The sequence below is a fragment of the Lotus japonicus genome, chromosome 4, assembly GCF_012489685.1.
Source record: "Lotus japonicus ecotype B-129 chromosome 4, LjGifu_v1.2".
NCBI lineage: Eukaryota > Viridiplantae > Streptophyta > Magnoliopsida > Fabales > Fabaceae > Lotus > Lotus japonicus.
In genome coordinates this window covers 29,982,668-30,054,756 of record NC_080044.1, presented here as the reverse complement: position 1 = coordinate 30,054,756, position 72,089 = coordinate 29,982,668, and the positions used below count along the sequence as shown (strand labels likewise).

Sequence of the window (72,089 nt, the reverse complement as noted above, 5' to 3'; positions counted from 1 at the left end):
AGATGTAGTCAGAAACAAGGCAAGGCTAGTTGCTCAAGGCTACAGCCAGCAGGAAGGAATAGACTACACTGAAACATTTGCTCCAGTAGCAAGACTGGAGGCAATCAGACTGTTGATCTCTTTCTCAGTGAATCACAACATAGCTCTACATCAGATGGACGTTAAGAGTGCCTTCCTAAATGGTTATATTTCAGAGGAAGTCTATGTTCATCAACCCCCAGGTTTTGAAGATGAGAAGAAGCCAGACCATGTGTTCAAATTGAAGAAATCACTCTACGGTCTGAAGCAAGCTCCCAGAGCATGGTATGAGAGACTTAGCTCATTCCTTCTGGAGAATGAGTTTGTAAGGGGTAAAGTAGATACAACTCTTTTTTGCAAGACTTATAAAGATGATATCTTAATTGTGCAAATTTATGTTGATGATATTATATTTGGCTCTGCTAATCAATCTCTATGCAAAGAATTTTCTGAGATGATGCAGGCTGAATTTGAGATGAGTATGATGGGAGAATTAAAGTACTTTCTGGGAATACAAGTTGATCTAACACCAGAAGGAACATATATCCATCAGAGCAAGTACACTAAAGAACTTCTGAAGAAGTTCAATATGCTGGAATCTACAGTGGCCAAGACTCCAATGCATCCTACATGCATTCTGGAGAAAGAAGATAAAAGTGGTAAAGTATGTCAGAAGCTCTATCGTGGCATGATAGGTTCACTTCTATACTTAACTGCATCTAGGTCAGACATATTATTTAGTGTTCATTTATGTGCTCGATTCCAATCAGATCCAAGGGAAACCCACTTAACTGCTGTTAAGAGGATCCTAAGGTATCTGAAAGGCACCACTAACCTTGGCTTGATGTATAAGAAAACATCAGAGTATAAGCTTTCAGGTTACTGTGATGCTGATTATGCTGGAGATAGAACAGAGAGAAAAAGTACTTCTGGAAATTGTCAATTTCTGGGAAGCAATCTAGTCTCATGGGCAAGCAAGAGGCAATCAACCATTGCACTATCAACTGCAGAGGCAGAATATATCTCAGCAGCAATATGCAGCACTCAGATGCTCTGGATGAAACATCAGCTGGAGGATTATAAGATCCTTGAGAGCAATATCCCAATCTATTGTGATAACACTGCTGCAATCTCATTGAGTAAGAATCCTATCCTGCATTCAAGGGCAAAGCACATTGAGGTAAAGTATCACTTTATTAGAGATTATGTACAGAAGTGCGTACTTCTTCTGAAGTTTGTTGATACTGACCATCAATGGGCAGATATCTTTACAAAGCCCTTGGCAGAGGATAGATTTAATTTTATTCTGAAAAATCTGAACATGGACTTTTGTCCAGAGTGAAGATGGATCAGAACCTCTGACTATGATAATTCTTGATCAGAAGATGTCTAGTCCAGAAGGTAACTCAATCAGAGTGTGTGTACCCACTGGTACTGACTCTGAAGCTGAGACAGCAACACGTGTGTCAGTATTTCTGATGCATAGTTCCTTGTGCCCGTGTGACAGTCTGTTATGATTGCGTGTAGATGTGCTTCTCTCCTGTGTGTAATTTGTGTATTTACTGTTACTATCTATCTTTAATTTTCAACCGTTGATCTTAAAGTGCTTTTCGAATCAACAACGGTTATTTGTTAAAACCCACTATACACACACGATCTCGTTCACTTCCGGTTTTTACTCTCGCTCTCTCTGCTTTTCAAAACCGCTTATTCTCGATTTCTCTCTCGATCTCTCTTCATCTTTCAACCTTCATCTTCTACCTCAAACCTTCAACCGCTTCAACAATGGTGAGTCAAACCAGAAGATCTACTGCAGATGCACCCCAGTTCCCTCACATGGTAGTTGGTCTAGCAACGGGTCAAAGGGGCCCTGAGAATCCGACACCAGATCAAGGTCAAGCTCAAGAGCAGATTCTTCCAATTGCATAACGGGGCTGTGCCGTTCACTGCGTATTTGCTCCTGAGGAACTTCAAGTCCTGGCAGAATGGAGATTCGACCTCGACAACCTGGCTACAAATGGGTATGATCTCCGTCCTGAAGTCCAAGTTCAAGGTTGGGGAAATTACTTCAACAGACTTCGAGGACCGGTGTATGAGAAACTGGTAAAGGAATTCTGGAAGCACGCCGACTGCGATGATACTCAGGTGGTATCTCACATTCTTGGAAGAAAGATCATCATCACTGAGAAGTCATTCGTGAATTTGCTGGGTGCAGACACTGCTTTTGGGTATCGTTTCCAACTCACGGAATCGAAGCTGAAACCCAGCACCAAGGATACAATCAACCAGGCCCTGTACACCACTTACAAACCGGGCAAGACGAATTACAAGGTGATGGACCTTCATCCCAAGCTCAGGATCTGGCACAAAATCCTGCTCCACTGCATAAACCAGAGACCAAAGGGCAGTTCTCCAGACTACATTCACTTCAACCAGAAGGTGATGTTGTTCTTCATCCAAGACCAGAAGAAGATCTGCCTTCCCTACTTCCTGTTCTCCTACTTGAAGGAATGCATTCGGAAGTCTCGTACCACTGCCTCCATCAAGTCAGCAATCAAGTATATTCCCTTCGGGAGACTCTTGTCTGATCTCTTCATTGAGAGTGGCCTCGTTCAAGATCTGATAAATGCTGGATGCACAGAGGATCTGAGCACCATTGTCAGTGATGTCTTCACGGAAAACTCTCTAAAGAAGATGGGCCTAATCAAGAAGAAGATTGCTCCTGCTCATGAAGACACATCTTCTGAGATCAGAAGCAGAAGGATGCCTCTGAATGACTACCCTCTATGGACGCAGGCAGACAATCCTGACGCCATTAGGTGCTATGTTGAAGACCTAAGGGCTCAAGGATTCGAAATTGATCTTGACGACTTCTTCAGCAGACTGCCGCCAGCTCCAGAGTTTCCTTCTCCTCCCAAGAAGAAAGTTCAGAGGAAGATGGTTCTGGAAGAATCCTCTGAGGAATCAGATGTCCCTCTGATCAAAAAGAAGAAGAGAAAGCCTGATGATGGTGATGATAGTGATAATGAGGATGGTCCTCCTAAGAAGAAGAAGAAGCAGGTCAGAATCGTGGTGAAGCCTACTCGGGTGGAACCAGCTGCTGAAGTGGTCAGAAGGACTGAACCTCCTGCCAGAGTGACAAGATCATCAGCACTTTCAAGTAAGTCTGCACTTGCTTCTGATGATGATTTGAATTTATTTGATGCACTCCCCATTTCTGCCATGCTCAAACACTCTTCAAATCCCCTCACTCCTATTCCTGAATCCCAACCAGCTGCACAACCCACCTCTCCACCACATTCCCCAAGGTCTTCATTTTTTCAACCTTCTCCTACTGAAGCACCTCTCTGGAATTTGCTTCAGAACCAACCCTCTAGATCAGAAGAACCTACCTCTCCCATCACCATTCCATACAACCCACTTGAACAACCAGAGCCTACCCACACACAACCTGGACCCAGAACCTCTGATCACTCTGTCCCAAGAGCATCAGAACGTCTGGCTCCTAGAACTACTGATACAGACTCTTCCACAGCCTATACACCTGTATCCTTCCCAACCAATGTTGCTGATTCTTCTCCCTCCAATAACTCTGAATCCATTAGAAAATTCATGGAGGTCAGAAAAGAAAAGGTGTCTACCTTAGAAGAGTATTACCTCACTTGTCCAAGCCCTAGGAGATATCCTGGCCCTAGACCTGAACGTCTAGTAGACCCAGATGAACCTATCTTGGCCAATCCTTTACAAGAGGCAGACCCTTTGGCTCAACAAGCTCACCCTGTCCCTGACCAACAAGAGCCTATTCAACCAGAACCTGAACCCGAACAATCAGTGTCTAACCAATCCTCGGTTAGATCACCCCATCCTCTGGTTGAAACTTCAGACCCTCACCTTGGAACCTCTGAACCCAATGCTCAAATGATTAACATTGGTTCTCCACAAGGTGCCTCTGAAGCTCATAGCAGCAATCACCCAGCCTCTCCTGAAACCAACCTCTCCATCATTCCTTATACTCCCCTCCAACCCACATCTCTCTCTGAGTGCATCAATATTTTCTATCATGAAGCCTCTTTGAGGCTCCGCAATGTGCACGGTCAGACTGACCTCAGTGAGAATGCTGAACGTGTGGCTGATGAGTGGAACAATCTGGGCACTTGGCTAGTGGCTCAAGTTCCAATTATGATGCAGCTCCTGCATGCAGAGGGAAGTCAGAGGATTGAGGCTGCCAAGCAAAGGTTTGCTCGAAGGGTGGCTCTTCATGAACAAGAACAGAGAAATAAGCTTCTTAAAGCTATTGAAGAAGCCAAGAGACAGAAAGCTCAAGCAGAAGAAGCTGCACGTCTAGCAGCAGCTCAAGCTGAACAAGCCAGACTAGAGGCAGAACGACTTGAAGCTGAGGCTGAAGCTCTTAGATGCCAAGCACTTGCACCAGTAGTGTTTACTCCTGATGCTTCTGCTTCCATTCCAGATCCTCAAGCTGCTCAGAATGTTCCTTCCGGTTCTACTCAGTCAAGCTCATCCAGACTCGACATCATGGAACAACGTCTTGACATTCATGAATCCATGCTGATTGAGATGAAGCACATGATGATGGAACTTCTGCGACGCACTGATAAACCTTAGTTTTTAGGATCTCTTCGTTTTTCCTTTTCTTTAACTTTGTTTTATTTTTGTTAAACTCTGTTTCTTTTTATTTATTTATTCTACTTTGTTCGTTTGTGATTATATATGCATATCTATATATATTTGTGTCACATATGTTTGCCAAAATCTTTTTATTCATCATATTTTTATGTTTACATCATACTTTCTTTCCCTTAATGTTGTTGAGCCTGTTCTTTAGCTCATCCCTCTCCAGAATTTCTTCTGAAGTCTTGAGCTTCTCTTCCAAACTCTCTTTTTCTTCCAGCAGCTTGAGTTCAAGCCGGCTGAGTTCTTGCACCTCCTCAACGAAGGCAAGAAATTCCCTCAGGTCTCTCTCCAACTCTGGACGCAGGTCCTCCTCCAGCGGTGTCCGTGTTAGCTACGCGATGGTCGTTGTACCCTCTGGATGCCTGATGTTAAGGAACAAGTCCTCCTCGCAGGCCTTCTTCCTCAGCTCTTCTAGTGCTACGATGTATGATGCCATTTTTTTCTTTACTGAAAATTGTTCGAGGTGTGAAGCTTACCTTTCTCTCCAACGCTTTATATAGGCTTCACTTTCTCTCTGAAAGTTAATGCTCCTACAGTTTCTCGAGGTTAAGATCTTGGTAACTGACCCTTCTCTTTACTCACTTGACCGGTGGTAAACGTTCTTCTCTTGCATTAACTCTTCTATTTATTTCGCCTAACTCTGATTCTTGCATCGTTTTCATTTTCTTTAAACTTAGACCTTCTCTAAGGGGGAGTACCTTGTACTTCAAGCTAAGTTTTTCACACCCCAAGCTTTTTGCTTATGACAAAAAGGGGGAGTAAACCCAGTTTTTGATGTGTAAGATGTGTTAGTGTGATTTATTTATCTTTTGGAGAATTTAAGAGTTCCACCTTCATGACCATAGATGTGTCACTGGGCAAATACAAGGAATACATTTCACTTCTTCTGAAGTGATTCTAAGTTGACTCTGATACCCCAGACTCTGATACCTTGTCCATGACTCTGATTACTTATGCGCTCTGATTACTCGATTTTCATCTATGTCATAAGTTTTTCACTCTGAACTCTTATATCATTTAGCTCAGAATCTAGACTTTACTAACGTTTTCATCAAGTATTAGATTTAGGGGGAGCTAAGCTCAGAATGAAGCAGTGACTTGAATTCAGAATGAGCAAGATAAACTATTCACATCAGGATAAGTCTTATTCTATATCTCTAAACTCTGAGTGAATTCAGTTGAATGTTTAAGAATTGTTCATCAAAAATCTTAGTTTTGTCATCATCAAAAAGGGGGAGATTGTAAGATCAAAGTTTTGATCTTGTAGTACAACTCTATGTTTTGATGATTACAAGTTAACCTTTTGATATGAACAATTGTGGTACTCTAACGTGTTTTTCTGAGTGTGCTATTTACAGGCTCTGACCTCAACTCAATCTCACACAAATCAGAAGCACTGTGTATAAAGAGTGACCCAAGCAACGCTTTCGCATTCACCATGTTCAGTATGAACAGTGGAAAAGCTTCAGAAGTTCTGAAGTTATACAAACTCTGAGGTGGACTCAGTCACTAGAAGCTCTGAAGATCCAGAAAGTCTGATAACCAAGAAACACTGAAGGCTCAGATGTTCTGATGGTGTAGAAGACTCTGAAGATACAGAAGCTGAATAGTGGAAACTCTGAAGTCCAGAAGCAAGAAACTCTGAAGGCCATGTTCTTCCCTCTGAGCTCAGAATCAGAAGATACAATGGTCAGAGGATCTGTGCTTTCCCTCTGACTCTGATCAACCGGCTTCACAAGTTCCAATATGAAGCATTCCCCTGATCAGAAGTCTCCTAGGTTTAAAGGTCGCGTCGCTATCCAAGTACAAAAGCAACTGTACCTTCCTGACGACCTACCTAACGTTCTCAGCCACAGCAGAAGCTGGATTTTCCAGAACTGCCCTCCAACGGTAGCATTTCCCATGCATCGCTCAACCCTAATCCTTGGAGTATATAAAGAGGCTGAAGACTGAAAGAAACGGCTAGAAGCATTTCACACACGCAAGACATATTCAAAATCTTCTAAGTTTTCTTTCATCTGAAATTCATTGAGTTTACTATTAGCTTTTTAGAAGCAAATCTCTTGTAAACGATTCTTTGAAAAACAGTTTGTTTAGTTCCTTTAGGAGATCAAGGTTGATCGGATCCTAGAGAAGACTAAGAGAGTGAATCTTAGTGTGAGCTATGTAACACCCCGATTTCCAGGTGTCACTTTAGTAACCAAAAATAATCTTTACGCGGAAAACAGGTAATTTTTTTTTTCGTTTTCTTTCCTTTAAATCAAAACGATAAAGAAGTAAAGAGAAAGCCCAACAACTAAACTAACCGATAAACAACATATACAAAGGTACAGCCTCTGCTGCACTATCCCGTCACGCGCACACGCAGTGACTCCAAGGTAGCGTGCCCGTAGGCGAATATATACAAACCAGAACTGTAAGTGAGAAAATTATAATTACAAACCACTAGGAGAAAGTCGGCCTCAAAATGGCCTAAGCAAAGACCCCTATGGTCCGACTGACTCACTGTGATCCCTCCGTAAGAGAACCACACAAAAAGCCATGCATCGGAAACCTACCCTGTCCCAAAAGCAAAACGAATCAGAGCTATTACAGTAACAACCAACTCCAAAAGACTCTAACCACCCATACCCCACACTACTATCATCGACCCTCCCTCGATCAAGCATGAAGTCCGGGTCCTCGTCGAAAGCTTCAGTAATAGTCGTTCCGCTCCGGGTCTTTCCCGCACAACGAATCATCACGAACCGGCTGACAGACGCCTGGCAGCAGGCCAACCGCCCAAACACAAACATACAAACAAAGCCAAGGCGCTAGGGTCAACTTACAGAATACAATAGATATACAATCAACTTGTGATAAAGGGGATATATACATATGTTGTATATATATACATATAAGTTATGTATTGCCTACTCTAAGGTATATACATAGCATGTTCTCGAATCTCCTACACAGTTCAATCATTAATACCTAACGATGTTCATCAACATCAAATCATCATAATCTTAACATATGAAGTTAGGTGATAAGGTTAGTCAAACAATGTATCGTCCTCCCAACACACACGTATCCAACTAAACCAATGTTCCCTGTCGTTGCCCTAGGGTAAACGACGATGAAATCTCACGCTTCCATGAAGTCTCACGCTTCAATGGGGTCTTACGCTTTCACGAAGTCTCACGCTTCAGTGAAATCTCACACATTCACGAAGTCTCACGCTTCAGTGAAGTTTCGCGCCTTCACGAAGTCTCACGCTTCAGTGAAGTTGCACGCCTCCGCAAAGTCTCCCGCTTCAGCAAAGGTTCCCGTCTCCACGAGGTCTCCCGCCTCAGTGAAGTTTCTGCTTTCACGAAGTCTCACGCCTCAGTGAAGCTTACTCACTTTCACGAAGTCTCACGCTTCAGTGAAGTTCCATGCTTTCACGAAGTCTCACGCCTCAGTGAAGCTTCCCGTTCCTCGCTATGGATGGACCATTCCCGTTATCCATCCTGGATGAACCATTCCCGTTATTCATCCTTGGTGAACCATTCCCGTTATTCACCATATGATGAACCATTCCCGTTATTCATCATTTATGCAAGGTGAACCATTCCCGTTATTCACCCGATTGATGCAATATGGTTAGCCAAACAACGAATCGCCCTTACCACGAAAGCGTTTAGCTCACAACCCAATCCCAACAAAACCATGAGTTAGTGTCGGTCAATACAACACAACTCCCACCACAAAACCCACAAACAAAGCCCAGAGTCTGTGCCGGTCAATACAGCACGACTCGAACAACACTCCCAAGAGTACTAGAGTACTCGGTGACTTTCAATCATCACCATAGCTCACCTTAGTGGCTTTCCCCAATTCCAAAACTCTCCAAACCCACAACAAAGGTCGACTTTTCCCCCGCCTTTCGTAAATATTTTTCCCCTTCAGTTCTCCTATGCTTAAACGTTAATAAAAATGATTCCAATTCAAATTAGTCAAATTATGAGTTTATTTCTCAAAGTCTAAGTTTCCCAAGTCTTTATTTTCCGAAAGCTCTATCATTCTAAGTTTCCAAAAGTCAACCACCCAAAATACATTTCCCGGGGAAAGTCTAGGAATTCCAACGAATCCCAACAAATGGCTAAGTCTCAAACCCCACATTTGGACTTGCCTAGGTTTGTTCATCCAACCCGAAATGTCAAAGATCACCAGATCAATGAACCTCCACTCCGAAGTTGCGTCGAAACGCTCAATTCAACACATCATCAATATCATAAGTTATGAAAACAGTCATAACAACAAATCATCATCATAACAACATCAGATAAAGCATAAGTCGAATTTATCGACGCCTATCATGCAATCATAGCTAAATATAGCAAGTTGCCCTAACCTCGAGCTGTTCCAGCTTCGCAAACAAAGTTCTCCTCAAACAATTGCTCTGAGTATTCCAAAGTTCCTTCAACTGAACCTCGGAGGAAAACAAAGCAGAAACCAAACAAAATCGATTAGTTCGATCGCAAAATAATACATAAACGATAGACAAAGCATTAAAGCTTCAGAATACGACAATCGGGTACGAAAGGACAAGTTTTCGAAAACGAAAAACTCCCCCCTAAAGGTAATAACCCACGACCTCAAAGGAAAAAGGGCTTCGACTCTTTTTCTTCGATCAAATCAATTCACAAGGTAGTTTTAGGGTAAAACTAAGGCAAAGAAACTGTCAGAACAATTTTCGGACAATCGGGCCGAAATACGACTACGCAGGGGCATTTTGGTCCAAAATAAAGGCTCAAAACTTCAAAGTTATCCGTTCTGAAAACAGATTTGACAGCAACGATCCTCATGACATCCGTGACAACAAATCCTAAAGGCACGAAGTCAGATTATAGCTTTACGACAATAAAGTTTCGAAATGTGAGACAAAAAGAGTTTTGAGTCAATTTTTCAGATCCTGGACAACTGAATCGCAATCAGAGTTTACTGACAGAGGTTTTAGACTCAGGGGAACATAAGGAACATAACCCAAGCAAGAAATCAGAGAAATCGGACAATTTTAGAAAAAGCTCAAAACTTAGAGCACAGAAACGACTTCAGAAACGCAACAGAAACAACAATCAGAGGTAGGAATCGTGTTAGTTACCTTGATACCTAGAAGTAGGGACGAACTGCACGAAGATTGGTCAAGTTTTCGCGAAAATCTCCTCCCCCCTTGCTCTCCACGAATTTGGGCCTCCAATGGTGAAAATGAGAGGATTTTTGCTTTTTCGCGCTATTTATAGGCGGGTGAAATAGCGGGAAAATGAAAATTTCGCGATTTCGATTTTTGCAGCACGATCACCGAGAAATTCTAAGAGAGATTCTGGCGTCAGAAATCCAGAACTCAAAACAAATATCTATGATATGGGAAAAACGATATCGAAAATCTCAAAAGCGGTGTAAGTTAAATCTGTCCCGAAAAACTACTTTTTGCTGTGATCGCCGGACGACAAAACTTCCTTCTGAAGAAAGATTGGAAACGTCGAAACAAATCTGGCAACGCGGACGGAATCTTCGTTAGAAGTCCCGAATAGAAAAAGTCTTCATCCATTGCTCGAAAATAGGGTTTCGAAGCAAAGAAATTAGCGTCGGCGGACATCCGAAAAGTGAAACCTATCGTGCGTACAGTCCAGAGTTCCGAAATGAAATGCTGGTCGAAGGAAAAATAAAGAGAATCTTTAAATTTTCCAAGAATTCGAAATATCGCCTAAACATTGCTTTAAAAGCGAAATTAGCCTATTCTGGACATGCTCGCCATAAGGCAGGTGTGCAGACGACTCGCACTAGCTCCGAAAGAAACAACGCCACATTCCTCGAGCAATTCCTGAACTTTCTTCTTCATTAATCTTTCTCAAATATCAAACTCTTGTCACACTTACACTGATTCCACGCGTGAGTCGGAAATTAACTTGTTCCGAAAATCCGGGTCTTACAAGCTAAGTCAGTGTAATTGTTAGTCACTTGTAGGTTTCAAGTGCAGTTGTAACTCTTACCTGATTAGTGGATTGCCTTCATTCTAAGAAGGAAGAAATCACCTTAACGGGTGGACTGGAGTAGCTTGAGTGATTTATCAAGTGAACCAGGATAAAATCCTTGTGTGCTTTTCTATCTCTTATCTTTAGCACTTAAGTTCTCGAAAGATTTGTCAAAATCTTTAAGGTGGAAGTTTTATACTGAAAACGTTATTCAAACCCCCCCTTTCTACCGTTTTTCATACCTTCAGAAGCTTCTCTTTACTCCCGTGGCCGGTGGTAAACATTCTGCATATGCATTAACTCCTTTCATTAATTCGCTAATCTCTTTTTCATCTTTAATCCCTTCTCCATTTTTTTTTTTGAAACTTAGACCTTCTCTAAGGGGGAGTACCTTGTACTTCAAGCTAAGTTTTTCACACCCCAAGCTTTTTGCTTATGACAAAAAGGGGGAGTATAACCCAGTTTTTGATGTGTAAGCTGTGTTAGTGTGATTTCTTTTTCTTTTGGAGAATTTAAGAGTTCCACTTCTATGACCATAGATGTGTCACTGGGCAACTACAAGGAATACATTTCACTTCTTCAGAAGTGATATTGGTTGACCCTGATAGCCTACTCATGACTATGAATACTTATGCGCTTTGATTATTTCATTTCATCTATGTCATGCGTTTTCACTCTGAAATCTTCTATTTATTTAGCTCAGAATCTAGATATCACTAATGTTTTCATTAAGTCTTAGATTCAGGGGGAGCTAAGCTCAGAATCAAGCTGTGACTTGGATTCAGAATGAGCAAAATAAACCATTCACATCAGGATAAGTCTTTTTCTATTCCTTATATCTTGAGTAAATTCAGTTTAGTGTTTAAGAATTGTTCATCAAAATACTTGGTTTTGTCATCATCAAAAAGGGGGAGATTGTAAGATCAAGTTTTGATCGTGTAGTACAACTCTATGTTTTGATGATTACAAGTTAACGTTTTAGTATGAACAATTATGGTACTCTAACGTGTTTTCTAAGCGTGCTCTTATCAGGCTCTGACCTTGACATAATCTCACACAAATCAGAAGCACTTTACTTAAAGAGTAATCCTAGCAACGCTTTCGCAATCTCTATGTTCAATCTGAACAGTAGAAAAGCTTCAGAAGATCTGAAGTTAATCAAGCTCTGATATGGACTCAGCTCACTTGAAGTTCTGAAGATCCAGACGTTCTGATAACCCAGACACTCTGAAGGCTCAGAAGCTCTGATGGTTTAGAAGACTCTGAAGATCCAGAAGCTGAAAAGTGGAGACTCTGAAGTCTAGAAGCAAACTGGCTCTGAAGACCAAGTACTTCTCCTCTGAGTTCAGAATCAGAAGGTACAACAGTCAGAGGATCCATGCTTCCCTCTGACTCTGATCAACAAGCTTCACAAATTCCAACACGAAGCATTCCTCTGATCAGAAGTCAACAAGGTTAAAGGTCACGTCACTATCCAAAGTACAAAAGCAAGTGTACTATCCTGATGACCTAACCTAACATTCTCAGCCACAGCAGAAGCTGGAAATCACAGATCTGCCCTCCAACGGTAGCATTCCCATGCAATGTTCAAACCCTAATCCTTGGAGTATTTATAGAGGCTGAAGACTAAAAGATGCTGTAGAAGAAACTTATACGCGCAAGCAATATTTAAATCTTCTTAGCAATCTTTCTTCATCGAATTCATTGTGTTTACTACAAGCTTTTGAGAAGCAACTTCCTTGTAAACAATATTCTTTAAACAGTTGTTTAGTTTACCTTTAGGAGATCAAGGTTGATCGGATCCTAGAGAAGACTAAGAGAGTGAATCTTAGTGTGAGCTAAGTCAGTGTATTGTTAGTCACTTGTAGGTTTCAAGTGCAGTTGTAACAAATCTCTGATTAGTGAATTGCCTTCATTCTAAGAAGGAAGAAATCACCTTCACGGGTGGACTGGACTAGCTTGAGTGATTCATCAAGTGAACCAGGATAAAATCCTTGTGTGCTTTTCTCATCTCTTATCTTAAGCACTTTACTTGTGTCTCTAAAGATTTGTCAAAATCTTAAGTGAGAAGTTTTATTCTGAAAACGCTATTCAAACCCCCCCTTTCTACCGTTTTTCATACCTTCAATGATGTTTTATGCGACATCGCTCAGGTATCGAGGATAGTGGAGCTTCTCGCGAGGGTTAGTTTGAGGAGTTAGTCTTTCATTTATGGTTTAGTCAGGGAAGTCATGCTCTGTTATGTAACACGAGGAAACGCTAAGTTTTGTACATTGATGTTAAGAGTTATTTTATGAACTCTCTTTATTTACTTTTGGATTATGTTTTATCAAGGAGCTGAAATAAATCCGTTGTGCTATGCATATGATGTTAGACATTAAATTTGGAAATTTATATGAGCATGACATGTGTTTTGATTTATGGTTTTGGAGAATAAGTGTGACACCCTCTGTGCTATGCATTTTACTCTGATTTAGGCTATAATATTTATGCGAGATTTAGAGGGTGTTACAATCGACCTTGACGAGCAGGTGGCTATGGATCAGAGTGATCATGCTGAGGATCCCGAGCAGATGCCACAAGAGCCTGTAGCGGAAGAAGAATAGAATCCGAAGTTCGAAGGCGAGGAATGCAAGAGTGAACGGAAGATTCAGCGGTTCTTCAGTTTGTAGGGACATGGGTTGAGTGACTTCCACTTTTCTTTGGGTTGAGAGTCCGAGTGGCACCGAACTATCTGTTTTACTTTTCAGTTGGATATTTTCTTTCAGATGATGTAATTTACATTGAGATTTCTTTCGGATGATTACTTTATACCTACCGTTGATTATGAAATTTGGAGGTTTATGTTGGTATTCATTTCCGCGAGTTAAATTGGTTAAATTTCAAGATTTTCGTAAAATCGAACCTTTGTCATTAATTCAAGAGTAATTAATTAAACGACCAAAATTCTTTACAAAAATTGTATTATTTGGTTACTGTGTGACACTCGAGAAATCGGGGCATCACAAACTGCTTGCTTTTGTTCGACATTTTTTATTTCCTCACTTGAGAGAGGGTTTTCTCAAGTATCTCTTTTTATTCTAATATATATTTCACTTTCAAAAAAAAGTATTACTAATAACACTATAAAATCTCTTTAAAGTATGGCACATCAATATTGCTTATCACATAATTAAAACCACAATCCAGATAATAGTCAATGGTACCATTTATTTCAATATATCATATTTAACACTAATTGAAAAATAAGTTATTTCAGCACTTTGTGTTATGATTAAAGTGTAGAATATAGGATATTAATAATTTATTTGTAATCTTTTGTAGTAGTAAAACCTTTCTTATTGATTGTTTAATTAGATATGTTTGTCATGGTAATAATTTTAGATTTAGAAAATGGAGTTATTAATTAGTGTTAGTTAGTATTATTAATTTTTAGAATTTTATAAAATATACCAAGTCAAGCAATCGAACAAGTGACTTAATGACTCAGTACCTCGGCCGAGTCGATCACCGAGCCGAGTTTTAAAACACTGTTTAGAGGGATGATTAAAGATTGAGAAAAAAGATGATGCAGTGACAGTGTAAAAAATTTTTACACCGCCAACCAATGAGATTATAAGGATGTGTCACCTCAATGAATGGAATTAAATAAAAAAACAAATTTTTTCACATTTCTGAAATCTGATTGGTTGATGGAGTAAAAATTGTGAGTGCATAAAATTTAAACCTATAAAAGATTTTCAAAATTAGTCAAAACCCTTCTTCCCTTATTAAATAGAAGACTTAAATACGTTTTTGGTCCCTAACCTTTACCATATGTTTGGTTTTCATCCCTCGCCGGAGTAAAGGTGGGTTTTAGTCCCTAACCTTTGCCAAAAAATTTGGTTTTCATCCCTCCGGAGCTCTGGGTCAACGCCGGAGCTCCGGTGGCCCATGTGGCATGGCCACGTCAGTTTAATACATTGACATGGAATTTTTTTTTCTTCATTTTAATTAAATTATTAAAAAACATAATTAATTAAGTAAATAAAAAAAAAACCTAATCTAGTAATTCCATCATCTTCACACGGACTTCACCCTCCTCACATCAACATCTTCACCCTCCTCACATCTACATCTTCACTGGTTTCATCATCACAAACCTAATTCCAATTCAAATCTTCACTAGCTTCCTCCTCCAACTTTTCATTCTGATCCAGATCTGTGTCTCTCACAACTTCAGGGATGTACCTGGGTGCTGCGTTGGGCATGCTTTTGCTTCCGATTTTCTGGGTTTTTTGTGAAGCTCGATGGTCATGGTGGTGGAACAAGGTGGCTTTAGTGAGAAAGGTGGTGACTTTCTGGCGGAGGAGGCGTTCATTGTTCAGGGGAGGCTTCTCCTCTCTGCTTCATGTTTTTTTGTTGCTGTATTCGAGCAACTCTGTTTTGCTCTGTTCCTTGTCTTGTTTTGAGGGTGGGAACCACTCGCGGGTCTGGAGAAGGATGTCGGATCCATAAGTGGGTTGCAGAGAGAGCGCTAAACAAGACATTGTCGCAGATTGGAATCGCTGATCGGAGTTGTTATTTATACATCTGGAATCATATGTTGCTAGTTTCATTGTATATGCCCTTAAGTTAAATCCTTATCAACTTGGCTTTGGTTTATTCCTCTGTATATATTGTCGCCCAATTTGCCCCAACTTGGCTTTGGTCTATGAAGTTGTGATCCAGATCTGTGAAGGAACTACGGTATATATATTCTCTGTATAATTTGTCACCCAATCTCCACAAATTCTCTGTATATAATTTGTCACCCCATCTCCACAAATTCTCTGTATAATTTTAGATTTGAGTTTTATTTTATGAGGATTAGAGGTTATTTTCTGGGTTTTGTTGAAGATGATGGATGAAGATGATGAAGGTGATTTTTTTATAATCAGATGGTGAAAATGATGAAGAAGGATTAGAGTTAAAAAAGTTAGGACTAAAATTAAAGATTTGATTAGGGATTAAAGTTAAATTAATTAGGTTTTAAAACAATTTTTTTAAAAAAATTAATTAGGTTTTTTAATTTTAAAGAAAAATAAATTCCACGTCAGCTCATTAAACTGACGTGACATTACCACATGGGCCACCGGAGCTCCGGCGTTGACCCAGAGCTCCGGAGGGATGAAAACCAAACCTTTTAGCAAAGGTTAGCGACTAAAACCCACCTTTACTCCGGCGAGGATGAAAACCAAACATATGGTAAAGGTTAGGGATCAAAATCTTATTTAAGCTTAAATAGAACTTCTCATTCTCTTCCTCTTGACAAACACACCGCCCTTCTGTCATGGAAAACCCCAGCGTCGAGCACCGTAACCCTTCTACGCCCAAATTCTACGACGGCGACGACGTCGTCTCCGACTTAGTCTGCGTGAGGATTACCCAGGACGATACCGTCAAGGCCGTTAACACCTTGTCCTCCGCCGCCGCCCACCGATCAAACCCGCTACAGTTCTCCGTTCGTATGATCTCTGGTGGAAGCACCATGGTTATGCAAGCGTATCCCGAAGAAACAGTCCAATCGATTCTCGAGCGTATCGAGACCTTGAAGCGAATCCCTATTTCTGAACAGAGGTTGATTTTCATGGGGAAGCAGCTTCAGAGGGAGAAGACTCTCGCCGAATGTTCCATCCAAAACGGCGTCAATCTTCAACTCGTTTGTCGCATGCGCCCCACCGGACACCCTCAGGCATGGCAGGTCATAAACGACATGGTCTCCGTCGTTCTCAAACTCTACCACGGCGGAGTTGTTCCCGGCGCTGTGAAAACCATCAAGGGCTTCATCACGACCTACCTCAACATGGCGCCAAGGATTGACGACAAGGATTCTGCTTCCGGGTATTTTCAGATTTTCCGGTCTTGCTCCGCCGTGCTTGTCTCGCTGTATCTGTCCCCGTTCACGGGTAATAAGGATTGTGCTGATTCTTCTGTTAGGCATTTTTTAACCTCTTGTAGGAACACCCTTTCTGTGTCCCTGCACGCGCAGTGTGCGCGTGTGGTCTTGGAGTTTTGTACATTGCTTAGGGTTAGGGGTAGGGTGATAGGTTCTGAGGATCCTTTGTATCTCTTCTGCAGGAGTACTCTTGGGTCATTGTTGGAAACTGCTAGGGTTTCGTGTGCTGCTTCTGAGATTGACAATGCTAAAGAGGAGATCATTTTTGTTCAAGATATATTGCCTTTTGTTAGGGAGCTTGCTAAGAGGTTGTTGGTGGATTTGGATTTGAGTATGATATCCCCCTCCACTGTGGGGACTTTGTTTAACAATGTTGGGGATTTTACTGCGTTCTTGATCCCTTTGAGGAAAGGAATTATGGAGCAACAAGCTCTCAAGGATGTGTTGCTCGTGGGAGAGGTTGAAGAAGACCTTCTTGGCTTGTACAATGATTTATTGAGCAAAATTGATCAGTGCCTTCAATACTTGGGGCAGAGATGGGCTGGCCATGAAATGATGCAAAGGGATGATCATGATCTTGATTGGTCTCATTATCTTTCCATTTTGAAGGAATTGTATCTGATTTCTAAGCTTTATGATGGTGCTGAAGAAAAGCTCTGGAATGTTTTGATGTGTCATAGAAGCGTGCTGTGTTTGCTGATTGTTCGATATGCAAAGAGGACTGGTGAGCATCAGTGGATTCTCGAGCACAAGCCTGTGACGGATTTTGAGTCTAGGAGGCATTTGGCAATGCTGATGTTCCCAGAGGTAATCGAAGACTACGAGGAAATGTACGAGATGCTTATTGACAGGTCTCAGTTATTGAGTGAATCTTTTGAGTACATAGCACGAGCTGATCCTGAATCGCTGAAAGCTGGCCTATTCATAAAATTCAAAAATGAGGAAGTCACTGGCCCAAGTGTAGTAAGGGAATGGTTTCTTTTGGTATGTCAAGCGATATTCAACCCGCAAAATGCACTTTTTCTGGCATGCCCCCATAATCCAAGGAGATTTTACCCCAACCCTGCTTCTAAGGTAAATCCTCAGCACCTTGAGTACTTCAGCTTCTGTGGTCGAGTTATTGCATTAGCTTTGATGCATAGGGTACAAGTGGGTATTGTTTTGGATCGTGTGTTTTTCTTGCAATTGGCTGGGAAGTATGTTACTTTAGAAGACATAAAGGATGCAGATCCAAACTTATATACTAGATGCAAGCAAATATTAGACATGGATTCTGATTTCATTGATTCAGATGCATTAGGACTGACTTTTGTTAGAGAGGCGGAGGAATTAGGACACACAAAAGTGGTTGAGCTCTCCTTGTAGTTAATAGTAAGAACAGGGAGATGTATATTGATCTTCTTATAAGGGACCGTTTTGTAACATCCACATCCGAGCAGGTGTCATATTTTGCCCATGGTTTTGCTGATATTCTTTCAAGCTCAAAGCTTCAGCAATTCTTCTTTCAAAGTTTAGAGCTTGAAGATCTTGATTGGATGCTACGTGGGAGTGAAGATTTCAAACTCGGCAACTGACAGACCATGTACATTAATGCTGAATCTGACTAATCATGAAAACTGATTTCCTATATAACGGTGATGAGAATCAAGGGCTCAAGGCATACCATAATTTAGTTTAGTTGATATTTGGCTTATCAAAAAAAAAAGTTTAGTTGATATTTTATTTGGATAAATTTTATTTTATTTTGACAAGATGTTAGTTTCGTTTTTATTTTATTTGGGTAAGTTTTTATTTTATCTAGATATGTTAGTTTATTTGGAAAAGTTGTTATTTTATTTTATCAGGTTTGGTCTTTACAAGAGATTAAGAGGTAACTTGAATTGAGTTTAGTTATTGAGGTTTATTTCCTCTTGTGTGTGCGGCACGCCTCCATGCAGGTTCTTGCAGAACCACCTCGATTTTATGGTGATCAACTGATCATCGTTTGGCTTATCATTCTCCTTGATTGTTGCGTCTTCGTCATGTATTCTCTCATTCGTATTTTTATTAATTTTCTTTGAATTCTTTCTTAAGTACATTCCTTATTTAATTTATGAGTGAAATTCAATCCAAGAATGCATCTTTACGCCGGGTATTGTTTTGATCATTGAGCACACAACAGAAATTAACTAACAACTTAATTGGAAAAATTTGATCCGAATTCATTGATTGATCAAAGAGCTACAAGAAATTGTAAATATAAATTGTCAAAGATAGCAAAGTTGTTATGCTACCGATAAGAGTATCCCCCAATACATGTGAAAAAAATGTGGAATTAATAGTGAGAAACATGTGTTTGTATATAAAATTTGTTTGATGTATAATTTCACAGGTATAATTTATGTGAAAGTGCCAACAAAGTCTAGTCTAGTACATTGGATAGATAGCTGAGCTTCTTCGTTATGGTTTGACTCATTGATGGTGCGTACAAAGAATAATTTGTTTAGGCTTGATTGCACTTTTCGTCCCTGATGTATACCCCTTGTGCAATTTTGGTCCCCTTTGTTTAAAAGGAGCAATTTTGGTACATCAAAGATCAATTTGTGACAATTGGGTCCTTCCGTCAGATTCCGTTTAATTCCAAACAGATTTTTCATACGTGGCGCTCATTCATGACGTGGTCCTGACACATTTTGCCACTTAAATGCCATTAGGACTCCACAAAATAAAAAATAAATTTAATTAAAATTTCAAAAATTAAACATTTTGCTACGAATCAGTAATCACCCTTCATGTTTATCTAATCTGCAATGAATCAACCACAACAAAAAAAATTCTGGAAACAAATTTTGAAGCAACAACAACTTCATTTCATAGACAAAGCTATAGAAATTCCAGGAACATTCACTCAAATAAAAAAACCACAAAAATTACCCAGAAACCACCCCAAAAGCCCCTTTTCCAAATTCGTTATGGTTATCACAAATTTACCCAAATCTTGGGAATTATTTTGTCTGTTATAAAGGAGAAGATGAGGAAGGGTGATGAAGATAATGAACAAGAAAAAGAACAAAAGGAGATAATGGCATGAATTACGTATCTTCAATCCTCTCATTTCTCTAATAACTTTCAACATTTCCTCTAATCTCAATTCTCGACTTCTGTTACAACAATGTCGACTCGATCGACTGGAGCCATAAGCCAGGACTGGGAACCAGTGGTGCTGCACAAATCGAAGCCCAAGGCGCAGAACCTGCGGAACCCCAAGGCCATGAACAGAAGCTGGCGGAAGGACTTAATTGTCACAAATTGATCTTTGATGTACTAAAATTGCTCCTTTTAAACAAAGGGGACCAAAATTGCACAACAGGTATACATCAGGGACGAAAAGTGCAATTAAGCCAAAAATTTATCTACTTAATGATCAATTTGAGTCTTAAGAGGATTAGTGTCGTTGTTACCAACTGTGGAAATATATTTTGAAACTATTTTTTTTTATGTGAAAGTAACTTTCATTTGGGAATTTAAATGAGGCAGCCTCACAACTGTAAAATAAAAAGTGTATAATTTTTTTTATGAATTTAATCTTTTATGAATTCATTTGAATCATTAAAGATATGAATTAAGGGTAAATAATGGGCAACAAAGTGATGTAGAAAACTTGGCCGCAGAGGGTCCAGGTTTAATTTTAGAAAACAATTATCTAGTAAAAATTCATTGAACAACCGTGTAAAGAATTTTACACAAACATCTAATCACATATTTTCATTTTTCATTTTAAAATTTTAAATTCAATTTCTAGATTTAACACAAATAATCAATGTGATGGGTAATTATAATTCATTGATTGATGATAATCATCTTCTATCTAAATTTATTAATGGTATAGAATTATAAAGTTATTATTTCCGATGTCTATAAACTCTATAAAGGGAGAGTTTGTGCAGCATGGAGGGCAACTTTGGAATTCAACACTTCAATGCACTACCATCTAATTTTTAGCATGGACATTTTAGTAAAAGTTTACATCATTTCCTAAAGAATGAATCACAGTTGTACCTTCCTCAATCACATTTCATCTCAGCCCTTCCTCCTCCTTTCTTTCTTAGACCATCCACAATGGATGGTTGAAAGTGTTGTTGAATTGTGTTGAATTGTATTTAATAGGTTTAATGGTTTGTTGAAGTTGGTTGAAAGAGGAGAGAGAGGGAGAAAATGTTGAAGATTTTCAACAAAAAAAAGGAGCCTGCGGTGTGCCACGTGGCGCAAGGCCAGTGGCCACCGCAGGCGCGTGGCCTGCACGCCCAGACAAGGCGCGTGACGCGCCTTGTCTGCAGGGGAGAGAGAGAAAAATTTTCCTGCCCTGCCACGTGGCTGCTTCTGGTTGGTCCGTCCGGATTTCGTTTTTCCTTATCTTTTGAACTCAATTATTTCATAAAAAAAAATATTTTCTGAAAAAAAAAATTATACCAAAATTCATGATTTTTTTTTCTCTATAAATAGAGACTTGGTTCGTTTGATTTGGACACAGAAAAAAAAACCAAGTTTTTTCACTCTCTTATTATCTCTCTCACCATCTTATTTATCTATCTATTAGCATTTGTATTGAAATGGATCCCAACAATCCCCATTTCAACACCCAGAATTCTTCAAACAACCCATTTTACAACCAAAACCACAACAACTATGAAGATCCAAATCAAATTTCTTACCAACATCCTCAAAATCCCACCAATTATCAAGTCCCACATCAATTGTTCAACCAACGTCCTCAAAATCCAAACTATTATCAAGTCCCCCATCAATTCTCCAACCAACGTCCTCGAAATCCAAACTATTATCCAGATCCGAATCAATATTCGTACCAACCTCCTCAAAACATACAAAATTTTAACCAGTCATCAATTGTTCCAAACTCTCATCCATCTTATGGATCTGTGAGATATTCATCTCAAACACCTCAGTCTAGTGGTTATATGCCAGTGGTTCCTGAAAATGTTCCGAGTGTTGATGTAGCGGAATTTCCGGAATTTTCAACACAAGTCAATCTTGGTGGCGGGTCAGCTGATAATGAAGTCAATGAAATCACTCCTAAGAGCAAAAAAGCCCATTTACCCGCATGGAACACTCCACAAAATCTAGTGCTAATTAGTGGGTGGATTAATTGCGGAACAAACAGTGTTGTCGGAAGAAACCAGAAAGGAGAAACATTTTGGAGAGATATCGCTGAGTATTGTAATGAGCATTGCTCATTCGATCCTCCGCGCGATTGGGTTGCCTGCCGAAACCGTTGGAATTATATGAACACAAGACTGGGTAAATGGATTGGCGCTTATGATAGCGCTAAGCGTGAGCATCGAAGCGGTTGGTCGGAGGATGATGTTATCGCAAGAGCGCAGGAATTATACGCAAGTGGGAAGATTGGTCAATTTACTTTGATGGAAGAATGGCGCGTTCTCCGTGATCAACCACGTTTTTGTAGTCAGGTAGGAGGAAATAGTGGCTCGAGAAGTAGTGGATCTAAGAGATCACACGACAGTGATGCAAGTGGCTCAAACTCTATAGGATCAATTCCTCGTCCAATGGGTAGGGAGGCAGCTAAAAAAAAGAGTAAAAAGAAAATTAGAGAAGATGCTGACGAGGTGGTGGACAAAGAGTGGGATTCTTATATCCATTTCAAGGAGAAAGAGCTTGAAAAATTGGAAAAGATAGCATTGGTGCAAGCAGAGACTAACGAATTGATGAAAGAGAAGACTAATGCGATGAAAGAGAAGACTAATGCTAAGAAAGTTAGTATGTATCTAAAGCTAACTTCGGAAGAGCATCTCAGTGACCGTAAGAAAGAGTTGTTAGAGCAGTTGTCCAAAGAGCTATTTGGAAATTAATTTCAAGCGAGTCTTTGTCTGTAATCGGTCAAACTTGTCAGTGGTGTGAAGTCTGTAGTGTTTGCTTTAATGTTTGCTTTAATGTTTGCTTTAATAATTTTCAAGTGGTGACAGCTATGTAATGTTTGCTTTAATGTATGGGTAACTGTGTTTGAATATGTGCCACTCAATTCGAATCTTGTCCTTTTCCGATAATTAACTCTGGTTGATAACTTATTTCAAATCCACCAGTGGTGTCAAGTCTGTAGTGTTTGCTTTAATAATTTGCCCGTGGTGTTAGGTCAGTAGTGTTTGGCTTTTATGATTCTCGGGTAACTGTGTTTGAATATGTGCCACTCAATTCGAATCTTGTCCTTTTCCGATAATTAACTCTGGTTGATAACTTATTTCAAATCCACCAGTGGTGTCAAGTCTGTAGTGTTTGCTTTAATAATTTGCCCGTGGTGTTAGGTCAGTAGTGTTTGGCTTTTATGATTCTCGGGTAACTGTGTTTGAATATGTGCCACTCAATTCGAATCTTGTCCTTTTCCGATAATTAACTCTGGTTGATAACTTATTTCAAATCCACCAGTGGTGTCAAGTCTGTAGTGTTTGCTTTAATAATTTGCCCGTGGTGTTAGGTCAGTAGTGTTTGGCTTTTATGATTCTCGGGTAACTGTGTTTGAATATGTGCCACTCAATTCGAATCTTGTCCTTTTCCGATAATTAACTCTGGTTGATAACTTATTTCAAATCCACCAGTGGTGTCAAGTCTGTAGTGTTTGCTTTAATAATTTGCCCGTGGTGTTAGGTCAGTAGTGTTTGGCTTTTATGATTCTCGGGTAACTGTGTTTGAATATGTGCCACTCAATTCGAATCTTGTCCTTTTCCGATAATTAACTCTGGTTGATAACTTATTTCAAATCCGGCACTCAACCACCATTCAATGTACCTACTTATATGGACTCATAGCTCCATTGATGTATCAATATCCCAAATCTCTTCCAATCTACTTCAAATTTCACAAAAAATGGATCCATCTGAGTGTCCTTTTGATCTTGCAGCATACATTCAAAATAGTCAAATTGAAGAAGCTTATGTACTCAACCGATTTAGAGAGCGTCGAAGAAAAATTCGAGAAGATGCTGCACCTCGTAGTAGAAAATATCTCGGTAGAGATCATACAGCGGCAAACCAGATGCTAATTGGCGACTACTTTGCCAATGAGCCTACATATGACGATGCAATGTTTCGTCGTCGGTACCGGATGCAAAAGCATCTTTTCCTTCGAATCGTTGATGACCTTTCAAGTAGTGATAACTACTTCACCCAACGCGTTGATGCAGCCAATAAACAAGGTATATCACCCTTAGCAAAATGTACCACAGCAATGCGAATGTTAGCATATGGTGTGGCAGCAGATGCGGTCGATGAGTACATCAAAATTGGAGGTACTACAGCATTGGAGTGTTTACGTAGATTCTGTAAAGGAATCATACGATTGTATGAGCAACAGTACCTGAGAGCACCAACCCAAGAAGACCTGCAAAGGATATTACATGCTAATGACATGCGGGGGTTCCCAGGCATGATCGGGAGTATTGACTGCATGCACTGGGAGTGGAAAAATTGTCCTAAAGCATGGGAAGGTCAATTTACTAGAGGGGATAAGGGAACCACAACAGTTATTCTTGAAGCAGTTGCAACTTATGACCTATGGATCTGGCATGCCTTTTTTGGATGTCCTGGAACGTTGAACGACATAAACGTTCTAGATCGGTCACCAGTGTTTGATGACGTGGAACAGGGAAAGACTCCAGCTGTGAATTTCGTTGTGAATCAACGTCCCTATAATATGGCATACTATCTAGCCGATGGTATCTATCCTTCTTATCCAACTTTCATCAAAACGATTAGACTTCCTCAAAGTGAACCCGATAAGTTATTTGCAAAAGTTCAGGAGGGATGTCGGAAGGACATCGAACGTGCATTTGGAGTTCTTCAAGCTCGTTTTCAAATCATCCGTGAACCAGCTCGCTTGTGGGACATAGATGACTTGAGTATCATTATGAGGTCATGCATCATATTACATAATATGATTGTCGAGGATGAACGAGATACATATGCTCAACGTTGGACCGATTTTGAGCAATCTGGGGAAGGTGGATCTAGTACACAGCAACCATACTCGACCGAGGTTTTACCCGCTTTTGCAAATCATGTGCGTGCTAGATCCGAGTTGCGTGATTCAAATGTTCATCATGAACTGCAAGCAGATCTAGTGAAGCACATCTGGGCAAAGTTTGGAATGTCTCAGGATTGAAGATGATTTGTATCGTACTATTTACGTTATTTGTGTGTTGTGTGCTTAGTTTTTCCTTGTCTTGCATTTTAAGATATTGTGTGCTTAGTTTGTTGTCTTGCATTTTATTTTAAGAAAATAAAATAAATTCTTGTATGCTTAGTTTGTTGTCTTGCGTTTTAAGTTAAGAAAAAAAAAATTATAGTCTATATTTTAAAAAAAAAGTCTATATTTAAAAAAAATAAAATCGTTAAGTGTTTATTGTTTTAATTTAATTTAAATCGATAATTGTAATTTTATGTAATTATAAAAACAAAAATATAAAATTAAATAAAAATGTGAAATAAAAAAGTGGTGGGGTAGGGTGAGTGGTGAGTGGTGGGGTAGGGTGTTGAGAGTTAAACAAAACCATTGGAGTGGGTAATTGTTGAAAGTTTGTTGAATTGGAGAGAGAAGATGATGTGGAGTGTTGGGAAGAGAAAAAGTGGGGTAGAAAAGGGTTAAACAAAACATTTTTTGTTTAACCATTGTGGATGGTCTTACGTTTCTTTTTTCTTTTTTTTCCACTCCCACAGTCTTTTCGTTTTCCCTTCGTTTCATTTTCAATTGATCGGTTTCTCAATAGATAAATAGGGAGCCGCACACACACCAGAGGGAAACGAATCGAAGTCGATGGAGGAGATATGATCGAGGCTGGCAGGAACGACGACAAGACAATTCAACGGAAATGGAATTAAACGCAGACAGACCGATCGATTGAGGTGGCAGCGGAGGCAAGGTGCGGTGGGCTTCACGAAGCAACTGGATGAGTTTGCTCGGGAGATCGGCGAGGTGGTCAGTGTAGAAGGGAGTGACATGGGAGAGGAACAGGGCTCTATCAGCGAGGTCTTTGGCGACGGTGGGGTTGGTGCCGATGCCGGAGATGGATCGGTTCTATCAACATGGGGATGGAGAAGAATTTTGCAATGTGCTGTTTTTGGTTTCCCTTTCACGCTTCAGGTATAAATACCCACTCTGTGTTTGGTACTTTTTCAAGAATGGCTATATAATATGGGTAATTTGCTGTTTTGGGTTTCCCTTTCACGCTTCAGGTATAAATACCCTCTCTGTGTTTGGTACTTTTTCATCAATGTTCTAACTGCACCAGTTTTGTTTTGCTGATCTGCACCTTTCTTTATGCAAAATTCATGGCTAAATTAGCTTAAACTAAGCAACTTCAATGGCATCTTACACTACATGTAATTAGGACAGGATTTATTAGCAAATTGCAAATGAAGTATACATAATTTTCTCAAGCAAATTGCAAATGCTTTGCTTGATGCTGTTCAGAATATGAAAGTTGGGGATGGTTTTAGTGACGGTGTTGTTCAGGGCCCTCTGATCAATGAAGCTGCTGTCAAAAAGGTTGAGTCCTTAATTCATGATGCTACATCAAAGGGGGCAAAAGTAATTATTGGCGGTAAACGACATAGTCTTGGACTCACTTTTTATGAACCAACATCGTTAGTGATGTCCACAATGATATGTGCATATCTAGAGAGGAAGCATTTGGACCTGTTGCGCCCCTTTTGAGGTTCAAAACTGAAGAGGATCCTATCAGAATTGCCAACGACACTAACGCAGGTTTGGGTTCATATGTATTTGCATCACAGTATGTATATGTTGGGTATTTACCATGAATGGATTGGGTTTATTTGTATACTAAACTGAAACTTCATTGGAGTTTTTGGTTTTTCGGTGGGTACAAGTATTCAGACTTAATGATTTTTTTTAAGGAAACAAACCCATTGGATTATGCATTGAAGAAATTAACATGGGAAAACCATCTGCAGCAGCCAGCAAGATGATATAGCCAAGGCATATCATGAATGTGTAAGAACCATGACATTTTTGTTTCCTTTATTTTTGTCATAACTCATAACCATTTTTTGGTTTTACTTGGAAAAGTATATTTCTTTGCTATTGAAATAAGTCAAATAACATTAAAGTATGCTGGACTGATTTGCTAACTTCATCTTCTTTTCCAAATGCATTATTAATAGATTATGCTTGGATCGGTGATATAGAACCTTGAAAACTTAGTCAGCTATAGAACTTAGTAGATTATGCAGTAAGAAGAGGCAGAATTTGGAAACTATGAAGCCTTTGAAGCAGTCTGTGTGCTCTCTCCATCCTAGGGAATAACCTTTCAAAAAGGAGGTATTAGATTCATCAATTTTTTTTATTTTGATTCCCATTTTCTATTGTTGTGGTGGATGTATGTACTTTAGTATGAGATTTTGCTTGGTGAGGCTTTTAAGTTCTTTTACTATAATTTTGTGCAGAAGCCTCTCAATAAAAGTGAAGCAGTTGATGCTTCTAATTTGCATTGAAGAAATTAACATGGGAAAAAGTACTAGAGGGGAAGCTTTTTTTCAGGCATGTTTATATAACTGCAAGCGTTCTCATTCTTCAGTTGTAGCACTTGCTGCACTCAGGTCCACAGAAAGATCAAGAACCTGGAAAAAAGAACAAATAAGATATTATGATCAAGTAAAACAAATTCAGACTTCCACTGCTCCATCACATTTTTTTCTTTTCCCCTTTGATATAATCTTCTATTGATGCAACATTATATTTTAGGCAAGATGCTTTTGTGCTTCCAAATTATTGTATAGTTTGTAATACACGTATATGTATATAATTACAATTATAACTGTTGATTTTCTGATTAATGATTATAACTGTAGATTTCCTCACTTTTCCCTCTAAAGTAGAGAAGTCAAATATCTTTCACATGGTAAATCATCCATATAAGATTCTCTGGAGAAAAAATTGAAATGCTTGCTTACTAAAATAGTTCTTTCTTTTTTTTTTCTTTTTTTTTTTGATAGGCAAATGTTAGTTGTTAGAAATGTTAGTAAATTAATCCCTCATCCGGGTTCGAACCCGGACCCTTCACCCTTTACCCCACCCAACCCTTATAATAGTTCTTTCTGACTTCTCAATGTTCTCAAAACTGTGTAGTTATTACTGTACTTTCAATGAAATATCTTAAAAATCACCAAGGAATGAAATTAACTATTTTAAATCTAATTTTCTTGGTTTCTATATTAATATCCAGATTTCATATCTCATAAGCGCAGACAATTTTAATTTATGGCTTTAATATGGTATGATTGATATACCTTAATCAATCACAATCCATAAAACATAAAAAGGATGGACGAAAGATTAGGTGAAATTATGAGTAGAACAAACATAAGGGACAAATCCAAATGTATAAATTCTAAAAAATGGCATAATTTATTTGGCCTATAGTACATAGGTTTAGTTTCTTTGTTCCAATGTGTATGTACTCAATTATGTAGCATAATAATAATTTTGCTCACATACCATTTGCAATCTTTTAGGGGTTCAATAATTGTAAGTTTTCCTCTTACAATGATTGCATAAGGAACTCATTTGCCAACAGAGTCTACTAAATCTTCCTTTTTTTTCATTATGCTTTCTTGGCATCTCCTAACTTATAAATAGGCTTCTGCAGCCTTTTTTTTTCATTATGCTTTCTTGGCATCTCCTAACTTATAAATAGGCTTCTGCAGCCTTTTTTTTTCATTATGCTTTCTTGGCATCTCCTAACTTATAAATAGGCTTCTGCATTTACAGATGCTCGCATAAGACGTGGTGGCTCCAAAACAACTCATATTAAGATTAACTTCTTTAATATATATTGTTGGATGGTTACTTTTTGTGCCTTATATCTGGTGCTAAACGTATATATACTTTCACTTTTTATTTAACTTTTTAACCTATTGGTATGATCTTCTTTGTTTTACACGTTTACTGTTTCCGGTTCCTCTTTGACCACAAAAGAAATATTACAAAAAATTGTAACTGATATAAATTATTGTGCAAATGATTTCATTAAATTAGAACATAGAGAAGTTAGCAAAGTCAGGGAATCCCAATGGGATTTTAGTGAAGCTTACAATTGAACGATAAATGTGCATAAATTACTAAATTAATTTTTTAAAGATATATTATTAGGAGAGTTACAAAGTGATGGAATCCCAAGGGAATTTTAGTGAAGGTTGCAATTGAATATTAAACACCATTAAGCCTATTAAAAATGAAACTGATGTCAATTAACCACCCAGTACACACCTAAGAAAAAACTAAAAGGAAAATAAGAATGATCCAGCTTCCTAGGCAAAATAGGTTGTAAAAAAATTCTAATTTCAATAAACCACTTACCTCATTTTCAAGTCCAATACATTATGTGATAAATTAGTATTTATTAGTCTATTTAAAATTTAAATTATTCTTGCCTTTTGGTTCCTTTCTTTGAAGTTAGAATCCACACTCTTGAGCTCTATATATAGATACAATAGTATGTGCATAAACATCAAAGCAAGAGCTAATATTTTGTCATGACTAAATAGCCAAATCAGTTGTGGGCATGTAACCAAGCTCCCCCTGTGCTATGCTAATATTGGCATGAGTAAACCTCACATCTCCATTTCTAGGCATTGGCATCACCTTCCTCTTGGCCTTCACCTTCAGAAGCTTCTCCAATATGCTCACAAGCTCACTCACCGGCATCGGTGAAGTGTAACCCATATTGAAAATCCTATATTGCGTAGGCACCTTCTTCTTGCCGCCGGTACCGGTACTCTTCTTCGCCGTGTCCAGAGCCCCCAAAAATAATTGTCATATATTATTAAATATATATTTATTATAATTTTACCTAAATTAAGTAAAATCTAGAACCCTAACTCTTCACTCTTCACTTTTCACTTTCTCACACTTCACAATCGTTCTTTTCTTATGCTATTTGATACTACAATAGATTTACCAATTTTTTTCTGATTGTTTTGAATTTTTAGTATTTCATATTTATTATTATTTTTATATAGCGATCCAATCAAGGACAATCATTAAAATAGGTGGGGTTATATTTGCCAAAACAAGTGTTTTCACATGGCCAATTATATGTAGCATTCTCTAGAGTCACGCACTGTAAAGGATTAAAAATTCTCATCAAGAAGTCGTTTGCAATGTCACATAAAGAAGATGTTTTTACAGGAAATGTGCAACGATACACTCTCAGTTTATTCTCAATCTAATTATTCCAATTGCAAAAAAAAACATTTTCAGTGGCTACTTTTAGCACATACATGTAACTTCAACTCTCTCTAATAAATTATTCAATAGATATACAAAAAACCATAAATCGAGCATTTAGGAAAACAAGTACAATATATAAAAATAAAATAACAACTAAAAAAACTTTTAGTGCAAAAAAAAACAGACAAATTTATTATTTCATATATCTTCAATAAATTTAGTTCTTTTAATCCATAAAATATTTTTTAAAAAAACACACAGATTTAAAAATAATACACAAAAAACAAAAATGAATATCCCCGTGCATCGCACGGGTCAAAGTACTAGTAAAAAAATATATATAAAGTCATACACCAATTTGGATTATCTTCCTCCAAATATCTCTTGACATCTCTCCTTCCGAGTTCGAGCCATTAATTTTAATCCTAATTAACAGTCAAAAAAAACAAAAGGGACTTCGTACCACGATCTCGGACTACCAGTAATGATAATATACACACGTCATTTTTTAAACACTCAATTTCCACCTCTTTTTATTTCTATCTCTCTCCTTTTATTATCTATCACATCTCATACTTTCTCTCTCTTACTTTTTCTTTTCTTTCTATCTCTCTCCTCCTTCCACCTCTCTCCACCTCAAAGAGAGGTGTGAAGATAACATTATTCCAACGCACTACATGTAGAATTTGGACCATAATAATTTTTTCAGCCAGCTGTTTGATATTAGATCAACCCCTTTGTGGGACTATATATAGCACCACTGGTGCTTTCTATCTATATATATAAATTTAGCATTCCAAAAATAAAAAGATCAACCTATTCGTGAGAACTGAGAAATGAAGAAAGATTTAGATGAAGAGATCCAAATTCGTCCTCATTCAGTGTGTGTAAGTTGATTTATTCACACAGATGAAGACAGAAAGTATAGAAAAATTTGTTTTTTCAACTCAGCTTAAGTCAGTCTCCTTGTACCTATCTTATGAATCCGCACATTTATGTCATAAATATTTTTTATAACAAGGATTAACATGCAATATATAATAACACCTTATACTATATCTTAATTACCTGAAATCTGATATCCTTGACCCCCTCAACACTTGCCAACATATATATCCGTCCATTCTCCTAAGCTTCCTCCTGTTTCCAAGTGGCAGTTGCACCTGATCCAGAGGCGCATGCCGGTGCCGATTAGTTATTTCCGCATAACGTGTCTCATTATTTTACTAGTTTGATAATTTATTAATGCCACTGTCCGTCCAAAAAAATTTTGTCATATGTAAACATGGCTTTAAATTCACTTTCCTAGCAAGAATAAGTTAGTTGGGAAAGGTTTGTTCTGCTAAGAAAGGAAGACCCTGTGTTTTACTTTATTTGTTAGTGCACATTTATTGTTGTTCTCTTCATTGGAGTGATGGGGAATTGCCAAGCTGTGGATGCTTCAGCTCTAGAGATCCAGCTTCCAGATGGGAAGACAGAGAGATTGTATTCACAAGTGACAGTCAGTGAGGTCATGAGGATCAATCCAGGCCACTATGTCGCTTTGATCATGACATTATCATTGTCATTGCCTGTGCCTCGAGGACACAATCAGGAGCAGGTTCTTAAGCTGCTCCGGCCTGATGAGACCCTCACTCTTGGCCATACTTACAGGCTCATCACAACTCAAGGTGGTTGTTTGCTAGCTGTGATTTGCAAGGTTTTAACTTGCTGCTGCGGTCGTGCCCGAATTACACGCATAAATGCAGCCACAATTGCAGTCGCGACGTTGTTGCAGGACTCAGAAACCCTTTACAATGTGACTGCAATTGCGGTTGCGAATTGCAATTTGAAACCCTGGTGTCTTTAAGGGTTGGTCATCACTTTAGCTTTTGTGTTCTGACAAGGTTTTGTGTGTCTGGTTTTTAGAGGTTGTGAAGGTGTTGAAAGCGAGAAAACGGGCAAGGACGAGGAAGCCACAAGCAAAGGCAGTATTGGAGAGCATGCAAATAACGCACCTGGAGGAAGAGGCAAGTTCAGCTTGTTTGGCTGGAGATATATCTCAGGTGTCGCTCAACTACTTATCATCAATGATTTTCCTTTCCGAATAAAATTACATGAATAATCTTGAGATTTTGATCTGCAAGTTCACTGCTCTCTTATGTGTTATTCTCTTTGATATATCTTAAACTTAATTGCTATTAGTATCACATAGAACATTGGTAGGAAGTTAAATTAGATTTAACAACTCTAAGGGGAGAATTCAATTTTAATGGAATTTGCCTGTGCTGATCAAAGAGAGAGATAAAAAAGAGAAATTCTCATCTGTTGATTATGAAGTAATTTTGATTTTAGACACTCAAACAATTACCCTTATTTATCTATATATTTCTCTCTTATTACATCACATTAATATCAATATTATGACTTCTCTCTTTTCTCTTCTTTCTCACTTTGGATGTAATAAAAACTGAGTGTTTACCCAACATTGTTTTAAGGGATAAGCATATCTTCATTTTTTCTCTTCTTTCTCACTTTGGATGTAATAAAAACTGAGTGTTTACCCAACATTGTTTTAAGGGATAAGCATATCTTCATTTATTCACTTAAAAGGAGACTAATTCTTTAATATATTTGTATGCAAATCTGGCCCTGCTAAGAACACTCAAAGAGAGAAACCTATTGCATATTTGGAAACTCATTCAAAACCTAGGTGAAAATAAAATTACAGTGGACAAAAGTAAAAGCTAAGTCAAGTTACTTTTATCTACCATGATTTTATTTTGATTTTCATTTATAGGACGAGTTTTCAAACATGCAGAAAACTGTTGAAGTTGCTACAAATTTCTAGAATTCTCTTTGCAATGTATACAAGAAAACTCTAGAGCATTGTAATATTATCCTTCATGAGCAATCTAGAATGAACTAAAGTAATTAATTATTATTCACCGCCATTGTAAGGACGGTGACATACGCCTATAAATAGGCATGTAGTATGTCAATTGAGAATTAAGCCAGAAAGCTTCAAGATCATTAAGTGCTTACTCTGTTTTTCCCTTTCACTCCCAAGCTACACGGCTCCTTCCTATTTCAACTTTTGCTCTAATATAACAACCTTTTTCCAAAACCATCCTATTAACTATATTCAAATACTAATAGTGGTACCAGAGCTACGTTCGATCATACATTGGGCGTAGTTATATTACCTCCCTACTATTTCAAAACTATCCCACCTACTATTAAAAATTTCTCTTGCACTTATAACCCACTTCCATAATTTTTCTAAGCTATGGCTAACGCCTCCCAACCTTCATCTATCACTGTCCCTATTTTCAATGGGGAAAACTATGATTATTGGAGTGCAAAAATGAAGACATATTTTTGCTTCCAAGATTGTTGGGATGTCGTGGAAGAAGGATATACTACTCCTGCAGATACTTCAGCTCTCACTGCAGCACAAAAGAAAGAGCTGAAGGAGAATAAGCTCAAAGATTCAAAGGCGCTATTCACTTTGCAACAGGCAGTGACCGACGCAATTTTTCCAAGAATATTGGGTTCTAAAAGTGCAAAAGAGGCTTGGGATACGTTAAAGGAGGAGTTCCAAGGTAGCGACAAGGTACGTGCTATCAAACTACAGACTCTAAGACGAGATTTTGAATTGTTAAAGATGAAGGAGTCTGAAAATGTTAAAGATTACTACTCTAGAATTAAAGAAATAGTAAATCAAATGAGAGCTTTTGGGGAAGATATTCTTGAAAAGAAAATTGTCGAGAAAATTCTAATTACTGTTCCCCGAAAATATGACTCAATCGTGACAACGATTGAACAAACCAAAGATCTGTCTACTCTATCAGTGACAGAATTAATGGGCTCTCTTGAAGTGTAACACCCCGATTTCGGTGGCGTCACTTTAGTAACCAAAAATAAACTTAATGCGGAAAAACGTGAATATTTTTTTTTTTTTGATAATAACTAAGACAAGACTGAATTGAATAAAACCCGAATGCGAAAAGCAATAGAACTAATATACAATATATAAACAGCCCCCGCTGTAAGAAGCAACCTCGTCACGAGTAAACCTCCAGTGACGGAAGGAGAAAGATGTAACGCCCGTAGGCAATATGTACAAACCGAATGAAAGGGTGAAGTGTCCGCAACACCATCCCTCAAAACTGAGAATAAGTTGACCCAATGGTCTGAAAATAAGACCCCCTAAGTCCAACCAACTCTCTGTGATTCCCGTAAAGAAATCCCACAAAAAGCTATAGGTGGGAAACTACCCTGTTCCCAAAGAAAACAAATGATGTTCAGAGCTAAGACTCTACTCCTACACTAATCCCATCCCGAGGAGCTCACACTAACACTCAGTCCTACGTGCTAACATGATCGTCGTCTGAACCAGAATCCAGAACGACCTAGTCTATGTACACCATCCGTCCTCCTCTAGCTACCGCGATGAGCTCCTGTTCCAGCATCTCCACTCTAGTTTCCCCCGAAGGGTGAACCATCATGAACCAGCCCGCCAAAGACATCTGACAAAGGGCGTTTGTCCGCCAAAGCACACACAGAAGACGCGAGGGTCAACTCCAAAGAATTATGTAAATAATACCACCAATAGATACAGATAAGGAAATAGCCACTTAGGCTTATAGCTAGGGATAACATCCTAGGGTTGCATATTTCTCAATGAACATAAACGACAGTAAATCACAGTTAACATGCCTCAAATAGAATTAACAAGTACCAAACACACTCATCAACTATGTCAGTATGCATGTTGCATGAAATGATATGCAGGTTAACCCAGTCAACCAATATGCAATCCGGAACGGATGGACATCAAATGGATCAGCCCTAACACCAGCCACGGTGGGACCATTTCGGCCCGCGTGCCTCTTACACCACACAAAGGTAGTCAGATCAGCAGTAAACCCGTAGGTCTGCCATTTCGGTCTGCTACTAAGAGTCACCTAGCAGCGCTCTTACGCCGAAATCCTGGTCTTATAACCAATTTTGGAATCCGCCGTGGTCCGGTATCTCGCCGTGTTTAAACCACTTAATGAGTGCATGCAATGCAGTGATTAGCCAAACAACGTCTCCGACCTCACTCGACACGTCTCCACGTGTTCTAGCTAAATTAATGTCTCTAAAAGCTTACCCTAAGGTAAAGTCGATTCTGCGACAAAATACAATAATCATAAAATGAGTGCAACCACTCACGATGACTCTTCGGGTCATCAATGCTCTCACGAAGTCTCACGCTTCAGTGAAGTTTCATGCTCTCACAAGGTCTCACGCCTCAGTGGAGTTCCATGCTTTCCACAAGGTCTCACGCCTCAGTGAAGCTTCATGCTGTTCACGAGGTCTCACGCCTCAGTGAAGATCCATGCTTTCCACAAGGTCTCACGCCTCAGTGGAGTATCACGCATTCACAAGGTCTCACGCCTCAGTGAAGCTTCTCGGCTCATCCTTTGGATGGCTAACAAACTGCTCAACGAGCGAAGGAGTACCAACATACTCAGAACTTACCAAACTCCTCAACACTTGGATCCGACGACACTTCTCCTTTTCCAAAAACTAAGGTTTGCATCCGAAGCTTCCTTTCGAGTTTATTATCTTTATTTAAAGATTTAGAGGTTGTTTAATGTCTTATGAGTTTTCTTTTCAAAATAATATCCTTTTTAGTCTTATCGAAATTCCTATAAGTTCTCGGGATCTCCTAATCCCCAAATGACTCCAGAGAATGTCTCGATCCATACACATCATAACAAGGCCCGAATCTCATTCGTCCTATCAAACTTTCTCAAAACTCTCAAATAAAAATCGGCATGACCTGCCCGCTATTCTCACGATTCAGAATTTCAGATTATAGTGCAAAAGCAGAATTAACTTATCATAATCAATCAACATGTCATAGGTCAATATCTTAAGCAATAACCACATAGCACTTAGCATATAAGGCATGCACCACACATCCTAAATTACCCAATTAGCACTTAGCATGTAAGACAATCTCAAAAACATTCAGTAGATGAATCATCTACATTGTCAGCCGAAGCCTCAGAAAACATTTTCCAATCACACACAATTCCAGTGCATAAACAGTAAACAATGTCGAAACATCGACCCTAAGCATTAACTAGAGATTCAGTGAGAAGCCCTCACCTGAAGGTTCTCCAGAATGATCAACTAGTGCTTCCTCGCTCTCAAAGTGTTGGTCCTCGGGGAAATCCTCAAAAGCACCTTTACAATAAAATCACAGAATACTATTAGAATCTATCGGAAACTAAGCTATCGATACTTACTAAGGTTACTCGAAGTAATCTATACTCTAAGGTACGATAATCTAGCGCGAAAGACAAGTTTTCGGAAAAGGAAATTTTCCTCCTCCTCCCCTATAGGGCTCGGCCACTTTTGGTAATTGTGGGGCTCGATTTTTCTTCGATCAAACTTGGTTCCTATGCTATCATTAGCCGTAACTAAGGGTATTCTGAACTCGGAAAAATTATCGGATCAAAAACTGTCGCAGGGGTATTTTGGTCATGATTTTTAACTTAGGATTTTCAAAACTGAAATCCCAAAAATAAAATTTTGCAGGGACGTCACCAACGACGTTTATGACAACTAATCCTACTAGCACTAAGCTAAGGCGATAGTTTTCAGCCTAAAGGTTGAAGCTTTACACCAAAAACTCCAAAAATGGGTATTTTAGGCTAAAATTGATTCCGGCGGAATTCCGGCGACATAACGGAAAATCTAACCCGGCAGAAGTGATCTTGGGCGCATAAGGAAGAGGTTTAGAATCAGAAATGAAAGATTCAGGATAGTTTTGCAAAAACCCATAAACTATCCGCTCAGAAAACTCTACAGAAAAGCTATGGAAAAAGCGATCAGAGGTAAGGATTAGCGACTATACCTCGAAACCTTGAAGTAGCAACTGATTGATCGACGATCAAGCAAACGATGAAGAAAATCTTCTCTTCTCCCTCCCTTGTAGAACTCGCGGCCTTGATGAAGAAAATGGAGGAAAATTTGAGTTTTTCTTCCTTTCTTTGCTATATATAAAGGTTGGAAATTCGCGGGAAAATGAAAGTTTCGCGAATCTGATTTTTCCGGCGTCATTATCCGTGAATTCTAAGATAGGTTTTGGCGAAAGAATTCCAAAACTAAAATGAGGTCTCCTTATATTTTTGGCAACTAAAGCATAGTCGGTGTAAAACTATTTTACCCGATAAGTTGCTTTTTGCATCGAATGTCGGAATGGAAAACTTCCTTCGGAAGAAAGATTGAAATCATCAAGAGAAATGGGTGTACGCGTGTGGAATATTCATTTGAAGCTCTGAATAGAAAAAGTCTTCATTGTTGAGAAATTCTAGGGTTTTGAAATACCAGGGATTCGGTTTCGGCAAACTTCCGATGATTGGAATCGAACGTTCGTAGATCCTAGAGTTTCGCCTCGAAACGATTGTGATATATGGAAAAAGAGAAGTTCTAACATTTCTCTGAAGATTTTTGGAATTAACTTCCGTCGTGCCTAAAAGTGAAAATTAGCTATATACTAGGGTTTCTGACCTAGGTTTAAGCGTAAAACGATCGTGCTATAACTTTTATCGACTTCGATAAAATCCTTTGACTTTTCCTGAACTTTCTCCTTCATAAATCTATTTCATTTGACAAACTCTTGTTCAGGTTTCCTTTCACAATACATCAACCCTAATCGTGAATAAGATTTTATTCACTAAGCATAAGCTTAAAAACTTGGGTCTTACATGAAGCATATGAGCAATGATTGTGTAGGCATGATGAAGATCCACTTGAAAATGCCTTCCAATCAAAGCTCAAATTTCGACAACAGAATAAAGGATATGGAGGGAAGAGAAATTATGGAGAAACTTCTAGAAGAAGAGAAAGTTCTAGAAATTTCTCCAAAAACAGTCAAGATAAAAATCATCCATGCAACATATGCAAAAGGCTAGGTCACGCCGAGGCAGATTGTCGGTACCGTGATAAGCCACAATGTAATTACTGCAAGAAGTTTGGGCACGTGGAGAAATATTGTTACAGTAAAAATAGACATCAAGCTAACCTTGCGGAAGAGCAAGAGCAAGATCAGTATCTTCTATATGCCACTCAAGACTCAACTGAAGAAAAAGGAGGAAGTTGGTACTTGGACAGCGGTTGCAACAGTCATATGGCCAAGGATGAGAGTATCTTCAAAAACATTGATGACTCTGTCAAAGTGAAAGTCCGTCTAGGAAATGGTGCTGTGGTGGAGTCAAAAGGTAAAGGCACTGTCATGGTGGAGACAAAGAAAGGTACGAGACTCATCAGTGATGTCTTATTAGTTCCCAACCTAAAAGAGAATCTCTTAAGCATTGGCCAAATGATAGAAAGAGGCTACGCTCTTCACTTTGAAGGAGATGTATGCCGAATCTATGACAAACATGACAAAAGGGTTGAGATAGCCCAAGTTAAGATGCAGAAGAGCAACAGAAGCTTCCCTCTAAATTTCAAATATGTAGCTAATATTGCCATGAAAGCGCAAGTTGATGATTCATGGCTTTGGCATCGAAGATTTGGCCACTTCAACACACATGCCTTGAAGCTACTATATCAGAAGAATATGATTAGAGACCTTCCATGCTTAAAGGAGAGCAATGAAGCTTGCGAAGGGTGTCTCCTCGGAAAGCAACGCAGAGTGTCGTTCTCAACAGGCAAAGCATGGAGAGCTAAAGACGTGCTGGAGTTGATCCATACGGACGTGTGTGGACCGATGAGGACACCATCACATGATAACAACAGGTATTTCATTCTCTTCATCGATGACTTCTCTAGAATGACATGGGTCTATTTCCTAAAAGCAAAATCAGAAGTTTTTAGAGTATTCAAAAAGTTCAAGGCCCTTGTCGAGAAACAAAGTGGAAAACATATAAAATTACTTAGAAGTGATCGTGGCAAAGAGTACACATCCCGCGAGTTTGACAAATTCTGCGAGGATGAAGGCATAGAGCGACAACTTACAGTCGCATACACTCCACAACAAAATGGAGTGTCCGAAAGAAAGAATCGCACAGTTATGGAGATGGCCAGATCGATGCTCAAGGAGAAGGGAATGCCTAACACCTTTTGGGCAGAAGCAGTCTACACGGCTGTCTATATACTCAACAGATGTCCAACAAATGCAGTACAAAATAAAACTCCAATTGAAGCTTGGAGCGGCAAGAAGCCATCGGCAAAGCACCTAAGGGTCTTCGGATCTATATGCTACATTCATGTGCCAGATGTGAAGAGACACAAACTAGAAGACAAGACTGTACGAGGTATCTTCCTCGGGTATAGCACAAAGTCTAAAGGCTATCGGGTCTACAACCTAAAAACAAAGAAGCTTACCATCAGTCGAGATGTTGAAGTTGACGAGAATGCTGCCTGGAATTGGGATGAAGAAAAAGTGGAGAAGAACATTCCCATACCAACGCAACGACCTCAAGAAGAAGTTGAAGAAGAAGAAGAAAACTCAGGTGAGCCTTCTTCACCTCCGCAACAACAAGAACAACAACAAGATTCATCACCAGAATCTACTCCCAGAAGAGTAAGATCTTTGGTGGATGTATACGAAACCTGCAACTTGGCCATACTTGAGCCTGAAAGCTTTGAAGAAGCATCAAAGCAAGAAGTATGGGTCAAGGCAATGGAAGAAGAAATAAAGATGATAGAGAAAAACAACACATGGGAGCTAGTAGATTGTCCACATGGAAAAGATATCATTGGGGTTAAGTGGGTCTATAAGACAAAGCTCAACCCTGATGGAACTATACAGAAGCACAAGGCGAGGCTAGTAGCGAAGGGTTACTCACAACAACCTGGCATCGACTACAATGAGACATTTGCACTAGTGGCTCGCCTTGATACGATAAGAGCTCTAATAGCTCTTGCGGCACAAAAAGGTTGGAGCATCCATCAACTAGATGTCAAATCAGCCTTCCTCAACGGTGTACTCGAAGAAGAGATCTATGTGGAGCAATCACAAGGGTTCGTGTCTGAAGGCAATGAAAGCAAAGTGCTAAGACTAAGAAAAGCTCTCTATGGCTTGAAGCAAGCTCCTCGAGCATGGTATAGTCGGATTGATCAATACTTCATCGATCGAGGTTTCAGGAGGAGCAAGAGTGAGCCTACACTATACATCAAGACTCAAGGTCAGCATACTCTCTTACTCTCCCTGTATGTAGATGATCTTATCTACACAGGAAACAACACGAAGATGATGATGGAGTTCAAAGAAGACATGATGAAGACCTTCGAGATGACCGACCTTGGCTTGATGAGTTACTTCCTCGGTATAGAGGTAAGTCAAAGAAATGATGGAATATTTATCTCACAAAAGAAATATACAGAAGGCTTACTCAAGAAGTTCATGATGTACGGCTGCAAGCCTGTTAGTACTCCACTCGTGACAAATGAGAAACTACAGAAGGATGATGGAGCACCAGAAGCTGATGCATCGCGCTACAAGAGTCTAATTGGAAGTCTTCTATATTTGACTGCTACACGACCAGACATTATGTATGCTACAAGTCTACTATCAAGATTCATACAGAGCCCAAGTCAGATACACTTTGGAGCAGGCAAAAGAATCCTAAGATACCTGCAAGGAACAAAAGAGTTTGGCATATGTTACAAAACCACAACCAACTCAAGGTTGCTTGGCTACACCGACAGTGATTGGGCAGGTTCGGTAGATGACATGAAAAGCACTTCCGGCTATGCTTTCTCACTTGGATCGGGAATATTTTCTTGGGCATCTAAGAAGCAAGCTTCAGTAGCACAATCAACAGCTGAAGCAGAGTACGTGGCAGCTGCTGAAGCAACAAGTCAAGCTATATGGCTTCGAAGAATACTTGAAGATATGGGAGAAAGTCAAAATGGTCCTACTACAATCTACTGTGACAACAAATCAGCTATTGCTATGGCGAAGAATCCGGTGCATCACAGCAGAACAAAGCACATAGCAATCAAATACCACTTCATCAGAGAAGCTGAGACAACAAAAGAGATTCAACTCAAGTACTGCAGGACTGAAGATCAAATTGCAGATATATTTGAAGAGCTACGAGCTATGCTTGGAGTTGGAGAAATTTGCATCAAGGAGGAGTGTTGAAGTTGCTACAAATTTCTAGAATTCTCTTTGCAATGTATACAAGAAAACTCTAGAGCATTGTAATATTATCCTTCATGAGCAATCTAGAATGAACTAAAGTAATTAATTATTATTCACCGCCATTGTAAGGACGGTGACATACGCCTATAAATAGGCATGTAGTATGTCAATTGAGAATTAAGCCAGAAAGCTTCAAGATCATTAAGTGCTTACTCTGTTTTTCCCTTTCACTCCCAAGCTACACGGCTCCTTCCTATTTCAACTTTTGCTCTAATATAACAACCTTTTTCCAAAACCATCCTATTAACTATATTCAAATACTAATAAAAACTATTGGAAGGATGTCATAATTACTTAGATACAAATTTTGTCTTTGCTGTGTTTGTGTCACTATGTCCAATGAGTAACTGAATCATGATTCCAGGGAATGAGAGGTGACAGACAAAAACTACCAGTAAATTCTGCTGCACTGAGGCCAAAATCGTGGCGTCCCTCTTTGCAGAGCATTTCCGAGTCTGGGAGTTCAGTGGTGCTAGCTTGTGACTAATCAACATTAATGATTGCCTCTTTCATCTTAGCAGCTCTTCCTGGTTGATTCTCCGATACATGTGCAAGGAATTTCAATAGAATCTTGAACTACACCATACACTAAATAACCATGTTTGTTGTTCAGTGCAGACATGTTCGTTGTATAGCATCAAAATATACTACAACACAGTTCTTTTTTATCGTTATGGTTGAAGCATCCACATGTAACTACAAATGCGAAATCTTTACACTCTAAGAGCAAGTTATTCTGGTTTTGAGTTCCTTACTTCCCAATCATGGTCAACATAATTTTGTGCCCATAATAGTGACGCTCTTGCAGCCAGTGGTGCTCCTGGTAATTTCTTCTTCTTTAGAGCAACCAACATATCTGTGAATGGCTCCACCAACAATGTACCAGGACCTCCATACTCCTTTTGTAAGAACTCATTAAAAATCTGTTTTACAACAATGTCTGGTTAATTCAATATTCAACTCACAAGTTATAACTCATTTGTTAAAAACTGAAATTCAATATTCAACTCTTAGTTTCATATCTCAAGCATCAAACTGCAGTCCACAGGCAGCATGTTAAAAACATCCCAGCTCTGGCCCAAACATGTCAGAAAATTACAAATAGTTTGATAGAGTGCCTAAAACACTATGCTGAATTTGCAGCGTAGGTTTTGGTTTAACAAGGGATATACTAGCAGGAAGTGTTTCAGTTTAATGAATTTTCTTTTAGATTGCATATGAAAAGAAAAAAACTCATTGGAGAAGGAAGTATATATTGATTATATTCTATATATAGCCAGCTGAAGTTAGTAGAAGTTTAATTTTCTACAATTGAAGAGTTATGAACCACGATAGTATGAAAATGGCTAGGAGATTAATCATCAATTACTGGAGATAAATCATGTATACAACAGAATAATTTTTTTGACTGTGCTGGAATAACAACAAAATGAAGACATAATAAAACCAATTGTTTCTCTTGAAGTATGTATCCTACCAAGTAATAACTGTCTATCTATGTAGCCAATATAAAGAGTAGCACAATCTAAAGAGTCAATCATTAACTATATAAAGTTTAATCATATAACCGATAACTTCAGTTAGAAAGCCCAAAAAGAATATGATAAAGTTTGATAAATGTCCTAAAATCTTATCAAATATCAGTTCAAGCATTTCTTCGAGCTATTAGAAGGCAACCTCAAAAGTTTTTGTCGTAGAGCATCGTTCATTATTCATGAAAAGGGAAATGATATTGACTCACCTGAGCGCATACGTCTATAACCGCATGAAGGTGATCCCCGAACTCGTCCTCGTCTTGCGAAAGCTTCTGGAATAGCTCAATTCTGAACTTCTGGGTCTCCTGCAACAACGCCACATAACAGAATCAGTTAAAGACAGGTATGAGTTCTCGATTTCAGGTCCAGTTGTAAATTGATGCATGTTCATATCGTACAGACTCTGCAAATTCTGGACTTGGGTCAGGGTAAACGTGCTTCTTATGGGTGGTGAGTGAATCTCGGAGAGCGAAACTGGGTCGAAGTTTCACGAAGAGAGACGAAGAAGAGAGTCGAAAACAGTGGTGGGGCAGAATAAGAGTATTCGAGGGAAATGTTTTTGCAGGAGGAGAAAGAGTAACCGTTGAGATACACCCGGATAGGAGAGACGGAGTGAAAAGCAGCATTGGATATTTTTCCCCGGAATTCAGGATTTGATTTGGTGTAGGATCAAGACTTTGTGGTGTTGACGTTTGTTCCGTGGCGGATTGATGGGAGAGGTGAAATTAAAATGAGGAGGGGTACAATATAACTACAAATATACTCTTGATTATTGGTTATGGTTAGCATAATGTTTGTTTGGTTGAGTTCAATTCGATTCGGATCATTATCATTGGTCAGGGTCTGGACTATAGGTCGCTTATAGAAATTGCATCAACGAAGCACTCATATTAGTAGTCGTAATCAAATATACAATCTTCTAAGTAGAAGTAATTTGTCTTTATCAAAGAAACTAACTTGTGTAGGTACAAACCCACGTTTTGATTACACTCTCTAACTCTCCATGTGATTACAGTTTGAAAAAAATGAGTTTATTTGTCTTGCTAGCATTTCTCAAATAAAATAGGATGGAATGGAAGAGAGTAGACTCAGCAGACCCAAAAGATCTCATAGTCGAGTAGGAACCATGAGGGTGAACATGATGACATAGTAAAAGAACAACCAATCCTGTTGTTGGCCCAAAATATTTGGCCCAAAACGCATGAAATTTAGCCCAAAGCGCATGAGACAGTCGAGTATGGATCAAGAGAATTACGAAGAAACGCCAAGTTAGGGAAGTAGTCGGATTCGACAAAGGGATACTGGTAACCGTTGCTACAAACACAGGCACATTTAACACGTGCAGCATTGACTGAGTCAGTTTCTCACCACGATGATCGAGTAAATGGCCAATAAGCGGTTAAAACAGTTGAAGAACACGATCTCCACCATCATGCATGGAACTTCCGGGGCAAGCATCAGATCGTGGGGGGGGAATCAGACCCACTAACCCATCCAATAAGGAAGAAAACCGCCAAGGACACGCGGGGCATGAAGCTCTATAAATAGGAGAATCTAATTCAGAAAAAGGGTTCCCAACTCAGCTCTAAAAAATCACTAAAAAGCTCTCATGTCCGCATCAAAGAGACTCAACGAGCCTAACGTGATCATGGAGGAGTATGTTGCCGAACCAGCCATTTACGATTCCTGCACGTAGATTTTCGAATTTGTTGTTGTTACTGCTTGTGTTGGACTTGTTGTCGAATTTATGAGTTTGAATTTGTGTAAAGCTTTTAATTAATGAATTTTACCTTCAAGCACTTTTGATTGTTTTGCATTTCGTTTTCGAATCTTCATTTCTTTTTATCCTTTGACACACGGTTGTCAAAAACCCAATTTCACACGCGCTTTGGCAAGACGTTTTCCCAAAAGAACCCTTAATTCGCAAAACTCTTAAACTTTTTCCAGTCGAACTTGGAAGATGTTTGTTTACCAAATATCACGGTAAACAAATTGGCACGCCCAGTGGGACCGTTTTTGTGAAAAACCAAGTTTTACAGAAGCGTTTTTGTGTGAAGTCTTATTGTTTTTGTTGTTTGTTTACTTGCGTGAGTTAGTTTATGCACTTGCTGTAACACCCCGATTTCGGTGGCGTTACTTTAGTAACCAAAAGTAAACTTAATGCGGAAAAACGTGAAATATTATTTTTTCGATAATAACTAAGACAAGACTGAATTAAATAAAACCCAAAAGCGAAAAGCAATAGAACTAATATACAATATATAAACAGCCCCCGCTGTAAGTAACAACCTCGTCACGAGTAACCTCCAGTGACGGAAAGAAAAGTGCAACGCCCGTAGGCAATATATACAAACCAAATGAAAAGGGTGAAGTGCCCGCAACACCATCCCTCAAAACTGAGAATCAGCTGACCCAATGGCCTGAAAATAAGACCTCCTAAGTCCAACCAACTCTCTGTGATTCCCGTAAGGAAACCTCACAAAAAGCTATAGGCGGATCTACCCTGTCCCCTAAGTAACAAATGAAGCAAGACTGTCAGAGCTAAAACTCTACTCCTACACTAATCCTAACTCGAGGAGCTCATACCAACACTCAAAACTATGTGCTAGCATGATCGTCGTCTGAATCAGAATCCAGAACGACCAAGTCTACCAGCCCTATCCGTCCTCCCCTCGCAACTACAGTGCGCTCCGATGCTGGACTCACGGGCTTAGGGCCCGAACCCTGATCATCAATGATCGCAACAGAGGGTGCACTAGACCCTGCCGAAGGCACTCCCACTGGAATCTCCTCTGAGGGATCCTCCTCCTCTGAAGATGACGGTGGCGGCGGTGCTCCTCCGAATCCTGGTCCGCAGTGAACGCCCGGTGGCAAGTTGAAGCTGATAGAGCATCGCCTCAACACTCCTGACCTCAAGAGTCCTCCACTGTCCACGTGGTCCTCCATGATGCGCCCCGAATACGTCGCTCGGTGGCTCGCGGGGTCAACCACCCACGACCCGGGGTCGTCCTGATCTATCATCTCGTACCTAATCCCCCCCGAAGGGTGGACCATGGTGAACCAGTCCGCAATATTCATCTGACAAAAGGCGTTATCCGCCAAAGCACACACAGAAGACACGAGGGTCAACTCTAAAGAACTATGTAGATAATAAACCCAATAGGTACAAATAATAGATAGCCACTTAGGCTTATAGCTAAAGATGTCATTCCTAGGGTTGCATGTTCCACAATAACATAAACACAATAATAGCAGATAGCATGTTCCAAATAGGTTTAACAATTACCAATCACACTCAACAACTAAATTAGTATGCATGTTGCATGATATGTATGCAGGTTAACCCAGTCAACCACATGCATTCCGGAAAGGGATGGACATCAAACGGATCAGCCCTAACACCAGCCACGGTGGAGCCATTTCGGCCCGCGTGCCTCTTACTCCAACAGGGGTAGTCAGATCAGCAGTAAACCCGTAGGTCTGCCATTTCGGTCTGCTACAAGAGACGTCTACAAACGCTCTTTCACGGCATTCCGGGTCTTATGACCATTTTGGAAACCGACGAGGTCCAGAGTACGTCCTGTGTTAATACCTCATTAATGTTGCATGTATGCAAAATGATTAGTCAAACAACGTCTCCGTCCTCACTCGACACGTCGCCACGTGTTCTAGGGAAGTTAAAGTCTCTAAAAGCTTACCCTAAGGTAAAGTCGATTCTGCGACCAAAAGACACACTTCATAACGACACATAGCTGCTCCAACAGCACCACAACAAACGCTGCTCCAACACCACAATAACAAACGCTGCTCCAACAGCACAACAATAAACGCTGCTCCAACAGCACAACAACAAACGCTGCTCCAACAGCACAACAACAAACTCAACACTTGGATCCGACGACACTCCTCGTTTTTCCAAAACTATGATTTGACTTCCAATGCCTTCCTTCGAGGTTGTTATCATTAGGTTATTTAAGGTCTTATGAATTTTCTTTATAAAATAGATTCCATTTTGTCTTATCGCAAGTCTTATACATTTTCAGGATCTCCCAATCCCAAGTCGCTTCAAGAGGATGTCTCGATCCACTAAACAAAATTAAGGCCCGAACCTCGTTCGTCCTATCAAACTTTCTCAAAACTCTCAAAATAAAATCGGCATGACCTGCCCGCTATTCTCACCATTCAGAATCTCAGATTCCAGTACAGAGCATATTTAAATCATCACAATCAACAACATGTCATATATCAATAAATCGCATCATAAACACTTAGCACTTAGCATATAAAGCATGCACCACACATCCTAGATTACCCACATAGCACATAGCATGTAAGACAATCTCAAAAACATTCAGTAGATGAATCATCTACATTGTCAGCCGAAGCCTCAGAAAACATTTTCCAATCACACACAATTCCAGTGCATAAACAGTAAACAATGTCGAAACATCGACCCTAAGCATTAACTAGAGATTCAGTGAGAAGCCCTCACCTGAAAGTTCTCCAGAATGATCAACTAGTGCTTCCTCGCTCTCAAAGTGTTGGTCCTCGGGGAAATCCTCAAAAGCACCTTTACAATAAAATCACAGAATACTATCAGAATCTATCGGAAACTAAGCTATCGATACTTACTAAGGTTACTCGAAGTAATCTATACCCTAAGGTACGATAAACTAGCGCGAAAGACAAGTTTTCGGAAAAGGAAATTTTCCTCCTCCCCCCTAATAGGGCTCGGCCACTTTGTGCAATTATGGGGCTCAATTTTTCTTCGATCAAACTTGGTTCCTATGCTTTCATAAGCCGTAACTAAGGGTATTCTGAACTCGGAAAAATTATCGGATCAAAAACTGTCGCAGGGGTATTTTGGTCATGATTTTTAACTTAGGATTTTTCAAAACTGAAATCCCAAAAATAAAATTTTGCAGGGACGTCACCAACGACGTTTATGACAACTAATCCTACTAGCACTAAGCTAAGGCGATAGTTTTCAGCCTAAAGGTTGAAGCTTTACACCAAAAACTCCAAAAATGGGTATTTTAGGCTCAAATTGATTCCGGCGGAATTCCGGCGACATAACGGAAAATCTAACCCGGCAGAAGTGATCTTGGGCGCATAAGGAAGAGGTTTAGAATCAGAAATGAAAGATTCAGGATAGTTTTGCAAAAACCCATAAACTATCCGCTCAGAAAACTCTACAGAAAAGCTATGGAAAAAGCGATCAGAGGTAAGGATTAGCGACTATACCTCGAAGCCTTGAAGTAGCAACTGATTGATCGACGATCAAGCAAACGATGAAGAAAAACTCTTCTTCCTTCTTCCTTGTTCTTGGCCGCGGTTTTGGGAGAGAAAATGGAGGAGAATTTGTGTTTTTCTTCCTTTCTTTGCTATATATAAAGGTTGGAAATTCGCGGGAAAATGAAAGTTTCGCGAATCTGATTTTTCCGACTTCATTCTCCATGAATTAATAGATATGTTTTGGCAAAAGAGTTCCAAAACTATAAAGAGGTCTCCTTGTATTTTTGGCAACTAAAGCATAGTCGGTATAAAACTGTTTTACCCGATAAGTTGCTTTTTGCATCGAATGTCGGAATAGAAAACTTCCTTCGGAAGAAAGATTGAAATCATCAAGAGAAATGGGTGTACGCGTGTGGAATATTCATTTGAAGCTCTGAATAGAAAAAGTCTTCATTGTCGAGCAATTCTAGGGTTTTGAAATACCAGGGATTCGGTTTCGGCAGACTTCCGATGATTGGAATCGGACGTTCATAGATCCTAGAGTTTCGCCTCGAAACGATTGTGATATATGGAAAAAGAGAAGTTCTAACATTTCTCTGAATATTTTTGGAATTAACTGCCATCGTGCCTAAAAGTGAAAATTAGCTATATACTAGGGTTTCTGACTTAGGTTTAAGCGTAAAACGTTCGTGCTATAACTTTTATCGATCATAATGCAATCCTTGAACTTTTCCTGAACTTTCTCCTTCATAAATATATTTCATTTAATAAACTTTCGTTCAGGTTTCCCTTCACATTACATCAACCCTAATCGTGAATAAGAAGTTTATTCACTTAGCATAAACTTAAAAACTCGGGCCTTACATTACTACCCTCCAAAAAGAAAGTTTCGACCTCGAAACTTAAGGGTTAGTAAAAAGTTCTGGATACTGTTCTTGAATCTTCTCCTTCAGCTCCCATGTCGCATCACCAGTGTCTTTATTCCAAATGACCTTCACTAACTCGATCTCTTTCCCTCTCAACTGTTTTATCCTGGTGTCACCAATGCTAATTGGCGGTGTCTCGAAAGACAGATCATCCTTCAACTCAATGTCATCCAGCTCGATAACATGTGTCGGATCCGCAATATATTTCCTCAGTTGTGACACGTGGAATACATCATGAATATTTGATAGAAATGGAGGTAGTGCAATCTGGTAAGCGACTGGTCCAATTCGACGAGTGATCTGATACGGTCCAATAAACTTGGGCGTAAGCTTCTTTGACTTGATTGCTCGACCAACTCCCGTCGTCTGAGTAACTCTTAGAAATACATGATCTCCTTCTTCGAACTCCAGAGTTCTGCGCCTCTGATCTGCATAACTCTTCTGTCTACTCTGAGAAGTCCTCATCTTCTCTCTGATCTGCTTGATCTTCTCAGTGGTCTGTTGCAGAAGTTCCGGTCCTACCAACAGATTTTCTCCGTTTTGGTACCAACACAAAGGTGTTCTACACTTGCGGCCATACAAAGCCTCATACGGTGCCATACCAATGCTCGTATGAAAACTGTTGTTGTATGTGAACTCAATCAATGGCAATAAGGTATCCCAACTGCCCTTGTTGTCTAGAACGTAAGCGCGTAGCAAATCCTCCAACGACTGAATAGTTCTCTCAGTCTGTCCATCAGTCTGAGGATGATAAGCAGAACTTAGTCTCAGCCTCGTTCCCAAAGCTTCTTGAAGAGCTCCCCAAAAATGTGATGTAAACTTCGGGTCTCGATCGGATACAATACTTGTCGGTACTCCGTGAAGTCGTACAATCTCCGCTATATATAACTCTGATAGTTTCTCCACGTTGTACGTAGTCCTCACCGGTACGAAATGAGCCGACTTAGTCAGTCGATCCACGATTACCCAAATAGAATCGTATCCCTTCTGAGTTCTTGGCAAAGCCACGACGAAATCCATCGATATGCTATCCCATTTCCATTCTGGCACATCCAAGCTTTGTAGCATACCTGAAGACTTCTGATGCTCCACCTTCGCCTTCTGACATGTCAGACATGCAGCTACATACTCAGCCACTTGTCTTTTCATTCCTGGCCACCAAAAATTCACCTTCAAGTCCTGGTACATCTTCTTCATTCCAGGATGAATGCTTAACTTGCTCTTGTGACCTTCATCCATAATCAATCTTCTCAAGTCAGGGTTGTTAGGTACACAAACCCTATCCTTGCACCGTAGGATATTGTCACTTCCTACCTTGAATTCTGGGTCTTTACCTTGACTTACCAAATTCCTTTTCCCGAGCAGAAACTCATCTTGTAACTGTTGGTCTCGGATTTCTTCCATCAATCCATTGGTAATTCTGATCATCCCAAACTTCAGTTCTCCCTCGGATAAATTCACATCCAAGCTCATATCTCGAAATTGTTCCAGCAGTTGCAGCTCCTTCACCATCATCGACGAGATGTGCATCTTCCTGCTCAAGGCATCAGCAACAACATTCGCCTTTCCAGGATGATATTGCAGAGTGAACTCGTAATCTTTGAGAAATTCCATCCACCGACGCTGTCTCATGTTCAGCTTCTTCTGCTCAAACAAGTACTTCAAGCTCTTATGATCACTGAATATGGTGAAATTGCATCCATATAAGTGATGTCTCCAAATCTTCAGCGCAAATACGATTGCAGCTAGTTCCAAGTCATGAGTCGGATAATTCTTCTCATGCACCTTCAGTTGTCTTGAAGCATAAGCAACCACCTTCCGATGTTGCATCAGCACACATCCCAAACCTTGATGCGAAGCATCACAGTATACCTCATAAGGTTCCTCCGGTTGCGGTAAGACGAGTACAGGTGACGTCGTCAACCGTTCCTTCATCGTCTGAAAGCTAGTCTCGCACGCTTCAGTCCATGCAAAAGGTTGGTCCTTCCTCGTCAGTTGAGTCAAAGGTCCAACAATCTTCGCGAAATTCTCGATAAAGCGATGATAGTATCCCGCTAAACCGACAAAACTTCTGATCTCCGTCACTGTCTTCGCCCGTTCCCATGACAATACGGTCTCTACCTTTGCTGGATCCACAGCTATCCCCTCCTTAGAGATCACATGGCCTAAGAATTTTACCTCTTCGAGCCAAAATTCGCACTTAGAAGGATTGGCATACAACTCCTTCTCCCTCAGCACTTGTAAAACTTGTCGCAAGTGCTCCTCATGGTCTTCAGCATTCTTTGAATAGATCAGAATGTCGTCGATAAACACCACGACGAATCGATCCAGGAATGTATGGAAAGTCATATTCATGTAAGCCATGAATATTGCCGGCGCATTTGTCACCCCAAATGGCATCACTAAGTACTCATAGTGTCCATAACGGGTTCTGAATGCCGTCTTCTGGATATCCTCGGTCTTGACCCTGATTTGATGATAACCCGACTTCAGGTCGATCTTCGAGAATATGGTAGCTCCCCGCAGTTGATCCATCAAATCATCAATCCTAGGTAACGGATACCTATTCTTGACGGTTACCTTGTTCAATTGTCGGTAGTCGACACATAGTCTCGACTTCCCGTCCTTCTTCTTCACCAATAAGACTGGCGCTCCCCAAGGTGAAACGCTTGGTCGTATGAATCCCTTCGACAAAAGATCTTCGAGTTGAGACTTCAGTTCCACTAGCTCCGCAGGTGCCATACGATATGGTGCAATCGAAATCGGCCCTGTTCCCGGTACGATGTCTATAGCAAACTCAATGTCGCATACAGGCGGCAATCCAGGTACATCGCCAGGAAAAACATCTGTGAATTCTTTCACCACTGGAATACTGCCAACTTCTGGGTTCCCTTTGCTCTCCAAGCTTAGCAAAACAGAATACTCCTGAGATCCCTCGTTCAAAGCGACGCTGATGTGATTGGCAGCTAGATACTCGGAAAGATCCGAATCAGGAAATACCACTCTCTTTCGGTTGCAGTCCAAAAGACAATGATAGCGGGACAACCAATCCATTCCTAGGATAACATCTAGGTTCTTAAGAGTTAGGCATACTAGGTTAGCATGGTATATCCTATTGTTGTATGTTATCGGACAATACATGCATGCTGAATTAGCAAGTAGAGTCTTGGCAGGAGTAGCAACTATCAGATCGAAGCTCAAAGCAGTAATAGGAAGTCTTAATCTGATTGCACAATCTCTAGAGATAAATGAATGCGTTGCTCCGGAATCAAAAAGTACGGATAGAAGGTTACCGTCAATCTCGCAGTCGCCTCTAATCAGTCCATTTACCCCCTCAGCATCTTCACCATCCATGGTGTAGACTCTCGCCTTTGCAGCAGGACGCTTTCCTTGAGCAGTGTTGACGGTTGGCTCCGCCTTTGGTGCCCTGCACTGAGCAGCAGTATGCCCCAACTTGTTGCAATTGAAGCATTGAGGCCTCGTGTCGGGACAAGCACGAGCAAAGTGCCCCGGCTTCCCACACTTGAAGCACGTCAGTTCCCTGTTCTGAGTCTGACCCCCAGAACCACCAGCAGCCCCCACCATGGGCCTGTAAGATCCTGATGCAAACCCTCTACCAGCAGGACGCTGGTACGGCCTCCTGTTTTGAAACCTCCCCCTGTTCTGAATATTCTGAGAGCTCGACCTCATCGGCCCTCCAGTTCCAGTCCGGTTCAACCTCCGGTTCTTCATTAGCTCTACTTCCGTGGCCTTCTCCACCAACGACTGGAATCGCATGATTCCCAGTGGCCTCACTGAGTCCTCAATATCCGGCCTCAGTCCATTAACGAAACGCTTGCACATATAGCGTTCGTTCACATGGTCGTGGAAGAATTGGAAATGCTTCGCCAAGGATTCCAGCTTCGAAGCAAATTCCGGCACCGACATACCTCCCTGACGGAGGGTTAGAAATTGTGACTCCCGCTCATCCCGAGCACTTGTTGGAAAGTACTTTTCCAAGAATGCGGCCCGGAAAGAATTCCAGTTGATCTCTTCATGGTTAGCTTCCATGATCCCCTTGTGGCCCTTCCACCAGTACTCAGCATCACCGAGCAACAGATAAGTCGCCATGCCCACCTTGGCACCCTCAACAGTCTGTAGGACGCCGAATATCTTTTCAACCTCCTGAATCCAGAGATCTGCTTTGTCTGGATCAGTACCACCAGAGAACTTCGGTGGGTTTTGCCTCCTGAAGTCATTGAGGCCTTTGTTCTGGTCCAGAGTTATTTCCCTCTGGCGCTGATGTTGTTCACGTGCTTCTTCAGCAGCACGCCTCATGGCGTTATCATTCGCCTGTGCGGTAACGGCTTGGGCCATAGTGGCCATCATCTCAGCTAGCTGGTTGGTATTCACCATATTCTGTTAAAGGAAGCAAACAGTCAGTACTCATCATAAGATAGCATCTAGCATCACTATACAATATGTGTAAGCAATAACTTCAATTAATTTTTAAGCGAAAAATCGCTTGCAGACAATCAATTTTCACTCTTTGCAGAGTCACACAACCTAGCACAGAAGACCTATTCCCCAACAACTCCCGAAAGACTCGACCGTGCTCTGATACCACAATGTAACACCCCGATTTCGGTGGCGTCACTTTAGTAACCAAAAGTAAACTTAATGCGGAAAAACGTGAAATATTTTTTTTTCGATAATAACTAAGACAAGACTGAATTAAATAAAACCCAAAAGCGAAAAGCAATAGAACTAATATACAATATATAAACAGCCCCCGCTGTAAGTAACAACCTCGTCACGAGTAACCTCCAGTGACGGAAAGAAAAGTGCAACGCCCGTAGGCAATATATACAAACCAAATGAAAAGGGTGAAGTGCCCGCAACACCATCCCTCAAAACTGAGAATCAGCTGACCCAATGGCCTGAAAATAAGACCTCCTAAGTCCAACCAACTCTCTGTGATTCCCGTAAGGAAACCTCACAAAAAGCTATAGGCGGATCTACCCTGTCCCCTAAGTAACAAATGAAGCAAGACTGTCAGAGCTAAAACTCTACTCCTACACTAATCCTAACTCGAGGAGCTCATACCAACACTCAAAACTATGTGCTAGCATGATCGTCGTCTGAATCAGAATCCAGAACGACCAAGTCTACCAGCCCTATCCGTCCTCCCCTCGCAACCGCAGTGCGCTCCGATGCTGGACTCACGGGCTTAGGGCCCGAACCCCGATCATCAATGATCGCAACAGAGGGTGCACTAGACCCTGCCGAAGGCACTCCCACTGGAATCTCCTCTGAGGGATCCTCCTCCTCTGAAGATGACGGTGGCGGCGGTGCTCCTCCGAATCCTGGTCCGCAGTGAACGCCCGGTGGCAAGTTGAAGCTGATAGAGCATCGCCTCAACACTCCTGACCTCAAGAGTCCTCCACTGTCCACGTGGTCCTCCATGATGCGCCCCGAATACGTCGCTCGGTGGCTCGCGGGGTCAACCACCCACGACCCGGGGTCGTCCTGATCTATCATCTCGTACCTAATCCCCCCCGAAGGGTGGACCATGGTGAACCAGTCCGCAATATTCATCTGACAAAAGGCGTTATCCGCCAAAGCACACACAGAAGACGCGAGGGTCAACTCTAAAGAACTATGTAGATAATAAACCCAATAGGTACAAATAATAGATAGCCACTTAGGCTTATAGCTAAAGATGTCATTCCTAGGGTTGCATGTTCCACAATAACATAAACACAATAATAGCAGATAGCATGTTCCAAATAGGTTTAACAATTACCAATCACACTCAACAACTAAATTAGTATGCATGTTGCATGATATGTATGCAGAATAACCCAGTCAACCACATGCATTCCGGAAAGGGATGGACATCAAACAGATCAGCCCTAACACCAGCCACGGTGGAGCCATTTCGGCCCGTGTGCCTCTTACTCCAACAGGGGTAGTCAGATCAGCAGTAAACCCGTAGGTCTGCCATTTCGGTCTGCTACAAGAGACGTCTACAAACGCTCTTTCACGGCATTCCGGGTCTTATGACCATTTTGGAAACCGACGAGGTCCAGAGTACGTCCTGTGTTAATACCTCATTAATGTTGCATGTATGCAAAATGATTAGTCAAACAACGTCTCCGTCCTCACTCGACATTTCGCCACGTGTTCTAGGGAAGTTAAAGTCTCTAAAAGCTTACCCTAAGGTAAAGTCGATTCTGCGACCAAAAGACACACTTCATAATGACACATAGCTGCTCCAACAGCACCACAACAAACGCTGCTCCAACAGCACAATAACAAACGCTGCTCCAACAGCACAACAATAAACGCTGCTCCAACAGCACAACAACAAACTCAACACTTGGATCCGACGACACTCCTCGTTTTTCCAAAACTATGATTTGACTTCCAATGCCTTCCTTCGAGGTTGTTATCATTACTTAAAGATTTTGAGGTTATTTAAGGTCTTATGAATTTTCTTTATAAAATAGATTCCATTTTGTCTTATCGCAAGTCTTATACATTTTCAGGATCTCCCAATCCCAAGTCGCTTCCAGAGGATGTCTCGATCCACTAAACAAAATTAAGGCCCGAACCTCGTTCGTCCTATCAAACTTTCTCAAAACTCTCAAAATAAAATCGGCATGACCTGCCCGCTATTCTCACCATTCAGAATCTGATTCCAGTACAGAGCATATTTAAATCATCACAATCAACAACATGTCATATATCAATAAATCGTATCATAAACACTTAGCACTTAGCATATAAAGCATGCACCACACATCCTAGATTACCCACATAGCACATAGCATGTAAGACAATCTCAAAAACATTCAGTAGATGAATCATCTACATTGTCAGCCGAAGCCTCAGAAAACATTTTCCAATCACACACAATTCCAGTGCATAAACAGTAAACAATGTCGAAACATCGACCCTAAGAATTAACTAGAGATTCAGTGAGAAGCCCTCACCTGAAAGTTCTCCAGAATGATCAACTAGTGCTTCCTCGCTCTCAAAGTGTTGGTCCTCGGGGAAATCCTCAAAAGCACCTTTACAATAAAATCACAGAATACTATCAGAATCTATCGGAAACTAAGCTATCGATACTTACTAAGGTTACTCGAAGTAATCTATACCCTAAGATACGATAAACTAGCGCGAAAGACAAGTTTTCGGAAAAGGAAATTTTCCTCCTCCCCCCTAATAGGGCTCGCCACTTTGTGCAATTATGGGGCTCGATTTTTCTTCGATCAAATTTGGTTCCTATGCTTTCATAAGCCGTAACTAAGGGTATTCTGAACTCGGAAAAATTATCGGATCAAAAACTGTCGCAGGGGTATTTTGGTCATGATTTTTAACTTAGGATTTTTCAAAACTGAAATCCCAAAAATAAAATTTTGCAGGGACGTCACCAACGACGTTTATGACAACTAATCCTACTAGCACTAAGCTAAGGCGATAGTTTTCAGCCTAAAGGTTGAAGCTTTACACCAAAAACTCCAAAAATGGGTATTTTAGGCTCAAATTGATTCCGGCGGAATTCCGGCGACATAACGGAAAATCTAACCCGGCAGAAGTGATCTTGGGCGCATAAGGAAGAGGTTTAGAATCAGAAATGAAAGATTCAGGATAGTTTTGCAAAAACCCATAAACTATCCGCTCAGAAAACTCTACAGAAAAGCTATGGAAAAAGCGATCAGAGGTAAGGATTAGCGACTATACCTCGAAGCCTTGAAGTAGCAACTGATTGATCGACGATCAAGCAAACGATGTAGAAATACTCTTCTTCCTTCTTCCTTGTTCTTGGCCGCGGTTTTGGGAGAGAAAATGGAGGAGAATTTGTGTTTTTCTTCCTTTCTTTGCTATATATAAAGGTTGGAAATTCGCGGGAAAATGAAAGTTTCGCGAATCTGATTTTTCCGACTTCATTCTCCATGAATTAATAGATATGTTTTGGAAAAAGAGTTCCAAAACTATAAAGAGGTCTCCTTGTATTTTTGGAAACTAAAGCATAGTCGGTATAAAACTATTTTACCCGATAAGTTGCTTTTTGCATCGAATGTCGGAATAGAAAACTTCCTTCGGAAGAAAGATTGAAATCATCAAGAGAAATGGGTGTACGCGTGTGGAATATTCATTTGAAGCTCTAAATAGAAAAAGTCTTCATTGTCGAGCAATTCTAGGGTTTTGAAATACCAGGGATTCGGTTTCGGCAGACTTCCGATGATTGAAATCGGGCGTTCGTAGATCCTAGAGTTTCGCCTCGAAACGATTTTGATATATGGAAAAAGAGAAGTTCTAACATTTCTCTGAAGATTTTTGGAATTAACTTCCATCGTGCCTAAAAGTGAAAATTAGCTATATACTAGGGTTTCTGACCTAGGTTTAAGCGTAAAACGATCGTGCTATAACTTTTATCGACTTCAATACGAACCTCAGACTTTTCCTGAACTTTCTCCTTCATACATTTATTTCATTTACTAAACTCTTGTTCAGGTTTCCCTTCACAATACATCAACCCTAATCGTAAATGGAAATCTCTTCCACTGATCCTAAGCTTAAAATCTTGGGTCTTACATTACTACCCTCCAAAAAGAAAGTTTCGTCCTCGAAACTTAAGGGTCAGTAATAGTTCTGGATATTATTCCTTGATCTTTTCCTCTAACTCTCACATAACACCGTCCGTGTCTTTATTCCAATTAATTTTCACTAAAACACTCTGCTTTCTCTTCGATTGTTTCACTCTTCTAGCCCCAATGCTGGTTCGACGGCGTCTCAACAGACATAACATCTTTCAACTTGCCGAGGTTTAACTACAATCGTCAATGATGACACCACTAAAACTCTTACTCAAATATGATCTTCAGCTTCCGAAGTCGATCTTTACCCTAAGATTCTCATTCCACTTAGCAAAATTCACTTGCTAATCTCTAGCTTGTATCACCGAAATCCATAACAAGTTTCATTCACTCTTAGACTTTAAGCAACTTGTCCAGATATGACAACCTCAAGTGTTCATCTTAATACTAACACTCCCCTTTTCTGTAACTTGATCACCATCTCGTCCATCAACTTCTTAATCTCTCAATCAAATTCTGACCAACTTTGAGTCCTAGAAACTTAAGACAACAATTCATAGACCTAAAACCTAAACCTTTACCAAGTTTGGACCTCTAATGTCCGTTAATTCTTCAATACCTCTTAAATGAATATCCATATCTTCAATCTATAACTCCTTCGCAAGAAAACTAATACTTAATGCGAACTTTTCCTCCCAACTCGACTAATCCTGGATCCAATCAAGTTAATCTTACCAATCCTTCTATCAAAGTCCATACCCAGCTCTGATTCCGAATATCACCCCCTCAATATTAAGTTGATCAAGCCTAATCTATCGAAGGTGAAATTTAGAAAAACCCACTGGAACAGTCAATGAGTTCCTATCATCCAGTAGTCACAATATCCTGATGTTAAATTCTTAAATGATTCCGCTACGGAACTACACACCCTCAACATAACACGTATACTACCCATAAGGAATCTCTCTAAGATTCAATCTTCAGCTTCTAACTTCTGGTTAAACGCATTGGTGCAGAACTACTTTCTAGGTTTACCATGTTATTCTAAACCTCGTATAACTTCTATAGCTAAAATACGAGTAACAGTAAAGTAAAGTCATAATAGGCGTAGTAACTATAAGGTCAAAGCGTAAACCATATACGTAAGATAGGTGTGTTTGCACACTCTACAAGAAAAATGGAACATATTATACTAGAATGAGAAAGAATGGTTAGAAAGTTACCATCGTTCTTGCGCTCTCCTCTGACAAACCCCTCATTTCTCTCACCGTCCATGGTGTAAACTCTTGCTTTAGCCGCAGGACGCTTTCCACGAGCAGTGTTCACGGTTGGCTCCGTCTTGGGTGCTCTGCACTGATCGGCAGTGTGCCCCATTTTGTTACAATTGTAGCATTTGGGCCTCGTGTCGGAACAAGCATTGGCATAGTGCCCCGGCTCCCCACATCTGAAACAGGTCGTCTCCTTCTTCAAAGTCTGATCTCCGGAACCTCCAGCAGCACCCGTCATGGGTCTGTAAGATCCTGAAGTAAATCCTGTTCCAGCAGGACGCTGATACGGCCCCCTGCTCTGAAAATTTTGAGAGCCCGACCTCATCGGCCCTCCTGTCCCAGCCCGGTTTAATCTCCGGTTCTTCATCAGCTCTACTTCCGTGGCTTTCTCGACCAACGATTGTAATCGCATGATTCCCAGTGGTCTCACTGAGTCCTCAATATCAGGCCTCAGTCCATTAACAAAGCGCTTGCACATATAGCGCTCATTCACGTGATCATGAAAGAATTGGAAATGCTTCGCCAAGGATTCCAGCTTCGAAGCAAATTCCGGCACTGACATACTTCCCTGACGGAGTGTCAGAAATTGTGACTCCCGCTCATCTCGAGCACTTGTTGGAAAGTATTTCTCCAAGAACGCGGTTCGGAAAGAGTTCCAGTTGATCTCTTCATGGTTGTCTTCCATAATCCCCCTGGTGCCCCTCCACCAGTACTCAGCATCACCCAGCAGCAAGTAAGTTGCCATGCCAACCTTGGCACCCTCAACAGTTTGTAAAACACCAAAAATCTTCTCGACTTCCTGGATCCAGAGGTCCGCTTTGTCTGGGTCTGTACCACCAGGGAACTTTGGTGGGTTTTGCCTCCTGAAATCATTCAGGCCTTTGTTCTGGTCCAGAGGTCCGCTTTGTCTGAGTCAGTCGGACTGTAGGGGTCTTTGCTTAGGCCATTTTGAGGCCGACTTTCTCCTAGTGGATTGTAATTATAATTTTCTCACTCACACTTCCGGATCTGTATATATTTGCCTACGGGCAGACTACTTTGGAGTCACTGCGAGTGCTCGTGACGTGGGAGTGCAGCTGAGGCTGTACATGTTTATATTTGATGTACATCGGTTAGTTTAGTTTGCTGGGTTATGTCTTTACTTTCTACCGCTTTAATTTAAAAAGGAATCAAACGAAAAAAAATATACCGGTTTTTCGCGTAAAGTTTATTTTTGTGTTACTAAAGTGACACCTGGAAATCGGGGTGTTACACCAACTACAACCTTTTGCTGGGCAGAGAATGGATCCATGGATTAGGGGCAGTGCCTTCTACCCTACATCAGAGAATTTCCATATGGAAAGCAGATGGAGTTGTCGAGAATGTGCAAGCTGACCAAACTTACTGAAGGTGTGAAAAACGACTAGAAGGGGGGGTTGAATAGCGTTTTCAATATAAAAACTTTCCCCTTAAGATTTAAAGTTAATCTTTTCGGTTTCTCTAAGATAGAAGGTGCAGCGGATAAAGATAGAGAGAAGAGAGAAGCACACAAGTATTTTATCCTGGTTCACTTGATAAATCCCTCAAGCTAATCCAGTCCACCCGTTAAGGTGATTTCTTCCTTCTTAGAATGAAGGCAATCCACTAATCAGATAATTGTTACAACTGCACTTGAAATCTACAAGTGACTAACAATACACTGACTTAGCTCACACTAAGATTCACTCTCTTAGTCTTCTCTAGGATCCGATCAACCTTGATCTCCTAAAGGAATCACCACTAAGATTCACTCTCTTAGTCTTCTTAAGGATACTGACCTACCCGGTCCCTTAAGGAAAATCAAACAACTGTTTGAGGTTGGTGTTTACAAAGGTTTGCTTCTAAATAAGATGAGTGTAAACTAAATAAGAACAGATGAAGAAAGTAGAGGCTTGAATCTTTTCTTGTATTGCAGCTCTTGATCTCTCTCAGCTTTCTTCTTTTTCTTCAGCCTTTTATAGTCCAAGGTGCAAAGGATATTTCTGTTGAGAGAATATGACCGTTGGAGGGCATTTCTGGAACTTCCAGAACCTGCTGTGGCTGAACCTTGGTAGGTAGGCTTTTCAGAATAGTACACTGCTCTTGTACTTCTTGATAGAGACACTTGCCTTTAACCATTGACTTCTGATCAGAGGAATGCTTCGTGTTGGAACTTGTGAAGCTTGGTGATCAGAGTCAGAGGGAAGCTTGGATCCTCTGACCTTCGTAACTTCTGCTTCTGAACCTTCAGAGCTTCTGGTCCTTCAGAGCCTTCTGGTCCTTCAGAGCTTCTGGTCTTCAGATCTTCTGATCCTCAGATCTTCTGATCCTCTGATCTTCAGATCTTCAGATCCTCTGATCCTCAGATCCTCTGATCCTCAGATCTTCTGATCTTCAGATCCTCTGATCTTCAGATCCTCTGATCCTCAGATCCTCTGATCCTCAGATCCTCTGATCTTCTGATCTTCAGATCCTCTGATCTTCAGATCCTCTGATCCTCAGATCTTCTGATCTTCTGATCTTCTAATCTTCAGATCTTTAGATCCTCTGATCCTCAGATCCTCTGATCCTCTGATGAATATATCTTCTGGTGTCAGAATCAGAACCTGTTTGTCAAAACACTCAAGACAAACATTAGAGTATCATAGTTGTTCATCCACAAATAAATACTTTTTATCATCAAAACATAGAGTTGTACCACATGACCAAATCTTGATCTTACAGTTACTACTTGGCGGAAGCAGGCTATGTCGACAAGAAGAATTTTGAGAAGATTTTGGCTACAATTTCTCCACTTGACACAGTGGCCAATCAGTATTTCAACCCTTACTCAGAGTACTCAGTGACACTAGACCCAATTCGAGGATTGCACCTCAATGAATCATGTAAGGTGGATGCTATGAGTGGATGGCACAGTGACGGGGAAGAAGTTGCTACTAAAGAAGTGGCAAGTGATGAGGCTGCCACCAATGTGGCAACACAGCACAATGATGATTAATTCGAGCTCGACTCAGATTTCGGCTTACGCGGCCGAAAACAAGATGAAAACGACTCTAGAGGCCGACAAAATGGCTAAAAATATGGCCATGAAAGGAAAGTTTAAAGTTACGGTTTCACCTGTCGAGATGCTATCTCGGAAGGAAAATGATAGTGCATGTGGAAGCGAGCCAAGCGAAGAGGCCAAAGAAGACATGTGCGATTTGAGGTTGGATTGCATTTATGATGATGGTCCGTTGGGGTTCGAAAAACCTTTAGTGGACGCCACGAAAATGGAGGCTCAGGACCCTCTAGAGGAAGTGGATTTGGGAGATGGCTCGACGAAAAGACCAACCTATATAAGTTCATTGATAGACCCAGAGCTTAAAGGCAGGATGATAGAGTTGTTGAAAGAATTCAAAGATTGTTTTGCCTGGGATTACGATGAGATGCCTGGTTTGAGTCGAGACTTGGTGGAATTACAACTGCCAATCAAAGAGGACAGAAAGCCAGTAAAGCAGCTGCCCAGGAGATTCCACCCAGACGTTCTAGTAAAGATCAAGGAGGAAATCGAAAGATTGCTAAGGTGCAAGTTCATCAGAGCGGCCAAGTATGTTGAGTGGCTAGCTAATGTAGTCCCAGTAATCAAGAAGAATGGTAAGATGAGGGTCTGCATAGATTTTCGAGATCTGAATGCTGCCACACCCAAGGATGAATACCACATGCCCATAGCCGAGATGATGGTAGATTCAGCAGCAGGCCATGAATACTTAAGTCTTTTAGATGGATATTCTGGCTACAACCAGATTTTTATTGCCAAGGAGGACGTGTCGAAAACAGCATTTAGATGTCCTGGTGCCTTAGGGACATATGAGTGGGTGGTCATGCCATTTGGTTTGAAAAACGCTGGCGCGACCTACCAGAGGGTAATGAATACTATTTTCCATGACTTTATTGAAACTTTTATGCAGGTCTACATTGATGACATAGTGGTCAAGTCCCCCTCTAGGGATGAACACTTGTCACACTTAAGGAAGTCATTCGAAAGAATGAGGATACATGGCCTAAAAATGAACCCTCTTAAATGTGCATTTGGTGTGATTGCAGGTGACTTTTTGGGTTTTGTGGTGCACAAGAAAGGCATCGAAATCAACAAGAACAAGGCCAAAGCCATTCTCGACACAAGTCCACCAACTAGCAAGAAGCAGCTGCAATCGCTTTTGGACAAAGTCAATTTTCTCAGAAGGTTTATCGCTAACCTTAGTGATAAAACTAAGCCGTTCTCATCCCTTCTTCGACTAAAGAGGGAAGACATTTTTCGCTGGGAAGCAGAGCACCAAAAAGCATTTGATGAGTTAAAAACTTTTTTGGCAAACCCTCCTGTGATGATTCCTCCTATAAAAGGGAAGCCAATGAGGTTATATATTTCAGCTACGGATGAAACCATTGGCAGCATGTTGGCACAAGAAGACGAAGATGGTATCGAAAGAGCCATATTTTATTTAAGTCGTGTGTTAAACGATGCTGAAACTCGATACACTATGATCGAGAAACCGTGTTTGTGTTTGTACTTTTCTTGTACCAAGCTGAAATATTATATAAAGCCAATTGATGTAATGGTTTTTTCTCACTTTGATATAATAAAGCACATGTTATCCAAGCCTATTTTACATAGTCGAATTGGTAAATGGTCTTTAGCATTAACCGAATATTCACTCGCTTATGCCCCTTTAAAGGCAATTAAGGGGTAAGCAGTAGCTGATTTCCTGGAAGATAACACTTTGCCTGAAGAGATAGCTTATGTAGGATTACAACCGTGGAAGTTGTTTTTCGACGGCTCAAGCCATAAGGAAGGATCAGGAATTGGTATGTTCATAGTGTCTCCGCAAGGCATCCCAACTAAATTCATGTTTCGGATTCGAGAAAGTTGCTCCAATAACGAAGCTGAATATGAGGCTTTAGTCTCAGGCCTCGAAATATTGTTGGCCTTGGGGGCAAAGAACGTCGAAGTTAAAGGCGACTCGAAATTGGTTGTAAAGAAACTTACTAAGGAATATAAGTGCGTAAGTGAGAATTTGGCGAAATACTACGTAAAGGCCATGAGTTTACTGGCCAATTTCGACCAAGCAGGAATTAGCTACATACCTAGGGTGAGCAATCAAGAAGCTAATGAGTTAGCACAAATTGCTTCTGGGTACATGATAGATAAACTAAAATTGAAAGAGTTAACTAAGATCAAGGAAAAATTGAGTCCTTTGGATCTCGAAGTTATTGAAGGTATGAAAAACGGTAGAAAGGGGGGGGGGGTTTGAATAACGTTTTCAGAACAAAACTTCCACCTTAAAGATTTTGACAAATCTTTCGAGAACTTAAGTGCTAAAGATAAGAGATAGAAAAGCACACAAGGATTTTATCCTGGTTCACTTGATAAATCACTCAAGCTACTCCAGTCCACCCGTTAAGGTGATTTCTTCCTTCTTAGAATGAAGGCAATCCACTAATCAGGTAAGAGTTACAACTGCACTTGAAACCTACAAGTGACTAACAATTACACTGACTTAGCTCACACTAAGATTCACTCTCTTAGTCTTCTCTAGGATCCGATCAACCTTGATCTCCTAAAGGAACTAAACAAACTGTTTATCAAAGAATTGTTTACAAGAGATTTGCTTCTAAAAAGCTAATTGTAAACTCAATGAATTTCAGATGAAAGAAAGCTTAGAATAGTTTGAATATGTCTTGCGCGTGTGTATTTCTTTTTCTTAGCCGCTTCTTTCAATCTTCAGCCTCTATATATACTCCAAGGATTAGGGTTGAGCGTTGCATGGGAAATGCTACCGTTGGAGGGCAGTTCTGGAAAATCCAGCTTCTGCTGTGGCTGAGAACGTTAGGTAGGTCGTCAGGAAGGTACACTTGCTTTTGTACTTGGATAGCGACTTGACCTTTTAACCTAGGAGACTTCTGATCAGGGGAATACTTCATATTGGAACTTGTGAAGCCGGTTGATCAGAGTCAGAGGGAAAGCACAGATCCTCTGACCATTGTATCTTCTGATTCTGAACTCAGAGGGAAGAACATGGCCTTCAGAGTTTCTTGCTTCTGGACTTCAGAGTTTCCACTATTCAGCTTCTGGATCTTCAGAGTTTTCTACACCATCAGAACATCTGAACCTTCAGTGTTTCTTGGTTATCAGAACTTCTGGATCTTCAGAGCTTCTAGCGACTGAGTCCACATCAGAGTTTGTATAGCTTCAGAACTTCTGAAGCTTTTCCACTGTTCATACTGAACATGGTGAATGCGAAAGCGTTGCTTGGGTTACCCTTTATACACAGTGCTTCTGATTTGTGTGAGATTGAGTTGAGGTCAGAGCCTGTAAATAGCACACTCAGAAAAACACGTTAGAGTACCACAATTGTTCATATCAAAAGGTTAACTTGTAATCATCAAAACATAGAGTTGTACTACTAGATCAAAACTTGATCTTACAATCTCCCCCTTTTTGATGATGACAAAACTAAGATTTTTGATGAACAATTCTTAAACATTAAACTAAATTCACTCAGAGTTTAGAGATATAGAATAATACTTATCCTGATGTGAATAGTTTATCTTGCTCATTCTGAATTCAAGTCACTGCTTGATTCTGAGCTTAGCTCCCCCTGAATCTAATACTTGATGAAAGCGTTAGGAAAGTCTAGATTCTGAGCTAAACGATATAAGAGTTCAGAGTGAAAAACTTATGACATAGATGAAAATCGAGTAATCAAAGCGCATAAGTAATCAGAGTCACGGACAGGGTATCAGAGTCTTGGGTATCAGAGTCAACTAGAATCACTTTAGAAGAAGTGAAATGTATTCCTTGTATTTGCCCAGTGACACATCTATGGTCATGAAGGTGGAACTCTTAAAATCTCCAAAAGAAAAATAAGTCACACTAACACATCTTACAAATCAAAAACTGGGTTTACTCCCCCTTTTTGTCATAAGCAAAAAGCTTGGGGTGTGAAAAACTTAGCTTGAAGTACAAGGTACTCCCCCTTAGAGAAGGTCTAAGTTTAAAAGAAAATGAAAACGATGTAAGAATCAGAGTTAGGCGAAAATAAATAGAAGAGTTAATGCAAGGGATGAACGTTTACCACCGGTCAAGTGAGTAAATAGAAGGGTCAGTTACCAAGAACTTAACCTCGAGAAACAGTAAGAGCATTAACTTTCAGAGAGAAAGTGAAGCCTATAAAAAGCGTTGGAGAGAAAGGTAAGCTTCACACCTCGAATAATTTTCAGTAAGAAAAAATGGCATCATACAACATAGCACTAGAAGAGCTGAGGAAGAAGGCCTTTGAAGAGGACTTGTTCCTGAACATCAGGCATCCAGAGGGTGCAACTACCATCGCGGAGCTGACACGGACACTGCTGGAAGAGAACCTGCGTCCAGAGTTGGAGAGAGACCTGAAGGAATTTCTTGCCTTCGTGGAGGAGGTGCAAGAACTCAGCCGGCTTGAACTCAAGCTGCTGGAAGAGAAAGAGAGTTTGGAAGAGAAGCTCAAGACTTCAGAAGAGATTCTGGAGAGGGATGAGCTAAAGATCAGGCTCAGCAACATCCAGCATGTACTGGAGCGTCTGGAGAAGAATAGGTCAGAGCAGCGCCAGGAGTGCAGAAGAATGAGGAGAGATCCTCCATTCTAGATTATATGATGGAAAAAAATATGATGTAGACACAAAACAATTATGAATAAAACGAGTTTAGCAAACATATGTGACATAAGTATATAGTTATGCATATATAATCACAAACGAACAAAAGAGAATAAATAAATAAAAAGAAACAGAGTTTAACAAAGGAAAACAAAGGTAACGAAAAAGAAGAAAAAGAAGAGATCCTAAAACTAAGGTTTGTCAGTGCGTCGCAGAAGTTCCATCATCATGTGCTTCATCTCAATCAGCATGGATTCATGAGTGTCAAGACGTTGTTCCATGATGTCGAGTCTGGATGAGCTTGTCTGAGTAGAACTAGAAGGAACATTTTGAGCAGCTTGAGGATCTGGAATGGAAGCAGAAGCAGCAGGAGTAAACACAACTGGTGCAAGTGCTTGGCATCTAAGAGCTTCAGCCTCAGCTTCAAGTCGCTCTGCCTCAAGTCTGGCTTGTGCAGCTTGAGCTGCTGCTTGACGTGCAGCTTCTTCTGCTTGTTCTTTCTTTCTCTTGGCTTCTTCAATAGCTTCAAGAAGCTTATTTCTCTGTTCTAGTTCATGAAGAGCCACCCTTCTAGCAAACCTTTGCTTTGCAGCCTCAATGCTCTGACTGCCCTCTGCATGCAGGAGCTGCATCATAATCGGAACTTGAGCCACTAGCCAAGTGCTCAGATTGTTCCACTCATCAGCCACATTTTCAGCATTCTCACTGAGATCAGTCTGACCGTGCACATTGCGGAGCCTCAAGGAGGCTTCATGATAGAAGATATTGATGCACTCAGAGAGAGATGTGGGTTGAAGGTGAGTATAGGGAATTATGGAGAGGTTGGGTGCAGGAGAGGCTGGGTGATTGCTGCTATGAGCTTCAGAGGCACCTTGTGGAGAACCAATGTTAATCATGGGAGCATTGGGTTCAGAGGTTCCAAGGTGAGGGTCTGAAGTTTCAACCAGAGGGTGAGGTGATCTAACCGAGGATTGGTTAGACACTGATTGTTCGGGTTCAGGGTCTGGTTGAATGGGCTCTTGTTGGTCAGGGACAGGGTGAGCTTGTTGAACTAAGGGGTCTGCCTCTTGGATAGGATTGGCCAAGATAGGTTCATCTGGGTCAACTAGACGTTCAGGTCTAGGGCCAGGATATCTCCTAGGGCTTGGACAGGTAAGGTAATACTCTTCCAAGGCAGACACCTTCTCTTTTCTAACCTCCATGAATTTTCTAATTGATTCAGAGTTATTGGAGGGAGAAGAATCAACAACATTGATTGGGAAGGATACAGGTGTAAAGGCTGTTGAAGAGTCTGTATCCGTGGTTCTGTTTGGTTGGGCTCTGGTTGGTCATGGATGATGGGTTCAGAAGATAATGGGTCGTACGGAATGGTAAGGAGAGAGGTTGGATCTTCTGACCTAGAGGTTGGGTTCTGAAGCAAATTCCAGAGAGGTGCTTCGGTAGGAGAAGGTTGAAAGAAGGAGGATCGTGGGGAATGTGGTGGAGAGGTGGTTTGTGCGGCTGGTTGGGATTCAGGAATAGGAGTGAGGGGATTTGAGGAGTGTTGAAGCAAGGCAGAAATAGGAAGTGCATCAAATAAATTCAAATCATCATCAGAAGCAAGTGCAGGCTTACTTGAATGTGCTGATGATCGAGTCACTCTGGCAGGAGGTTCAGTCCTTCTGACCACTGCAGCAGCTGGTTCCACCCGAGTAGGCTTCACCACGATTCTGACCTTCTTCTGCTTCTTCTTTGGAGGACCATCCTCACTATCACTATCATCACCATCATCAGGCTTTCTCTTTGTCTTCTTGACCAGAGGGACATCAGATTCTTCAGAGGATTCTTCCAGAACCATCTTCCTCTGAGCTTTCTTCTTGGGAGGAGAAGGAAACTCTGGAGCTGGCGGCAGTCTGCTGAAGAAATCATCAAGATCAATCTCGAATCCTTGAGCCCTGAGGTCTTCAACATAGCATCTGATGGCTTCAGGATTGTCTGCTTGAGTCCACAGTGGGTAGTCATTAAGAGGCATCCTTCTTCCTCTGATCTCAAAAGATGTGTCTTCATGAGCAGGAGCAATCTTCTTCTGGACCAAACCCATCTTCTTCAGAGAGTTGGCAGTGAAGACATCGCTGACAATTGTGCTCAAGTCCTCTGTGCAACCAGCATTGATCAGGTCTTGAATGAGGCCACTCTCAATGAAGAGATCAGACAGCAGTCTCCCAAAGGGGATATACTTGATTGCTGACTTGATTGAGGCAGTAGTCCTAGACTTCCGGATACACTCCTTCAAGTAGGAGAACAGGAAGTAGGGAAGGCAGATCTTCCTCTTGTCTTGAATGAAAAACAGCATCGCCTTCTGGTTGAAGTTGATGTAATCTGGGGAACTGCCCTTCGGTCTCTGATTGATGCAGTTGAGCAGGATCTTGTGCCAGATCCTGAGTTTGGGGTGAAGGTCCATCACCTTGTAACTTGTCTTGCCCGGTTTGAAAGTGGTGTACAGGGCCTGGTTGGTTTTGTCTTTGGTGCTGGGTTTCAGCTTCGACTCAGTGAATTGGAATCGAAACCCATAAGCAGTGTCTGCACCTAGCAAATTCACGAATGACTTCTCCGTGATGATGATCTTCCTACCAAGAATATGAGATACCACTTGAGTATCATCGCAGTCGGCGTGCTTCCAGAATTCCTTGACCAACTTCTCATACACCGGTCCTCGAAGTCGGTTGAAGTAGTTTCCCCAACCTTGAGCTTGGACTTCAGGACGAAGATCAAACCCATTTGCAGCCAGGTTGTCGAGGTCGAATCTCCATTCTGCCAGGACTTGGAGTTCCTCAGGAGCAAATACGCAGTGAACGGCACAGCCCCGTTCTGCAATTGGAACAATCTGCTCTTGAGCTTGAACTTGTTCTTGTGCCGGGTTCTCAGAGCCCCTTTGACCCGTTGCCAAACCAACTTCCATGTGAGGGAACTGAGGTGCATCTGCAGTAGATCTTCTGGTTTGTCTCACCATTTTGAAGAGGTTGAAGGTTTGAGGTAGAAGATGAAGTTTGAAGGATGAAGAGAGATCGAGAGAGAAATCAAGAAAGAGGCGGTTTTGAAAAGCAGAGAGTGCGAGAGTGAAAACCGGAAGTGAACAAGAACGTGTGTGTATAGTGGGTTTTATCAAATAACCGTTGTTGATTCAAAAAGCACTTTAAGATCAACGGTTGAAAATTAAAGATAGATAGTAACAGTAAAATACACAATCACACACAGGAGATAAGCATATCTACACGCAATCATAACAGACTGTCACACGGGCACAAGGAATTATGCATCAGAAATTCTGACACACGTGTTGTTGTCTCAGCTTCAGAGTCAGTACCAGTGGGCACACACACTCTGATTGAGTTACCTTCTGGACTAGACATCTTCTGATCAAGAAGTATCATAGTCAGAGGTTCTGATCCATCTTCACTCTGGACAAAAGTCCATGTTTAGATTTTTCAGAATAAAATTAAATCTATCCTCTGCTAAGGGCTTTGTAAAGATATCTGCCCATTGATGGTCAGTATCAACAAACTTCAGAAGAAGTACGCCCTTCTGTACATAATCTCTAATAAAGTGATACTTTACCTCAATGTGCTTTGCCCTTGAATGCAAGATAGGATTCTTACTCAATGAGATTGCAGCAGTGTTATCACAATAGATTGGGATATTGCTCTCAAGGATCTGATAATCCTCCAGCTGATGTTTCATCCAGAGCATCTGAGTGCTGCATATTGCTGCTGAGATATATTCTGCCTCTGCAGTTGATAGTGCAATGGTTGATTGCCTCTTGCTTGCCCATGAGACTAGATTGCTTCCCAGAAATTGACAATTTCCAGAAGTACTTTTTCTCTCTGTTCTATCTCCAGCATAATCAGCATCACAATAACCTGAAAGCTTATACTCTGATGTTTTCTTATACATCAAGCCAAGGTTAGTGGTGCCTTTCAGATACCTTAGGATCCTCTTAACAGCAGTTAAGTGGGTTTCCCTTGGATCTGATTGGAAACGAGCACATAAGTGAACACTAAATAATATGTCTGGCCTAGATGCAGTTAAGTATAGAAGTGAACCTATCATTCCACGATAGAGCTTCTGACATACTTTACCACTTTTATCTTCTTTCTCCAAAATGCATGTAGGATGCATTGGAGTCTTGGCCACTGTAGATTCCAGCATATTGAACTTCTTCAGAAGTTCTTTAGTGTACTTGCTCTGATGGATATATGTTCCTTCTGGTGTTTGATCAACTTGTATTCCCAGAAAGTACTTTAATTCTCCCATCATACTCATCTCAAATTCAGCCTGCATCATCTCAGAAAATTCTTTGCATAGAGATTGATTAGCAGAACCAAATATAATATCATCAACATAAATTTGCACAATTAAGATATCATCTTTATAAGTCTTGCAAAAAAGAGTTGTATCTACTTTACCCCTTACAAACTCATTCTCCAGAAGGAATGAGCTAAGTCTCTCATACCATGCTCTGGGAGCTTGCTTCAGACCGTAGAGTGATTTCTTCAATTTGAACACATGGTCTGGTTTCTTTTCATCTTCAAAACCTGGGGGTTGATGAACATAGACTTCCTCTGAGATATAACCATTTAGGAAGGCACTCTTTACGTCCATCTGATGTAGAACTATGTTGTGATTTACTGAGAAGGAGATCAACAGTCTAATTGCCTCCAGTCTTGCTACCGGAGCAAATGTTTCAGTGTAGTCTATTCCTTCCTACTGGCTGTAGCCTTGAGCAACTAGCCTTGCCTTGTTTCTGACTACTTCTCCTTTCTCATTTAGCTTGTTTCTGAATACCCATTTCGTTCCAATAACATGAACATTCTCAGGCTTCTTCACTAAGCTCCAAACATCGTTCTTGGAAAATTGATTCAATTCTTCTTCCATGGCCAGAATCCAATCCTTGTCCTGAAGAGCTTCATCTATGGACTTGGGTTCAATTAAGGACACCAATCCTTTCAGACTCAGCAAGGTCTCTTCAGAGGGTCTGAAGGCAGATCTGGTTCTGACTGGTTCATCTTTGTTGCCCAGAATCAATTCCTTAGGGTGAGCTGCAGTGATTCTGCTCTTCTTCAGAGTTTGTGAGTTAGAGGGACCAGCTTCTTCCTCTGGTTCATCTTCCTCTGGCTCAACTTCCTCTGGAGCTTTGCCTTTGTCAGAAACATTAATGCTTAAATCTGCAAACTTTTCAACTAGCTTTGACTGGTCAGAGTCAAGCTTATCATCAAATCTAACATGAATAGATTCTTCAATAGTCTTGGCATCAGTATTATAAAATCTAAAACCTTTAGATCTATCAGAATAACCAAGTAATAGACACTTAGAAGACTTAGCATCAAATTTATGCAATCTATCCTTAGTATTGAGAACATAACAAACACAGCCAAAAGGATGAAAATAAGAAATGTTGGGTTTTATGTTCTTCCACAATTCATAAGGAGTCTTATTCAGAATTGGTCTCACAGAGATTCTGTTCTGAATGTAACATGCTGTATTTACTGCCTCTGCCCAAAAGTGCTTAGCCATGCCAGTTTCTTGGAGCATGGTTCTAGCCATCTCCTGAAGAGTTCTGTTCTTCCTCTCAACAACACCATTTTGTTGAGGAGTTCTGGGACAAGAGAAATCATGTGCAATTCCATAGGAATCAAACAGACTCTCAAACTTGTCATTCTCAAACTCTCCACCATGGTCACTTCTGACACGCACAATCCTACAAGCCTTCTCGTTTTGCACTTGAGCAATGAAGGTAGAGAACACAGCATGAGACTCATCCTTGCGGG

General features: G+C 40.5%; 2 protein-coding genes and 2 pseudogenes across 2 annotated transcripts; 3 read left to right on the top strand and 1 right to left on the bottom strand.

Annotated features, from left to right (window-relative positions):
• The first annotated feature begins 15,976 nt into the window (after positions 1–15,976).
• Positions 15,977–18,510, top strand: LOC130714228 (E3 ubiquitin-protein ligase UPL5-like; annotated as a pseudogene).
• A 6,814-nt stretch (positions 18,511–25,324) lies between these two features.
• LOC130712778 (uncharacterized) lies at positions 25,325–27,475 on the top strand (annotated as a pseudogene).
• Positions 27,476–32,801: 5,326 nt separating this feature from the next.
• On the top strand, positions 32,802–36,142 carry LOC130713996 (uncharacterized). Its single transcript, XM_057563849.1, has 2 exons — positions 32,802–33,472; positions 34,654–36,142. The coding sequence occupies exons 1-2, from the start codon at positions 33,146–33,148 to the stop codon at positions 34,792–34,794; spliced, it is 468 nt and encodes a 155-aa protein (XP_057419832.1). The 5' UTR covers positions 32,802–33,145; the 3' UTR covers positions 34,795–36,142.
• A 4,690-nt stretch (positions 36,143–40,832) lies between these two features.
• Positions 40,833–43,354, bottom strand: LOC130713995 (protein PLASTID REDOX INSENSITIVE 2, chloroplastic-like). The gene is made up of 3 exons (XM_057563848.1): positions 43,005–43,354; positions 42,813–42,911; positions 40,833–41,994 (listed from the first exon to the last, which is right to left on the bottom strand). The coding sequence occupies exons 1-3, from the start codon at positions 43,230–43,232 to the stop codon at positions 41,803–41,805; spliced, it is 519 nt and encodes a 172-aa protein (XP_057419831.1). The 5' UTR covers positions 43,233–43,354; the 3' UTR covers positions 40,833–41,802.
• Between the last annotated feature and the right edge of the window lie 28,735 nt (positions 43,355–72,089).

Bases quoted from the DNA above. Each gene is read 5' to 3' on its own strand.
- LOC130713996 (XM_057563849.1), top strand. From the start codon at position 33,146: ATGGCTAACGCCTCCCAACCTTCATCTATCACTGTCCCTATTTTCAAT. The intron at 33,473-34,653 runs GTACGTGCTATC...AATGATATGCAG, and splicing joins AGTTCCAAGGTAGCGACAAG to GTTAACCCAGTCAACCAATA.
- LOC130713995 (XM_057563848.1), bottom strand. From the start codon at position 43,232: ATGCTGCTTTTCACTCCGTCTCTCCTATCCGGGTGTATCTCAACGGTT. The intron at 42,912-43,004 runs GTACGATATGAA...GCGTTGTTGCAG, and splicing joins GTCCAGAATTTGCAGAGTCT to GAGACCCAGAAGTTCAGAAT. The intron at 41,995-42,812 runs GTGAGTCAATAT...GTTGTAAAACAG, and splicing joins TTATAGACGTATGCGCTCAG to ATTTTTAATGAGTTCTTACA.